Source organism: Punica granatum, unplaced genomic scaffold (assembly GCF_007655135.1).
Source record: "Punica granatum isolate Tunisia-2019 unplaced genomic scaffold, ASM765513v2 Contig00325, whole genome shotgun sequence".
Taxonomy (NCBI): Eukaryota; Viridiplantae; Streptophyta; class Magnoliopsida; order Myrtales; family Lythraceae; genus Punica; species Punica granatum.
Window position 1 is genome coordinate 93,996 of NW_022204284.1, and position 63,727 is coordinate 157,722.

Genomic DNA, 63,727 nt, shown 5'->3' on the forward strand with positions numbered 1-63,727 from the left:
TCCATTTTGAAGGCGCATACATGAAACGATTTCTTTTATCCTGTTTATTTGGATAAGAAAGAAGACAAAAGAGAGGATATGGTCATTTTTTGCACTTTCGAGGACTGCTCGTCATGCAAGGATATTGTTTACACTCATTTTTAAGTTAGGCTCGTGCGGCAAATCATAATTACATCTCTAGCCTTAATTAATGCTCTCGTATTGTTAGGCATACAGGGGTATTGTTTATATCCATTTTTCGCACTTTGCGATAAATGAGAATTAGGCATGTAAGGTCCACGAGATTGGCCTATGCAAGCAGGATAGCCCACAATCGAAGCCCATGACATGCCCAATCCGAATTAGCGATAATACCCGACCCGAAATGCAGTGAAATGGGTGGGTGAATCGAAGATGAAAATCGTGGATTATTTTCAAGCATAGGCAAGAACAGACGTGGATGAATTCTTGAGCACGTACGAAGATTGAGTGAGCATCAAGGAATTTCTATTCGAGTTTGATCTTAAGATGGCGTCCTTGATACCGAATTGGAAGATGAATAGTCCAAGGAGCCCAAGATGGAAGATAATTTCCAAGGAAGAAGATATACATGGCAATATATATGGAAGATTGCATTGCTGGAGAAGACTTGGACATGCTGCCCATGTCCACATTCTATTCGTCTTTCTCTAATTAGTCGTACGCATTTAGGTAATAACTGGAACAATATTTTCCATTGTCCTAGGGTAGTTAATTGCTTAGTTTGCTATATTATTTCCAGTTTTTGTCGTCTTGGGCAGCACTCTAATGTCTTGCCTATTGAAGTTAAATATATCTATTGTATTATCCCTTCGGCACATCAGTCTTTATATTCCTTGAACTTGCATCTTCAATATCTACTTTCCATGCACTATTTCCTTAAAATGCACTAACCTTCCGACAAAATCCTGCCGATCCATCGGCATGTCCTTTTATCCGTCTTGGTTCCAAGATCAAGGAGGTTTCCATGAGCTAGGGTTCCGGCTTGCGCTCACCCTTTTCGGCTTCTAATAGCTGAGACCCAGTACTTTATGCCACTTCCGGCTAATTAGCCCACGAAGTCATACAACTCCCCACGAAGTCATACAACTCCTCACGAGCCAACTAAGGCCGTGAGATCACACATCCAAGACCGGCTTCTAGCCGTTTCTAGAAATTATCCGATTGTTAGCACCTGTATTGGGAAGAATCCTAGTGGCCAAATCCTTAGGTCGCATAATCGTCCGACTGGCATTGTCAACCACTTCAATGACATTTCTCCTAAACCTATCTATCAACTAGACCTACAGGCCGTGGCGCCATGCTCTATCTCCGTGAGGTCAGCCGGTGATTTCGCAACCAATCATTGGGACTGTGCCCTAGCATGCTTGGCAACTCTAATCTCATGAGAGATTCACCTAGCAGGCATCGAAAGTGGAGTTTCTTGATTTTACTCGAAACAAGATTTCCCTAGTACAAATTTTTGATGCCATCCCCATAATTTTTTTTCTTGTTTCTATATGTATCATGACATACACAATGTCAAATTAATTAAGTTCAAACCAGATCAATCTATTAGATGATAAAACTCTGAAATATGAAATTTTTTCACTCACAAGATTCGAATTCTAGATTTTATTTAAAGAAAATTAGTACCAAACTATTAACAGACCCGGATCGATCCCATAGCTTGTTCTTTCCTTTCCTTTCCTTTTTTTCTTTTTATTTTCACCCTCATATTTCTGTCATTTTCTTTAAAGTGAAAGCTGGCCCACGTCGGAAATTACAATATGGAGTAAAGGCTGCCAATTTATGCCTCTCTAAATCCATACGTGACATTTGCTTTTTGATGAGGACAAAAGATTCATATATGTTCAATATATATATATATATATGAAAATTTATTCAGTCTCGAAACGGAATCGATCCAGGGTAACATAATAAATAACATGTTACTCCAATCGACTATATTTATTTTGTAATCGATTATATTCTTATGAACATGTTCCGTCCCTGCACCCGAATAAGCTCATACATACATACATATATATATATATACATAATGTACGGTAAATTAATAATCAGGACCTCTTCTTTCCTTGGAAAAAGCAGTCGGTCTATTCTATTAATTAGTGGGTGCTCATGTGATTTGTCCCAAAGCCAAAGGTACTGTTCTCGAGATATCGGGCTCCCAATTAGCACAAGATGTATTAGCCTATAGGTTTTGACAACATTATCGTTATGGACAAGGACGAGTAATGCAAGGCAAATAAGGTCATAGTGATAAATTCAGGGAGAATAAGATGACCAAATGCATCATTTTCCTCTCTTCCTCATATGTGATAGTCGCAAATTATTTGGTCAAAAGTGAGATTCTGCTAGAAAGGGCAGTCAAGTATTTCAATGTGTGTAGCTAGCTAGGGTCACATATGCTAATTTTACGACTCATTTGATGGATTTTGATTATGGCAAGGTCATTGTTCCAATAGCTTAGTTCTTAACAGGTGAACATATCAAGGCACGTTTCGCATCCCAACATGCATAACCAGATCAGTATCTTCCGATACATTTGGGTTGCGATCAGTTAATAATATGAGTTTGAAAATCTCACTGTTAGAATGGATTGAGAAAGAGTCTTGAGAGGCTGCATCTTTCGAGTGCATATATAGCATTCTAATGCTCTTGTTGCTACTCCATGAGAGTTATCACCTGTCAGTCGGTCCCTGCTTGATTTAACTTGCCATTGACAATTGGATAACTCAACGAACGCTTATCTGATGGACTTATCTCAAGCATAACAGTTTTAAACTGAATGTAACCTCAAGAAATCATATCTATTTCTTTAATTAATCACTTTGAGAATATAATTCGATATTAAAATTGATAGAGCTAAAGCCCTATACGGCAGTGTCACGGTGATAAACGTCTGAATATGGTCAGCAGTACGGTAAGCAATGAATTTCTGGTGATCGGAGATGAGAGGTAGCGGCGAGTGTTGTGTCTATTGCTATATTGTATGGGAAACAATGCGACTTGCACTTCCCCTTTCGGGACCCTTCAATTTATAGCAAGTTAGCAACACATGTAGGCTTAGGATCTTGTAGCAAAGGGCCTGGAAATTGGGCTTTACACCTTGGGCCATGTCCCCAGTTATTAGGATTTCCGCCTGCCTTATTATCAACAATCAACTTTTTCGGTAGGATATCTACAATTAACTTTACACCTAGTAGATTTCTAAAATAAGTGTATATAAATAAATATTAATTTCTAGCTATTTAGCGGTGAGAGATTAAAATTATATGAGGAGGGCTCATGGGCCTATTAGAATGTCCAATATAGTTAATAAAGACGCACTAGTAGTCTTACCATGAGAATTGAACCTGAAATCTCTTGGTTGACAGATGAAGATATGCGTCATTGCGCTACAATCTCTTGCTTTGAGAAATTAAATTTAATTAGTGTAATTTGGCAAACATGCAAATTCTCCATTTGCATATATTGTCTATGTCATATATGAGTACTCAATTCCAATGATTATAGAAGAGGATCGACTTTGAGTTGAGAAGTCCCGCTCTTTAATGGGGGAAGTCCAAGGATGGACCATGGCAGTCACCCCCAAGTATTTTCATAAATTAAGGAAATTCATATATAGTTCTTGAATTTGGATGAAATTTCTCATATTGGCCTCCAACTTAGTAAAACAATCTTATATTTGCCCCTCATATCACCCCTAAATCTAAATCTTGAGTTCATCCCTGAAAGAGTCATTCTTGAGATGAGATATCTAGCCATTGCAGTAATATTAACGTGCACCATAATCTTTTGGTCCATCATCTAAGGAAATAAAGAGTGACAAGCTTTGTATCGTATATACTATTATACATGATATTAGACTAAAAAATGAAAGGTCCGTCTGATGGAGGGGGACCGTAGGTGGGTTTTTCCCATCCGCAGCCGCATTCCTCCTGTTTTTTTAATTTTTTTTGTATTTTCTATTCTTATTAAATTTAATTATACGGATTTCATTTTTCCTTAGTGTATAGTATTTGTTATTCTGAAATTTATTGGGTCCGATTAATCAAGATTCGAGCGAGATCGACCCATTAAGGGATAAATCTCTCCCAATTGTAAATTTTCTCATATCACAAATCTTTCACTGATGCCTTATCGAAGGATAATAAGTGCCGACTCACCTAAAACCAACGTGATCAATCCACGTTAATAAAAAGTCTATTTCAATTCATCATCAATTTTTCGGCTCAACAATTAGTCATTAATTGAAATAGTCACTTTTCATTTTTGATTTTTCAGTGTGCTCCATGTAATATTCGAAAGTCCAATAGGTCCGATTAATCTAGGTTCGAGTGAAGACGACCCACTAAGGAATAAATCTTCCCCGATCGTGAATATTCTCCAATTATAAGACTCACGCCCGAGACTGTACGTACCATGCGTGGTGATATAAAAAATTATTAAAGAATAATATTGTTTGAAATAATATCATAATATCATAAAAACTAAGTTATACGTTTATAGAAAGAAAAGTGGCTCAATAAGGGGTTGACTTTAAGTATTTTCTTCCATTTTCTTATCGAAATATGTGTTCTATGCTAATGTGGTGCCCAGATCGTTACGCCTTTTGTGCGGGTTGGAACTTACCCGACAAGAAATTTCCCTACCTTAGGACTGTTATAGTTACAGTCTTCGTCCACCGGGGCTTCGATCGTCGACTCCCTCGTCATCAGGTCATCAACTTCCTTGACCTTCCGACACAGGGCAAGCGTCAGCCCCCATACATGGTCTTACGACTTTGCGGAAACCTGTGGTTTTAGGGTAATGAGATCTCCTTACCCTAAAAAACCTAAAACCCTAAATCTAGGAATTTTGAATATTTATAATTCTAATTTTCTTACTGATTAAATTGATAATTGGGATTATATGTCTATGACATATTTTACATGAAATACTTGCTTATGATCACTTCAATTACATTATCTAGCGTAAGTTTGAAATTTACCATATTAAAGTTTATACAATATAAAATCAATTTTTCTATATATTAATATAATGATAATCATTAACCCCTAAGGGTTAGCGTAAGTGGTTAGGACTTGCGTACGCTTTGTGAGTAGTTCACAAGGTTGTAGGTTCAAATTCCCCATTGCGCGCGTAGCTCTTGGTAAGGCCACCTGCACATGTGCTTGCACATGAACTTACTTGGATTCATGGGCTTCTGAAGTGTTCATGGGCCTAGAGAGAATAAACTTGTTGTTATCAAAAAAAATATTGTGATAATCATAAATTCTATAAAGTTTTAAAGTTAAATATTTATTACTGTCTTATACTCTCTCATATTTCATAAATTAAGTATTCTGAATATGAATAATTTAAAATAAAATAACCAATCATTTTGTTGAGAGATTTACTTAATGTAACTTTTATAAGGCCAATAATGATTGTTAAAATAAATAAAGAAAAGTTTAATATAATTTAAATAATTCTTAATTTCCTAAAAAATATGCATATTTATTTAATAATAAAATAACAATATGTGATTGGCATTTTTCTTTAGTATTTCTTTGGACATATTTTCTTTAATTAAAATAATAATATTTATTGTATTTATTTTTTTTAATGAATTGATTAAATTGATTATACGGTGGTTTCTTGAGAGTTAATAAGGTTTTTTAATATAATGAAATTTTTAAGCAATTCATTTAATACTTTTGTAATAGTAACATAGCTCTGAAAGTAATTTAGAGTACCATATACTTTTAGGTGTATACCCTGGTTATATAATAAGTCATGATATATCATAATAGTTTTCTTAATAAAATATCAAATAAATTCTTTTTATATATTTCAATATCTTAGCAAATATCGATTGAGAAAATAGCCTAATAAAATAGAACATAGATTTATAACTATTATAAATAAATTGTAGACAAAGCGTAAAGAGTTATTATACACATACTTTTTGAATTACAAGTAATATTTTTTTCCATTTATCCTTACTACTTTAAATATTCCAAATCTATTATTTTCGGATATTATAATCATATATAAATATAAGTTGGTACTATAAATAATAATTTATTAATATTGCATTTGTCTAACAAATTATTTGAGGAAACTTTTGTACCTGCGGCGAAGCGCAAGCACGTTCCCTAGTACGATATAAAAGGTAATCAATAAAATTCCATAGATGATTTTTTTAGGTGAACAATTCCATTGATGATTAAAATTGCACTAAAATGCATCCAATACTAAATGTGTGTTTGATTTTAGAGTTGAGTGGAGTTGAATTTTGATTTTAATTGGATTGTAATAATTGTGTCGTTGAATTATGAGAAAAAGTATGAAAAAGTAATGAATAGTTAAGAGAAAGTGATGATTGCGTAATAATTGTGTTGTTGAATTATTGAAAAAGTAATGAATAGTTGAGAGAATTTAGTATTAAACATTGAATTTAGTATAATGAAGTTGTATGTGAGTTTATATATGAGGCCCACCTTTTTGAATTAGAAGAGTTTATTTTTATTATATAGTGAGTAGAATTAAAGTTAGAGTTAAAATCTTAAAATTAGATTGCAAAACCAAACGGGATTTAAGTTCTTGAGCTATTTCACTGTTTCACTGTTTGCGACAACTTTGTGAACAGCATTATATAACTCCATCGAGATCTAACCTGATGTTTATTTGATTAACATTCACAATATGAAAAGTCCTTTATATATTGCTCATTGAGTCTCCATATAGCCTTCATGAATAGTATTAAAAAAAACCTATATTTTGCACATTATGTTGTATAAAGGTTATTAACTCGTTCAAATCTCATTTAGTTAATTGATCTTCTGTAAAATTTATACCTTCTAAACCCATTTGCATCACCTTTTCATATCTTTAATTTATTATACTCTCGGGCTCCATTATAATCCAAAAAATATCGGAGTTATCCATTAGGTTCCTTTGTTATTGTATGGAGTGACAGATGAGACGATTCTAATACGACCAAAGAGAACAAAAACTGAAGAAGAGTGCAATTGTTCCTCCTTTTCATGGGAACAAAATAGATATAACACGACTGTGCCTCATTCTTCTCTACCGTTGAAAACTACAACTTAGTGACTGTCAAGTTTTTCGATTCAAGAAGAGAAATTAGGCAGCCCCCTTTTACCTTTTGGGCTTCCCTAGGACAATTTTTTGGTACCATCCCCCATGGCTTTTTTTTTTTGAGTCCCGATGTTCAATGATCATGACTAATCTGATTCGAGTCGAATCAGCCTATTAATGATTAAAACTCTCTCAATATGAACGTTCATTCACAAAACTCGAACTGGAGACATTATTTAATGTAAACAAAGGCCACTAGGATTACTTTATGTTTATCCCATAAATTGTTCTTTCCTTTCCTTTCCTTTTCCTTTCTTTTGTTTCTTGTTTTTATTTTCACTCTCATATTTCTGTCATTTTCTTTACAGTGAAAGCTGGCCCACATCGAAAATTACAATATGGAGTAAAGGCTGCTAATTTATGCCACACTAGATCTATATGTGACATTTGTTTTTTGGTGGGGACAAAAGATTCATGTATATATATAAATTGTATGGTAAATTAATAATTAGAATTTCCTCGACTTTCCATGGAAAAAGCAGTGGGTCTATTCTAATAATGGGTGTTCATGTGATTTATCCCAAAGCCAAAGGTACAATCCTCGAGATATCGGGCTCGCAGTTAGCTCAATATTAGCCTTTGTAGCTAGGTTTTGACCACATTATCATTACGGACAAATATGAGTAATGCAAAGGCAAATAAGGTCATAGAGATAAATTCAGGGAGAATAAGATTGCTAAATGCATCATTTTCTCTCTTCCTTTTATGATTTTGCAAGAAAGGGCAGTCTAGTGGACTTTAGGCACCTCCATGTGTGGCTAGATAGGGTAACACTAATATTATGATTTTTATTTTAACTGATTTAATTGATCATGCCAGCGTTGTTTTTTCAGTGACTTAATTCTTCTAATGACCATACAAGACATGTTTGGCATCCCAACATGCACAATCAAATTAGTACTTTATGGTACATCATGAGTTGCGATTTCATAATATGAGTTTGAAAATCTTACTATCAGATTGAACTAAGAAGAGAGTCATGATAGGTCGTAATTTTCAAACTTATAAATAACAGTCTAGTGCTCTTGCTGGTATCCTCCAAGAGAGTAATCGGTCCCTGCTTTCACTCAACTCGCCATTACATCTCACAAACGCTAAATTTAGGTTAACTTGATGCCTTAAACAACATTAAAAGGGAAAAGAGAGAGATTGCTTTTCAGATATCTATAAAAACATTAAAGAAAAGGGAATTTGGCAGCCTGGAAGCAGAATGGCTAGGAGAAGGAACAAAATAGGACATATCTTTCATCCAAAATTGAAACATTTGCATAGTTTCAGCCCTTAGGAAATCAATTTCCCCATGCTGTTAAGAAGAATGTTGTCTCCCACATGGTTCAGTCCGTTCTTGGTTCAACTCGATCGTATTAACTCTAGAAACCCCTTAATTTAGATTCTTTTTTGTGTTACATTTTGCTCTCTAGATATCGATAAATAACATCGGAAGAATCGAACAATGTAGCAGACTAGAAGCAGAATGGATAGGAGAAGGAAACAAAATAGAAGGCATATCTTTCAACCAAAATTGAAACATTTGCACAATTTTACTTGAAAACGAGCCTTATATATAAGATATCAATCCTCCCATGCTGTTCAGAAGAATGCTGTCTCCTCCACATCACAATTCTCTGCTGGCTGCAACAACACAACAGCTCTCCTCAGCTTTCATCTTTGTTTTGCTGCTCCCAATATTCCATGGCTCAAAATAATATAAAAAATTTAGGAAAAAGGGCCTTTGAAAAAAAACCCTTGACAGCCTTAAATATCATCATTATAGAATTATTGAACAGTTCTTTTTTTTTTTAATTTCCCAAAGGAAGAGGATTTCTCCACCTCCCTAGAATGTTGTCGAGATTATAAATTTGTATAGGCTGCAAAGCACTGTCTAATGACGGGACTAATCATTTTAGAATAATAGTCCCCATCAGCAACTCACCGTGATGCTTATCTTATTATTGTTTATGTCAATTTCTTGGTCTTCGCAAATAATGTATCAGTTCAAGTGGTTGCACACTTGTTCTTTATATAAAAAGTCTTGATTCAAGTATTTTGAATGGAAAAAAATGACTGAGAGACTTTTTACCTCTCAGTGAGCCGACTTAGTTCGAACTGAATTAGTCGAAACTAATTAGGTTTCCAAATATCATGGTACACGCTAATTTCTAATTGAGATTATTAATTAATTAATTAAATAAAAGGGAGGGCTTTTCTGAAAGCAAAATCATTCCAACTGTTTTTTTTTTTGAAATAGACTGAAAAATCAATTACATTCATGAAATTCTTCGATATACCATTTTTTAAAATTTTGGCCTGAAAAATCACAATATTTGCCTCAATTTCTCTCATCTATCAATCTGTTAATGGGACCGTGAAAACTACTGACGTGGTCGTTAACAATGCTGATGTGGCAGACGGTTGCCCACGTGAATGGCATGCCACAAATTTTTTAATCCAAAAAATCACGTAGTTTGCTTTTTTCCCACATCTATCAAAATATCAATAAATTTTCCCTCATTTACCAAAATATCAATAATTTTAAAAAATCACATAGTTTGTTTTTGTTCCTTCATCTACCAAAATATGGCTTCTTTCAAAAATTACATCTACCAAAATATGACTTCTTTGAATGATTATAAGTTTGAATTAGGTACTTATATATATATGTATGTTGATTTGAATGTTAAAAAAAATTAAATAGAAAAGAAGTGTTATAACAGTTATAAGTTTGTTATTAGCAAATAAAAAAAGTCCACATCTGTTATTATATTAAGTAATATAGGAACTTAGACATATCATGCCAACATAACCATTTCAACAAAATTTGTGCAGACCAATCTCTATAAAATTTTAGCATGGTTCAACTTGTTGGACAGAAGTTCTGCTGGAACGATTATTTTATTATGGTTATTGTCTTTGCACTATAATATGTCTGAGTTCCTATCTGTATATATATAAAAGCAGAACAAAAGTGAGTCGTGCCAAATAGTCCCAGAACACTTCTCTTTTAAATGAAATTTTCTCAATTTTTTGAGCTTTTTCTAAATAATAAAATTTTGAATTTTATAAATATATAGTTATAGATTTGTGGGATCATTCACCATTTTATTGATTTTCTGAGTTTTCTTTATTTTTAAATTTTTATTTTAAATTTTAAAAATAAATAAATATGTATTTGTGGAAATGGTAGTTATTTCCTCGGATTTTTTAATTTCTTAGAAAAATGAATTTTAGTTTTATTTTTAAAGCATATAGATATAGATATCTAGGATCGATTGTTATTTTCTCACATGTACGTAGTTTAATTTTAGGTACATCAACCGTTAGATTTTTGTAGGTGAGCTCTTCAGCTATTTAATCTTTTTCTTGCACATAATTTTTTTTTTGAATTTTAGGATTTTTCAATTTTGTGTTTGTAGTTTACGTGTTAAATTTTGATAATGCAAATATGATCAATTTCTATATTTAACATTATCATTGTATCTCATTATCAAAATTTAATAACAATCGGTCCTAGAAATTTATATTTACATGAACCATGCCAAAATAACCATGTCAAAATAAGTTGAATCGTGCTAAAGTAATCGGCTCCCGTGACCAACAAGTTCAACTATGCTAAATAACCATACTAAAATTTTATAGATGTTGGTATGCACTAGTTCTGCTGGAATTGTTCTTTTGGTATTGTTATTATTTTTGCAATATAATATGTCTAAATTTCTATATTATTTAATGTGATAACATATATGAATATTTTTTTGATTTGCAAATAACAAATTTATAATTGTTCTAACAATTCTTTTCTGTTAAAAATTCTTTTAACATTCAAATCAATATATATAGGTCCATAATTCAAACTTATAATCATTCAAAGAAGTCATATTTTGGTAGATATAATTTTTGAAAAAAGCCATATTTTGGTAGATGAAGGAATATAATCAAACTATGTGATTTTTCAAAGTTATTGATATTTTGGTAGATGAGGAAAATGTTGTTGATATTTTAGTAAATGAGAGAAAAAAGCAAATTATGTGATTTTTTCAGTTAAAAAGTTTGTGACATGTTATTCACATAAGCAACCATCTGTCACATCAGTTCTGTTAACGGTCACGTCAGCAGTTTTGACAGCCTAATAAACGGATTGGTAGATTAGGAAAACGGAGGTAAACGTTGTAATTTTTCAAGTTAAAATTTAAAAACTTGGAGGAATTTCATGAAAGTAATTAATTTTTCGGATGATTTTCCTTCTTCTTCTTTTTTTACTGTTTTAAGTAATGCAAATAAAGACCATTAATCGATCACCCCACCCATTATGAACTCCTCTCATCCAATTCAATTCAATTCAAAACCTTCCCGTGAAACGCCAAACGCTTCTGACAATATTCACGAGCCCTCACCCTGCGGTCCCAAAAACAAAAGTGAAATCTCTTTGTTATTTTCATTTTTATTTTTTACTTAATTTTCAAACAGTACCTTTTTCCCTCTTTTGTTTTTCATGATGTTGGGTAGATTTTATCGGGCGTATGGCGTTTGATAATATGTATGCGGTTAAGCTCAAACTTACGAACCCGAGAAAATCCGATCTAAGCAATAGCTATACAAGGATTTAAAGTCGACATTCAAAATACCATTGCCGCAAACGAGTTGGACAAGAAATAAGGAGAGCTTCCTTTATTATTTGCTCCAAAGTCTCCAAAGAAGCTTAAACCCATGATCTAAAATTTAGAACACTAACGGGTTATCAACTAAACTCCCCTTGATTGGTACACTGCACAACTTCGCTAAGCTCATTTTGGTCCCATCTAGGACAATTAAAAAACTAGAACAGTGAATAAATCAATATTTTTTAAATATTATTTTAGTAAAATTACTTTTTTAAGGGGGAAAAAAAAAGGAAAAAGGAATTGCTTCAGGGTTTAAAGCAACAGGCAGAATCATAATGCGGTATCCTATATCAGTCATATACCTTTTCCCCCTCGAGCAAACAGAGAGACGGTCAATGGAGGAAAAGAAGAAGATGTCACAGCTGCAGATGATAGCCCTCCTCCTCTCTGCACTCTCTCTGTTCTTCCATGGAGCTCACTCCTCCACAGTCGTAGTTGACGGGACCTCCGAGTGGAAGAACCCCATCGTTCATGTCGGAGACGTCGTCGGTGAGTCCCGGCCCAACAACATTTTCGACAGCTTCCTAAGTTTTTCCCTTTATGCTTTGTTTGTGTACATGGGGATCAGACATGACTGATTGCTCTGTTTTTGCTCTGTTTTGCGTGTGTGTGGTTGTTCGGGGCAGTGTTCAGGCACAAGCAGGGCAATGCTCTGTACATTTTCCAGAACCGGAGAGCCTTCGACCTCTGCAACTTCACTCAGGCTTCTCTCCTCACCAAACCCTCCTCCTCCTCTTACACGGTACACATCCCTCTCCCTCTCTCCAATTTTTAAAAATTAAAATTTATTGTTGTTCTAACATAATATCAAAAGAAAAGAAAAAGGATAAAATGCCGGTAAAATCACCGTGTTTGGCTTTTTTTATAGATAAAATCATATGTTTAAAATTTGATTTTAAAAATCACAATGTTACGTTCTGCTCCCATTTAGTGACCACAAATGTCTGCCGTCGACCTCAAAACGTAATGTTGCGAGTTTTAAAATTAAAATTTGGTTTTATTTGGAAAAAACTTTGTAATTTTACCGAATGCATGTTTTTTTATATTTTTTCTTTTTATGAAAAAATAGCTTGAAAAATCAATTACTTTCATGAAATTTATTGATTTATCAATTTTTTAAAAAAATTTAGCCTGAAAAATCACAACTTTTACCTCCATTTTCATGATCTACCAATCAATTAATTAGGCCGTTAAACTGCTGACGTGGTTGTTATCGGCGTTGATATGGCAGATGGTTGCCTATATGGATGGCATACCGCAAACTTTTTAGCCGAAAAAATTACATAGTTTGCCTTTTTTTTTTCTCTCATCTACCAAAATATGAATAACATTTCCCTCTTCTACAGAAATATCAACTACTTTGAAAAATCACATAGTTTGCTTATGTGTCCTCATCTATCAAAATATGGTTTTTTTTTCAAAAATCACATCTATCAAAATATAACTTTTTTGAATAATTATAATTTGAATTTGAACTTGTGTCCAACAAGTTGAACTATGCTAAAATTTTATAGATGTTGGTGTGCACAAGTTCTGTTGGAATAGTTATTTTGGCATGTTTATTGTTTTTGCAGTATAATATGTTTAAGTTCTTATACTACTTAATGAGATAACAAATATGGACATTTTTTTTATTTGCAAATTACAAATTTGTAACTGTTTTAACACTTATTTACTATTAAAATTTATTGTAACATTCAAATCAACATACATATATATAAATCCATAATTTAAACTTATAATCATTCAAAGAAGTCATATTTTGATAGATGTTATTTTTGAAAGAAGTTATATTTTGGTAGATGAAGGAACAAAAGCAGACTATGTGATTTTTTAAGCTTATTGGTACTTTGGTAAATGAGAAAAAATTTATTGATATTTTAGTATATTAGGGAAAAAAAAGCAAACTATGTGATTTTTTTGGTTAAAAAGTTGTGGCATGCCATCCACGTGGGTTTTTAGCCACATCAGCACCGTTAACGGTCACGTTAGTAGTTTTGACGGTCCAATTAACGAATTGATAGATCAGAAAAACGGAGGCAAACGTAGTAATTTTTTAGGCCAAAATTCAAAAAATTGGTATATGGAGAAATTTCATTTTCAGGTTATTTTCCCTTTTTTTTATATGGTTTGAGGTGGATAATAAATTATTTTCATTATTTGCTAAAATTTCTGATTTTTGTTGTTTGGAACTTGGAAGTGGCATCCTTCGCGCCCGGGCTTCTTCTACTTCAGCTTCAGCAACGGCTCTGCAGCCACATGTCAGCAGCCAGCCCAGAAGCTTGCCGTAGAGGTCAATTCGGCCCCGCCATCCCCGGAGATACTCATCATGCCGCCAGTGTCACCCCCACAGGCGGCTCCTGAACCTGCATCTGGTGGGGTAATAGCTTCCTCGCCGGCGTTCCCCTGGCCATTCCGTCCGCACCAAGAGCTCTCCCCTAGCCCCACCCCTGAAGCGAACTCTCCGACCATGGAGCCGTCTGTTGTGCCCAATAAGGCTGATGGGATTCCTTTCATCAACAGTAACCCGGCAGTTCCTCTGCCTACCGGAGAGGTGGACTCCGCCACCATACAGCCTCAGCCCACGTCCGGGCATGAAGGGCAGGTAATGAGCGTTCTTCTTTTTGCCATCTGTTCTCAGTTTTATTTAGCAACTTTTAGATAATTGTCTCGTAAGCATCGATAAAATACAAGAAATGCTGAGATACCTAACAGTCTTTGGCTATATTCAGATTCAAAAATTGCAGGGGCTGAATAATTGAGATAGTGAAACCTGAAACATTCAAATGCTTTTGTCTGTGGTCATTTGGGATGTGAAATAAAGTCTCACCATGCGTGTCTCTCTCTGGCTTGGTCTGTTTTCTTGTGGTCTATTCCTTTTTCTTTTTTTTTTTTTTCTTTTTTTCCTTTTCCTTTATCCTGTCGTAAGGAGGCCTGTACTAAATAGGAAATAAAGCAAAATAGAGACACATAAATCCCACTTATGAGAATTAAACTTAACTCACTGTTCTAAGACCCCTTTCTCTACTTGCTGTCTTCTTTTATTATCAAGGTGGGTCCACACGAACCATTTTATCTCAAGCTAGTTTCAGGCAAGAACCCAGCACGTGAGCATATATAGCTAGGCTTTCTCCTGTAATATGAGATTTCAAATTGTCTAAATATGAAACTAGCAAACTGCCGTCAACAACTAATAATCTTGAGCTGAACTAAACTCGAGCTATGCTCGAGATTTAAGTATTAATCATTGGAACTTTCTGAGCATATTGAGCACAAGTCAGTCACACATGAGATGACTGCAAAGCTGAAGCATGAAAATTGACGCCCAATCAACCCAACCCAAGCTTCAAGCTCGACTAGGTTGATACGTGCCCTTACGGACAAAAGAACAGCTACACAAAGTAAAAGGGAGAAAAGGGAAAGTGCCCAAAGTGTAGCATTCTACTGATTTGCTTGTGATAAGGTGCTTTACCTGAGCTGTAAAATGTTTTTGAGAGGGGGTGGGGTCCTAGATTGAGATTCATCATGTTCCCATCCTTGTGATTGCAGGTAATGGCGGGGCCGCTCCAGCTTCGAATGGCTCTGCTTTGGGCAGTCATGGTGATGATGCCATGAGGAAAAAAGATCAAGTGGGAGTTTGCAGGTTAGTCTCTTTGTAAAGAATTAGAGTAGGCCAATCATAAAAGCATAAAAAAAAAAAAAGAGGGATCCGTAGGTTAATCAGTGAGGGGATAGAGGATTGCGTTAATTGGGGGTCTAAAGTAGCTTTGGAGCGGATGATGATTGGGATTGTATTGTATTGGGATGCTGCTTGGCCCTAACCTTTTGTGAATCATTCTGGGCTTTTGTTCTTGCGGTGCAATCATTCTTGCCTCTCTCCCTTTCCCCTTTTACTTTTCTCTTTCCAATCTATGTCTTTGCCCTTTTTTCTCTTTTCCAAATTGGGGGTCACGGGAATGTCTTAACATAAATGATCAGAGTGCTGTGCATCCTCGTGCCAAACAGTTACTGGATTGGATCGTCAGCGCCCGGTTTCTGGAACGTGTCATTAGTAGGAGAGTCGAGCATCGGATTTAAATGCTCCGATTCTCAGAAACAGAGAAAATAAAAGTTCCATTCAGAAATTTGTCATCACATGGGGCGGGATTTAATCAGCTAAAGGGACAAACGGAAGCTCTTGGCCCGGTCGTAAGCTCACTTTGCCATACATATGCCAGTTCTCCAAGGAATCTATTGAGCGAGAGAAAATGTCATCACGTAGGCAATGCGCACCTGCTGCTGATGCAAACAGCAGTTAGCTTACCAGTAATACGTACGTCGGTGAACTACTATGTGATTGCGCGATTGACTGATATGATCTGCCAGCATGCCTACCGGCGGGGTTTAAGGGGCTTGTCAGGCTACTTCCAAGATCTTTCGAGATGCTAAATAAGGATCGATGACATTTTTAGTCGGCTGTTCAAACACTTTCTTACTTTGGTACTCATTTACTATTACACAGATTCTCTAATATGCATGTATTTGTGACGAGTAACCATCCTCATGGCAGCACCCAAGGATAACACTCAACAATGAGGTCTAATTTTCGGGACCCCAGATTCCTAGGAGTATCTCAAGCGCAACATTGTCTAATATTTTCCTAGATTAAAATCAAGCCTATCTGAACAATGAGTTTTGACTCTGCTCGTTGATTTTTCTGATGAAAGCCCGATCCCCTGGATTCCAATCATACGGGGATTGAGACCGCACACACTCGAATCCAACTTTGTCCCTCGCAGTCTGGGCCTACATTTGATTTACCTATGGTACAAAAAGTAGATAGTCACGCAACTCATTCAACGCATAATATTCGTTATCTGTGCTCCAAAGAATGTCTTGATATCTGGCTTGGTATTTTGCATATATATTTCGAACCTTGTGAGAGGAGCATCATTACAAGTAAACTTGGGGAAGAATAAAATCCGGCCCTAAATATGCATGTGGCTGGTTTATGTGTACATTCTATGGTGGCAATTTAGAAGATGATACCTACATGGAGCAACCTCTAGCATTTGTTCTGCGGGACAAGATCCATTTGATGGTGAAATATTCTCTCCTGAAGATAAGTTCAGATATTTTGGATCAAAGAGCGTTTCTATGTATCCATGTTGGTGTACCGTATGCATCATGAGGGACGAAGAATATGCTCTTGCTTATATATGCTGCCCTGGAAAGACTGATATCGTTCTCACAGCGATAATGAGTTGGGCAGCTCACAGCTTGAGGCCCATCGATGGTTAGATCGTATATGATGGGCCTGTGAAGTACTATCTCGGAATTGAAATTGTTCGTAATAAACGTGGCATCTACCTATACTAGAGGAAGTATGTGTTCAGTATCTGAATACATACACATACATATAATAAACATGAAAGCGACCTTACACAGACATAAAGCTTCCTCTCAAACTTTGTCACTCCCTTAACAGTTGTGTACCGAAAATTGCAGGTCAACTAATCTGCACATTGATTGCCCAGCACAAAACAGAGAATTCCTTCAAAAGGCGATAATATAAGATTAACAATGTGTGGACATCTCAATAGAGTACCAAAACACCCGACTTACGACAGGATCAGATTATGGAATCTTTAGTCTAAGGTTGAAAACACGGAAACTTAATGAAACCTTATTGGATATACTTGTTTGTGGTCTGGTATCCTTTCGAGCTACAGCCAATGGGATCTCGACCTGCAACTTTGAATCAGGACTCGTACTGCAAAAGTTAGAGGGTCTCTTAATTATAAGACGAAGTTGAGCTGTGCCTGTGTGGAAGAGGTCGACATTGAAATTGAAATAGAAAGATCGGGACCTAGTCTAATCGTTATCTTGTCTCATTCTTCATAGACGAGTTGAATTTTGAGATGGTTTTGGAAATGTTCTTTTCTATATCTAAAATCCTTTTTTTTTTTTATGTAGAAGATAAATCCATATCTAAATTCATTTGGAAAGAATTTTTCCCTCCAAAATTTGAGATAGGATGTTTGCCTTCAAATTAACCCATAGGGTTTTCCTTTTTATTTTTTGGTGAAAGAAATTAGTCTCTAAGCCTTACGTAAAATTTGCGAACAGAAATTTCGTCTTAGTTCCATTAAAGTTACAGATAGACTTAATCCTACCCCATTTCCATCCCCAACTGACAATATTCTTGTGCATAGTAGTGATATATGTCGGTTGGCGAGCAATTGTACTGATGAAATTGACAACTATTTTTTAGCAAATGGTAATTGAGGATGCTTCCGTTGGACCGATAAATATGCACATAGGTGGTTTGTGTATACATTCTTAGGTGGCAGTGTAGAGGATGATACCTTAAAGGAACAACCTCTGGCATTTCTTCTGCAGGACAAGCTCCATTCCCCGGTAAAAATTCTCTCCTCAAGATAAGTTCAGAAATTTCAATATCGTTCTCTCAGTGATAATGAGTTGGGCATCTCCCAACTTGAGGCCCATCAATGGTTAGATCGTATATAATGGACCTGTGGAGTACTATATCGGGATTGAGATTGTTCGTAATAAACCTGGCATCTACCTATATCAGAGGAAGTGTGTGTTCAATATCCTAATACATACGTATACATATATTAAACATGAAAGTGACGTTACATGGACAAAGTTTCCTCCCAAACCATGTCACTCCCTTAACGGTTTATGTCCTGAAAATTGCAAGTTAACTTATCTGCCATTGATTGCCCAACACAAAACAGAGAATTCCTTCAAAAGGTGATAATAAGGTTAACAATGTGTGGACATGTTAACAGAGTACAGGACAACCCGACTTAGTACCGGATCAGATTATGGAATCGTTAGTCCAAGGCTGAAACCACGGTAACTTAATGAAACATTATTGAATATGCTTGTTAGTGGTCTGAGATCCTTCCAAGCTACAGCCAGAGAGATCTTGACCTGCAACTTCAAATCTGAACTTGTACTGCAAAAGTTAGATGGTCCCTTAATTATAAGATGAAGTTGAGCTGTGCCCGTGTCCAAGAGGGTGACATTGAAAACAAAATAGATCGGCCGGGACTTGGTCTAATTGTTATCCTGTCTCATTCTTCAGTAGACGAGTTTAATTATGCAAGAGGGCCAGATGAGCTGGAACCTGGAAAGAAACCAGAGCGGGTCCATATTCGCAAGTGTTTGGTTAGAGTCGGAAGATATCTATATTTCCCTGCTTCTTGTGGATGTTCATGAAATTTCCTCTCTCTTAGAAGTCTGTTAAATTTCAAAAGCTTATAATCCTTTGATGCATCTTAAACCCGTAAAATTTCCTCTAGATCAACAAATAATTTCTTCAATCGGGTTACCTCAATCAAGTGCATACGAGTTTGGAACCGATCAAGGCACGAGTCAGATTTCCATGGACTGGTAAATGAAGTCTACGCTTCTCTTTGAACCAATCTTTACACATGAAGATGTTAAGAGATAAGATCAGCATTAAGAGGAAAAAGACAGAAGTAGCTTTTTTGCATTAAAGAGGAGAATTAATTGCCATGACAGCTAACGAGTAGTTGTTATGAAGGGAGGGCCATTGCTCTGACAACCCATTGTCAGTTTTCAATGGTGAAGGGAGGAGAGAGGCCCATGCTCCCATTAATTTCTTGATGATAGCTCACCAAACGGACCTATTCCAATAGTTTTCTTGATTAGGAATGCCGAGTTTTCTATTAGGGTGGAAGCTGGCACGAGCTTATCTCATCGGTCGGACCAGACTGACTAGACCGATCCGATGCATGAACATATTTGACTTTGACTCCACCATGTTCTAGAACGTTTCTCCCATGTTTGAAGGGGGTGAAGGTTTGACAATCGCAAGGGGATAATAATAAGATATTGAAAGACCCTGATGCAGGGTCAAACAGAGCTTATTAGAAAAATATAGGGAGTGGGGGCCCACACCCGTATTGGCTTCTTTCTTGGGCCCCACCAACCCACCGATGGCACTGCATGCCCGCCTTGGCTGGCTGCAGAACAAATACTAACCCCATGTGAGGAATTCCACGGAGGAGGAAGCAGTCAAAGTCAAACAAAAGGAAAATTCTGGGGGATGGCATGAAAGGGTCAAAGTCAAACTGAATCCCTGAGCTTAATTTAAGGGGAAAAAATGCTCGACGGACTTTACCACCATATTCCCAACAGTCCAACACGACTGGTGAATTATTGTAATTTTGAGAAGTCAATAAGATATTACTCCTTTTCGAATATAAATCAGTCAGGATTCTTTAAGGAAATCGTGATCAAGAAATTTTGTGCCCAGCGAGAAGCCGGCATTGAAGATCATCTGTCCCCGAAATAGGGTCACAGTTTTTAACTTGGAAGGATGAACTTGAGATGGACTCTCATTGTGGACAATGCTTACTACACATGGGAGCAGAACAGGACATAAAGAATTATAGTAAAAACCTGCTGAAATGTTTGTTATTCAAATATCTGTCAGATTTGTCAGACAAAGAACTAACAATCTAAAGGGTAACACAAAATTTATTTACTGCATATTCACTCAAAATTTGATGAGAACATCATCTTTGCAAATATGGACCAGACAGACCAGTTTAACAAAAATTAGATAAGAGTATCAAGATACAATAGAGTCTTAAGAAATTCGATTTTACAGCTGCAATAGCAAGCATCACCGGACCTATGAAGGTCCGTCCAATATTCTAAATCGATTTTCTTTACTCTGCATGAATTTCGGGGCGGATTCTTTACAAGCTAGTCCATCTGCTGACCCTTTTATTTCAGTTCTGCAAGCCTCAACAGGGGACATTCTTCTCAGTTACAACACCAAAGTCTTGCAGACTTTGCAGGTTTCATTCATGACTGTTTGCTCTTCCCATGTAATCGAGCCCCTCGGCTCGGCTCCGGACAATCCGATGGAAGACCTCCCTAACTTGCCGCTCCAGTGGGTCCAAACCTTCCTTCACGGAATCAAACACTTGAACCACTTCCTGGATTCTCTGCCTCACCTCCCCTTCCTTCTCCTCAGTCAATGGGAATTGAACTGAATCCACCATCTCGCTCATCATTCTCGAGCACTTTTCAACCTGATAAATCTCCCTCAGCAGCCCACAGGCATTTTTCCGTTCCCTTTTCTTGGACTCTTCCACGATCCTGTCGTGGAGCGAAAGCACCGGGGCAGCCCATGTGTACTGCCTCGGGATAGAGAAATGGGCTTGCAGACCGCGGTCCTGGCACGGGATTGCAGCCACCAGGGCCCACATTACAAACAGGAGGACTGAGGCCATCGTGAAGACGGCCACAGAAAGACCATTCGTTGCCACAATTTCATTCCCTTTCGGGGCGGAGAGATTATTCCCTATGGCCTGAATCTGCTTGGCAGCAGACCAAGACCTCGATACGCTCCAAGAGAGCGACCTGAAATGACCCACCGACCGATGATCCCTGGATGAATTGTTGTTCCGCCCAAAGGAACGGTTCCTGTGAGCCACAGTGGAACCAGAATCCTTCTCGTCGAGCATTGCAATGGCTAAATCAATCAGGGCCTTCTTCGCTCGGCGGAATTGGCCCTCCCCCAAATTCCTCTGATTTTCCAACGCGCACAAAACAATCTCCAACAGCTTCTGCCACTGCCTGATCCGTTCAATCCCATCCCTTATCGCATTACACACGTCGAGGGCCTTCACAGTCCTCTCATTGAACTCCGCAATCAACCGGTCCATCGGGGGACGTGACACCAGGGCCCGGTTATTGAACAGGATCGCCCTGAACTCCTCCTGGCAGCAGAGGAACGCGTCGAGGAGCCTGCGGACCCACGAGAGGGAGAGCAGCTCGTCGGGGCCGGCAGAGGAGAGGTCGAGGAACCGTTCCGTAACCTGGCGCTGGAACGCCTCAAGCTCGACCTCGAGGCCAGTGGCCTCGTGGGCGGACCCGCCTTCCATCGAGTGGGCAGCCACCTGATCGCGCCGGAGGCTGAGGATCGAACGGCCGATGTGCGAGCCCTGGTAATCCGTCGCGGGCATTATCAAATGAAATCGCAATCAAGAACCCCCAACTGGCCACAACCCCTCGAATTCCCACAACCGGCCGCCCCAAATTCAAGAACTCAAGAATGGAAAAAAAAAATCCAACCCCACGAATCAAAATTAATACGATTCGAGGTCCAATTCTGCGGATTGAGTAATACCCTGATCTCGAAACTGGGTAACGAAGATACTCTAGAGAGAGAGAAAGGATCGAGGCTAGAGAGAGAGGGGGGGGGGGGGGGGGGGGGGGCAGATGTTGGGGGGTGATTGTGTCGGAACCCTAACGGAAGGAGAGGATTTTATTGGGGGAATTTGGACCGCGTCTTCTCTCTGGTGGTTGGAAAGGGAAAGGTCTGAACTCCGAGGGGGGGAAGAGAGAGAATTGAAAAATATTTTTCTTTTTTCTTTTTTTACCCTAATTAGAAAAAAAAATAGTTGAAAAATGGAAATTGCTCAAATTTAAAATTTTGGGCAGTAAAAATTAACGAGGGGGAAAGAGAAGAAGCCCTTTGCATGACACGCACCGAACACGCAGCTCACACGCCTAAAGCATTAAATGCCGCCATCTCAGATATCTCCCGGTGTTCGCTAAAGCGGATCATGTCTCAAATCTCAGCCGTTAATTTAGAATACATGGCACTGTTGTAGGGGATGTTTTTCATGTTTGAGGTTTCACACTTTTTCGACCTACTAAAAAATAAAATTCTCTCAACCCTGCATTATTCTTACTTGTCAAATACATTTTCGTTAACTAGAAATTAAAAATATTTTACTTTGCATGTTAGAAATGTTGTTTTTGTTTTATTTTTTAAAATGATTGCATGATAAACATTCTCTACTCTATAAGAATGCATTTAGGGCGAGGTTAATGAGGCACGCCCATAAAACTTGAATTCTTGTTAAACCTTTGTTATATACTTAATTTCGGATAATTCAAGTCAAGGTGGAGATTTGTTGAGTGTGGCTCGAATTCTGAACACAGAGATCCGTGGACTCATTGAACGAGTAGCATTGGTCGAGGCTACAGTATAACAAACAGCCAACTGTCATTGGACATAGGAAGGAGATAGACCCCACGAGTAGTCGACTAGTAGCGGCGCATGCAGTCAAACTTCAGAGAGGTGCAAATCCTGAATGCGATCTGGCGTAATCAGAATCAGATGGGTCAGTTCATTTATTTCCTTATCCGATTGATTTCTTTCCCAGTGGTACAATCAGCCGATTTCATTTCCCATTTTTCTTGAATCAACTCTCTTCCTTTAGTTAGGCCATATCTTGAGTATATTGTATTTTAGGATATTTCAGATAGAGAGAATATTGGGATTTCTATGTTGAGAGTTTATTCGGTCCTCTAATATCAATGGAGATCATTCATGTAAAGGTGCGAGGGAGCACCTACGATGTTGAGAGTGATTTGCCAGTTTAAGAGGCTATTTGTGGGTTAGAGTTTGACTCTTTTGGTTTCATGCCTTGTTCGCTCACTGGTACTCTCCATGGTTTAAGTCACCGTCAAATGTCATTTTCCCGTAAATGTTTCCTTCAAACGTTTTCACTACGTTTGAGGGTTTTACCACATATATCTTGTATGTGTATTCTTCTATATTTCGCATTATCTTCTTTGATATTGAGTAGGTCACATCAGTTTTCATGAAATTGCCTATATTCAACTTAGATCCTAATTGGTTCAAATCTTGCATAGCATTTAAAGAATTTTACGCACATTTATATTTGTTCTAAAGTCTATATCTTTTCTAACAAGCTACCTGAATAGTCCTTTGTGTACGATTGGATGTTTGATCAAAGGGAAGAATGGAGACGTGAAAATGTACCATAGAAAACTATTACCAATATACCTTTTTTTTTATTTATAGAATGAGTTTCTCCTATAATTCCTATGACAATTTTTCAGGTCTAGACAAATAAAAGAGCCAATTGCGACTGGTCGCTTTCTTAAGATTTAAAAAAAAACAGTTTTATACATGAATTTTAAGAATATATATATATATATATGTATAAAATATGCAAATGAAATACAGAGAGCTATTGTTTGGGTAATTTTGTATTTTACAACTACACAATATAGGATTGAATTACCTATTAGAATAATTTATTTTTTATTATGATAAACTCATAGATCTCCTTCATAATTAAAAATATACAACTGAATTATATTTACAAGTAATTTGAAATTCACTATAAACACATCATATAAGAGACAAACTCACGCCTAAACGAAATTAACTTAATCTAGCAGACTAAGTATATGCGCGGTCAAGTGCAAAAAATTGCATAGGTGATGTCATAAAACAGCTGTTAAAAGGGGAATTTTTCTCCAAAAATTCACCTTCAAAAATTATTTTTTCGATTACAAGGAAAACTTATGAATATAATACATTAAAATAACAATCCTAAATATTTAATTAAGAGCACAAGTAGTCCACTAAATATTGAATCAAAAATCTTTTAATCACCAAACTAAAGGTGTGCTACGTCACCTTTAAAAATTATTGCAAAATTAATATTGGCACAACTAGGGGCATGGCAAGCTGACATGTAAAAGAGCCGACAGGTGGGAATGCGGCATTCACCACCGGTGAGTTCACACGTGGCACGATGTAATTTGCTGGGTCTTTGAGGGCGCGTAATATACTGTGATGTTCTGCTTCTAGAAGGGCTGACGTGTATGGTCCATGTTCTTGATCGGTTCCTGCTATTTGACCATTTTACCCCTCGATGTGGAACATGTCAAACCGTGCTTCCCCCATGAGCGATGTCTCCTCCCCCTCAAGGCTTTGACCGGTTGGTAGGGCTGATAAAAAAAAAATAGACAGTATGAAAATCCGATCCAAACCGCCTTTATCTGCCCTTTGGTTTGATTAGATCACGCTTTTTTTTCGATTAAAAAGGAGATCCGTGGACCTAATATATTAAAATAGAAATCATAAATATCTAATAAAAGGACACGGATAGTCTCAGTGGATATCGAACTGAGACCTCTTGATCACCAGACAAGAGGTGCACCACTGTATTTTTTCCTCTCTTGATTATTTTTTGCTTTTACCCTTTTGTAGATCATGGTTCGATTGTTGATTTGATTTCCTCTGTCTTTTTCGGTTATGGGGATGGGGATGGGTTTCAAAATCACAATCCCAAATATCCCGACTTGTCCCGAGTTTGCATTATAATTAAATTTATCAGCTCAGCCTAGTGAGTTCACTAAACTTGCCTATAACCCATTGCACATTGAGCCCTCATCAAAACCCTTCAAAACCCTAGAATTTCCTCACTCCTCTACTTCTCTGTTGCAATTGCAAATTCCTTCTCCCTTCTTAATAAATGTTGCATTTGCTCTGTACTCACGCTTTAACCCTCACTCCTCATGCTCACGACGGTTCATTTCCTTTCTTCTTTTAAATTTTCTTTCGCCTTAGCTAATCAACAACTGTAGCTTGTTCTTGCTTTAAGTTTTTGTTGATTTTTTTTTCGATTCTTTCAACAATGTAGATGTCTTCGGACAATTTTCTCGGGTAAACCGAGAACCGAACCGTAAAAACCCGTAATCATAAGGATTGGTCTTCTTTACTTATTTTGGTTATGGTTGTAGGGGATGGGTTCTAAAATCCCTGAACTAACGAAAGCGGTAAACTATAATTTTACCCCGAAATCGCTCCGAACCAAATTGTGATCAGTCCCTACTGGTTGGTTGGTTTGACCTTGCTGCCACCAGGTATAGAACCGAGATTTTGGTCGTGGAGGGGCCGAGTTCTTAGGGAGGACAAAAGGAAAAGTAATTTTGCCGAATTAAGAGGACAAATATAAAAAATTTCACAAAAAGTAGAAAATAAACTAATAATTTTTCATACAACATCAAAATTTTAGGGGAGGCAACTGCCACCTCCAATCTCCCTTCCATACATCCCTAGCTACAACAATAATCCAAATGCTAAGCTCTAGCTCTTCTCCAATTGTTTTGTAGATACATAAATAGCAGTTCTCTGATGAAAACAATTTCAAGTGAATTATCAAAAATTATAAACGATCTCTGAAAACATGGCGAACTTTCTTGCTCCTAAATTCTCGCTTGATGCCTTCACAAAACCTGCAGAAAATCCTCGATTTCTGATTGGCATGCTTCCCCGACAATCCAACATGGAACTCGCATTTTTATTTTCCCTACTCGTCCCAATAAAAATCATTGAGTATATAATGTAATTAGTATAAAGTTCATTCACGTCAAATAAGGAGTGGAGATGCGTAAATGTACATCATTAAAATAACGAAAGGCATACGTGATTTCAGATTCAATAATTAGTGAGATTATTCATATTTATTTATTAGTAATTTGGATCTCATGAGTCTCCTTTATTATCAAAAAAATAATAAAAGGTAAAATTTTATTTTAACACCGCTACCAATACATAGTTTCTGCGATCAAAGTTTTACTGATTTTAGAAAAGATAAGGGAAAAAGACAAACAACCTTATAAAGTAATAACAGTTTAATTTAGATGTGCTAATCTAATTAGTAATTACTAAAAAAGCCCATGTATGGGGATTCCGGTGCACCATGACTTATCCTCCTCCATTGCCGGAAGCAACTATAACATGCGTCCCCAAAAGAATACAAAGGGAAAATTTTCTCACAATCCTATATATAGTCTCAGAAGCTAAACTTGACCTACTGGATTGGTTAAGTAGTCCGGTATATATTTCCCTATGAATGAAAAATCTACAATTGAGAGCACCTATCTCTTAGTAAGTCACTCTGGTATGAATTAGACCCATTAAACTTCTAGGTATAAAAAAAAGAACATTTTATATTAGGATTTAGTGATAAACTTTTAAGTAATTAATATACGTAATTTTTTACTAGTGGTTTATCTTTTTTTCACAGCTAGAGATTAACCAAATTACGCATTTAAATACTTATTTTATTTTTTACTGATCTTAATTTCTCATGTATTTGATTTACTTTGCAATCTCTTTAAAAGACATAATATTTTGCTCTCAAATTTGTATAAACACTATATAATTGAGACTCGTTATTGGCATCTCTATTGAATATCTTTGTGTATCCTTTTATTTCTTTTTATTCTCATAAAAGACGAGTTGCCACATGCAAATGCAACGGACGTGGATATAAATTATGTGTATTTCATAAAAGAAAACTCATTTTTATTAAGGTCCATTATAATGTGTATCTCTTGAGAAATTCTACGGAATTCGGCCACCCTCAGGTATCGTGAGGATACATTAATAAATTAGCTGAAATGGATATGAACGGGATTATTTAGGACTCCTATAGTGGATCATAATTGTGTATCATGAAAGAATCTAATTAGCTTTTTTATCATTATATTATTATGAGAAGTGATCAAAAATTTCCGCATCTTCACTTGTATGTCAAATTATCTGGAGATACTTGACGCAGAAATAATCACTCTATATGCGAATTTTCTGATATTTGAGAAACCCTATGTACATATCATTTAAAATATCGGGGAAAAGGAATTTATGGATGGTAAGGTATGGACTATGGAGCCTCAGCATGAAGGCACCACCACAAATAATAATTAATTAGAACTCCTTTATTAAATGTCCTATGCCATGATTTGTCTATATATATGGTGTTGAGGGTACGGTTTAGATCACCTAATTGATTGATATAGTTGAATACACGAAAGCGTGATTCACAATGAACAAATATGTGTATATATATATATATATATATACACAAATTTATATATAGTACTTTTTCATCGAAAGAATCATAATATATATATATATATATATGTATGTGGATATATATAAGTATGATTTAAATTGTTGCCGTATATACAAGGCAAGAGACGATTAAGACATGTTTTATTATGTCCCCGTTACCCTGAAAAGCGAAGCACACATTGGAACTGGAAATTGTATACAATTATTTTTTCTTTCAGTGACCTTCTTATGATATTATTTGACGATCACTTTATCATATATCATATATTATTTACTAAAATATTTATTAATTATTTTCATAGATAAGTTTTACAATTATTTTTCAGTGTGAACTTTGGTATCCGAAAGTTCAATTTAGTCCTGACTAATCCAATCAGGCTGGATCAGCCCACTAAGGGGTAAAGTTCTCCAAGCATAGATTTTCTGAATTCACAAGGGCTTGGACCCGAGAGCTTACTCAAGCAAAACAAGCGTCGAACCGCTTGAATCAAACCATATTGATAAGTTTTACAATTTTATTAAATTAAATGAAACCAATTAGTACAGAATTCCAATGAAAGTTTTACAATGCAGCTCGCATGTCGAGGAAGAAATTAAATATGTACCAAATTTACCCACTTGCTGTGTTTAGCTCTTGCAAGAAACTGTGAATGAAATAAGAATAACTGGTCCTATCTAGAAAATCCATAAATATTGGTAGCAAGAAATTCTTTAAAAAAAAAAGAAAAGAAACTGATATATTTTAGTTCTTACCTTCAAAAGTTCAGTTGCTTTATCTAATAATCACGGCACAACGATATATATATATATATATATATATGTATTATATAAAACATATAAAGTTGTATATTTTAGACTTTATAAAGGGAGAGTTTGGCTTGGTTTGCATGCTCTTGCAAATTTCTTTGCTTTTTTTTTATATACTTTATTAGTTTGATTTATTATATATATATATATTATTTAATATTTAATTAATAAAAAAGCAAAAGATAGAAATGTTGTCCTTTAGCCAACCTTTTATATTAGGCATAAATTATAGAAAAAGATGAATGAATTATTTAAATCATGAAATAGTAGTCACTGTTTTTTTGTATTATTTTCTAAAATTAAGGAAAATTTCTTTCCAATTTTAATATTTTTTTCTTAATTCATTAGATTATTGTAAATATTTTGTGATATTTTGTTAATATTTTCATAAAACATTGAGTCGTGTCTTGCATTGGCCACATTCTATCAACTCATTATTGACTAAGACAACACATTGGCCATCTAAACCTCTTAAGATTAAGCTCTTGATGTTAAAATTTTCACAATTAGTTGTATCAATTATGCAATCTAAATATACTAATTGACATGTGATATTAAAACACCATAATATGTATAGATAATAACACCATCCCGTGCATGCACAGCCACCAACGCTAGTATATATATAATGCGACATAGCTGATCCGAATCATACGGAAACATCCTATAGTTTTGAATTTTTAACTTTTTCGTGCTCAAGACCGACGATCCACCAAATTAAAGTGAGAGGGAATCACTGATTCAACTTTAATTTTCCTTTCTCCTCGTCTGAGAAGAGAAGCGCGAAGTGATCGACCTCGAATGACTAGATAAGACTGTGATTTTCGTCAAGCTCAATGAAGTCAAGTCCTGCAGGTGCTACAAATGATACCGTACATTTAGCTAACAAATATATATTTACTAGGCCATTAAACTCGTTTGTAAAAAAAAAAATTATTATGAAATGTTAGATATTAAAAGAAGTTATTAATATTGGCCATTTATAGTTTACATTAATATAAAGAAAATTGTTTTTATACTATATACACTTTAATACGATAAATTTCATACCGATGCAAGATAAAATTAATTTAAGAGCTTACAAGCAAATCGTTTATGTAAAATATTTCATATACATTATCTCAATTAATTATCAATTCAATTTATAAAATAATCATCATTAAAATAAAAAATACAAAATTCCTAACTTTTGAAAGAAAGATTAATAATCATAGAGTATTCGCAATTGTCTTTTTCTCACTCATATTTCATGTATTAATTTTAGATAAAATTATTAATCACTTAGATGAGAGATTACCTTAATTTACTTTTATGAGGCTAATAATGATTATAAAACTAATTCACGAAAGTTAAAAAAAAATAATCATAAAATCCAAAAATACCAAATTCCTAACTTTTGAAAAAAATATTAATAATCAAAGAGCCTATAAAATTTTTATATTAAGCATCCGTGTTTTTTTCTCACTCATATTTCATGTATTAATTTTTTAGATAAAATGACTAATTACTTCGATGAGAGATTAATTTAATTTAACTTTTATGAGGCTCATAATTATTACTAAAATTAATTTAGGAAAGTTTAATAATTCTTAGTTTCTTTAAAATTATGTATTTATTTACTAATAAGATAGCAATTACTTATAAAAATAATAATAAGTGATAAGAATTATACTTTACTGTTTATTATGGGTATATTCTCTTTAATTACAATAATAAGTAATATTATTCAATTTTTATATAACATGTTAATTTATTAAGACATTTACTACTCTACCCTTATTTAATAGAGATATTTACAATTTAACCCCTATTTAATAGGATAGGATACAACTTTATACATATAGTACTTTTTTACCTATCCACTACACGAGTTATTTTTATTTATATTTATTCATGATTTTATTTTATCTTGAATTTTATTTTATTTTCTCCATGAAGTAAATATTATGTACAAAAATAATTCTGTAAGGGTGATTTTCATTTTTATTTTTATCGTGAATTTTGTTTTATCATGGATTTTACTTTTATTTTCTCCATAGATTAAATATTATATACAACAACTTATATAATCAAAGAAAGAGAATTTTGTCAGTTGGCAGGAAAAAATAAAATATTAACAAAAAATTTATGAAATTCAAGAAATTACTAAAATAGTTAAATCAAAGTAAAATAACGAACTGTTACAATTATGAAATCATAAAATTAATTCAGTTTTATGAAACTACATAGTCCAAAAAATGATATCAAGGACAATAATTTTCTTCTTTGCAACAAATATTACGAATTGAAGAAAGATAAAAGTAGTAAAAAAAATGAAGAATAAAAAGAAAACCAAACAAATTTATAAGATTTTGAAAATAGATTATACAATATTGCATAAAAGCAAACATCCAAGTACTTGTGGCATATATATTAGGACCGTTCAAGAAAAAAATTATATAAAAAGGATTGTGTCCGAGTGTAATTGTATATTCCCATGAGTTTTATAAGGTTAATTCTAGAAAATAAGATGTTATAAAATTTATTTTGTCATTAGATATATGAATTCTGCATAATATTATGTTATGCAAGCATTGCTTGTGGATTATAAGAAACAGAATAGTATATTTTAATAAGATGTTATAAAATAAAGAATCCAAGAGAAATGTATAAATGTCGTTGGAAGCATATATTTTTGCAAATTCCCTATATAATATTTCACATCATCCAACTTTGCTACTTAATATATATTTATTGCAATATTTACTATATGAGATTAGCGTGCTAAATATACATATTTAAGATATTTACGTAGCTATATCTTGAAGAGATATATGTAGCTAGAAACCAAATAAGTAATTATAAAATAGAAACAAAGATAAAATAAATAATGATTCCTCTTATATTAGAAAATAGGGGATTTCATTCTTATACAAAAATTGATGAATGTTCAAGGGTGAATTAAAAGTAAAAAATCATTCATATGAACTAAAAACACATAACCAACTTAAACCTATCTCTTGAAGACTCAACCAGCTTAATAGCTTAGGAAAATTAATCATACGGAAGAGTGAATACAGAAAAAAATAATGTATTCAGCACATGTAACAAAATTATACTTGATAGAAACAAACATGGACTCTAATATGGGAAGACTTCATCCTTCTTGTTTTATAATTGACTCCATAACATGCACCACCTTATCTTAAAGTGAAAGCAAAATAAATTATAATAAATAAATACATAAATAAATAAATAAGAAATCTGGGAATTGGAAAGTCAATTACATACCATTGTAGCAGAAAATAGAAAATGGCGAATATCAAATCACGATGTCCCTCTTTGGCATTGAGCTTTTCTAAACCTATTCTTATATATATATATGTGTGTGTGTGTGTGACCAAGGATGCAATTGATTGTGGAAATCACTTCCCTTACAAGTATCACGAACTGTAGTCATTATAAAATCCAGTTAATACCAAATTATTGATTTGTAAAAACTGTTACTATAATAAATCAGGAATGACTGTAAATGCTCTAAATATTAAATGTTATAGTATTTATTAAACGGATAAAATGTTGCTATTAAAAAATATATATATATATATATATATGTTCACATTCTTTAATTCGAGATATTTCTGCAAAAAATATAATTCAAGAGAAATTCTTCTATTTAATCTGTAACTATAACTTATCGATATGTGAACCTTTTTTAGATCAAATCAATACATCAATCAGCTATACTTTTACATTTAACACCGAGGCTGAAATTCAGACAAAAGGAAGTCCATTAAATAAAATATATTTTGAAAGTTCAAAAATTATATACTATACACTTTCAGATATAAAATTTGTTTTCTTTTTTCTCAAAAAAATCATTCTATGGTAAAGATCAAGCTTGCCTTTCTAACTTTCTTTTCTTGAAACTAATTTCATATAAATTAGACGTAAATTATCCTTAATTCATAAAATTCATTTTCGTTAGTAAAATATATATATCTATATCTATATAATATGTACATATTAGTCAAATATATTGTAATTAAATGGGAATTGATTAACAATTACAAATTATTCAAAAGTACTTAGATATAGATTTACTTTTCTAACCCTACGATATTATGACATTTACCTTTATGACCTATTTATTAGTTGGGTTACTATTATATATACATATATAGATTAACATATATGAAAAAAATCCTAATAACTAATAAATGGGCACGAGTAGTCCCACTGGGTATCGAACTTGCAACTTATTGGTTACCATAATTGATTTTTATTTTTACTGCCACTAAATATAATTAGTCTACATCACAATCTTATCATAACAACAACATATGTAGTTTGTAACTTTCCAATTCCAAATGCATGGGAATCTTATGTGACCTCTCTGTTGAATCCATCAATAAACATAATACATTGTTTATCAATGAATATTTATTGAATCATTGATAATGAGCTTATGATCCTTTTCTTGTTTGTAGCTTTCTTAATTATTATTGAGAATCAAGAATGATCGATCTCTTGTTCTTGAAGCAAAAGAAAAGAAAAAGGGCACGTAGGCATTTGGTGGATTGTGAAAGCGAAGGGTGACAAAGAAAAGAGCACCCCAACTCCACATTTTGCGGCATCTTATATTATATTTTCACTTGCACCAAAAAATTATATATATATATATATTATATCTTTTCATTAAAATTAATATATATATATATATCTATTATATTTTCACATTAGAATTAATTATAATTCTTTTTCTTTTTCATCTTTTTCCCCAATCGTGCAAAGGGAGTGGGCTCCATGTTACATTTTCTGCATTTTTCCCGAGTCAGTCAATCTCCCTGGTCTCACATCGTATCTTTCCCCATGGACCGACCAACCAAATGAGAGAGAGATAGATGAGAGACAAAAATCACTGCTTTTTTTTTTCAAATTTATCATCGATGACATATGTGGTTTTTTTTTAGGAAAAAAAAATTAAGGTGCAATTATCAAAAGTAGTTGTATGGTGCAATCAAATATTATACCGACGTACCATCAGAGGTGATGGCCTAATGGTTCCAAGCTCACTCCCATGTGGTTTGGAGACTCCCAGATCTTGAGTTCAAATCCCCCCGAGGACATATACTAGGGCAGGGCTCTTTGGCTTGGATCTGGGGTCATCTCCGGCTTCTGTGAACTATACTAGGCCCCTGGTCGTGTTACACTAACAGGGCCAATGCTTGCGCTAGTTGTTCAGTTCGTCTGATATGTTCGCGGTTAAACACGAGAGCCCGAATATTGCATAGCGGGGGGCGGCAAGGTTGCCATCACTGTTACCCACCATATTACTTATCGAAAAATATTATATCGACGTGGATTGGTTTTAAGAGGTTCAGTGATTGTATCCTTTGAACTAGGTCTAGAGTTCGAGTCTTGTAAGTGAAAAAATCTATGCATAAAGCGTTTTATCTTTTAGTGAGCCGATCCAGCTTAAACTAGATTAGTTAGAGTACACTGAAATCTCGGATATCATACACATTCAAAAAGAATTATGTAAAATTTTCTCAAAATTCATGCAATTTTTTTTTCGGGTACAAGGGAGGCCCATGGGTCTAGTGTATTGAAATAGAAATCCTAAATATCTAATAAAGGGGGACGGGTAGTCTCACTGGGTATCGAACCTGAAACCTCTTGGTCACCAGGCGAGAGGTGCATCACTGTGCTATTCCCTATCTTGATCAAAATTCAAAGTTCATGCAATTTGGAATGGGAATGAGAGCACAAAAGATACCCCACGTCAATGTAAGCATGAGCACTACGTAAAATAGGTAATATCGATCAACAGGGTACTAAGTCGTGGCACTAGCTCGTCTTCAACCCAAAATTTAAGAAATTTCTAGGTCAGGGTATTATTTGAAAGACTACCAAAACCCTTTTTATTTCGGTTTCTACATCACCTGTTATACCGGGTTCTGCAAAATGCTATTTTCAAAATCTTTTTAGGAATTCATTCTGATGTGTTAGAAATATCATATGATATCCTCATGAAAGAGATTTGGCTTGACCTAACCTAGCAAACTGTGTTTGCAGTCAGCGACTATAACACAGAAACCTGGAACCATGGCAAAGAGGTTCTTATGTGAAGAACATATAAGAACGCAAACAATTTCTCCCGATTTTCGGTTACAAGAGCCCATGAACCTAGTAAAATAAAAGAGAAATACTAATAGCTAATGAATGGGTACAAATAGTACTACTTGATATCAAACTTGTAACTTCTTAGCTGTCAAGCAAGAGTGTACGCCACTGTGTTACACCTATTTTATTCATTATCTCTTTTCTTTTCTTTTTTTCCTTTGCCTACGTGATCAGGACAAAAGGCAAGGCATTCCATTTCTAACTACTTTGCATTATAAAATTTTATTTAGTTGTATAATAATTTTTTTTTGTTACAAAGAAAATACACGAGTCTAGTAAAAATAAAAATATAAACAAAATGAACATGTATAATTCCATTAATAGAAATCGAATCTAAAATTCTTTGTTTATTAAGTAAGAACAAGCTAGTGTCACTGCAATATGCTTCTTTTCTCGAGCATGCTGGCTAAAGCTACTACACAAATCTTCAACGTCTCTAACTAAATTTGACAGTTATGGGGCCAAAACAACCAGAGATTAAAGCGGACAATATCTGTCACTACAGTAAACAAAATGAGACAATATCACCGGCCACACAGAACCAGACATGCTTTTGTGCCTTCTCAGGAATTCAATTCCCCAAAATGGGAACTCCCTATTTCCTTTTTCTACAGTTTAAAGCCAGCCTAATGAACGAACTAAGGAGGCCGGGCCCCCTTGCCAATGTTCTCGAGCACAGGGCCTGTCTCCTTCCTATCTTTCCACGACATCGGTCACGAAGATGCTACCGGCCAAGTCGCAGAATCCGCCGGAAACATCCTAATTCTGGGGAGAGTGCCAACAGAACAAGTGAGAGTATTTATATGAGACATACATTGCTATAGGCCGTGTTTGGTATAAAGAAATGGACATAGAAATATCATGCAGTCGACATGCATTATAATCTCAAGAGAACCCTGCATTGATGCATGAGGCACCACACTACCACTCAAAACACCAAAAAACCAGCAACTCGGACCAAGTCCGAAATTTACAACTGAATGTCTGATAAATGAGATTACGAACATCTAAAGAACTTATACAGTGTTTTTTTTTCCAAATCCTGAAAACTGCGTGCATATGTATATAGGTTTTCTTGTAGTGTGTGTACACAAGACGAGATGATATATGGACATGTAGACATAGTATGTCCTCAATACCTTGAAAAGCCTTTAAAGTAATTGGTTCAGTTCCTCAGCTTCGGCATCTTAAGATGCAGAGTGCCTGTCATTCCCATCAGTTCGAGTGTCTGATTTAGTTGACTTGGATTCTGTGGATTGCTTTGAACTCAAACGTGGATAGCACTTGTTGACTCCGCTGTTCTTGCTTGAGTTAAAAGAGATATTCTGGTTTCACCAAAAAAGTTTTTTTTTATATTTTTTTTAAAAGAGAGATATTCTCATTCGTATAATAGGCGTTGATGCCCTGGAAAGTTCAAAATTTTCGTCATTTGGATCAGTATTAACTAAGGCCGTGGAACCAATGGTTATGGGACCCGAATCCATTAATATGGATCATCAAGCACTTTAGGGATGTGAGAATTGTGTGACAATATAATTCTTTTCTCTTTTCATTTTCTACATGACCTTCTTATTACTAGTGAACGCCACGTCACTATAAGCAGATAATACTAAAATAATAAGAATGATCAGAAGGAATTTCTACTTCGTAAGTTTCTAATTATTTTTTTCTTTCTTATATATTAATTTGGTGTTTTTTATTCAAAAAATTTGGAGGAGATTATAGGGAAGTTTTGAGAGGAGTTATTTACTAAAGAGTCAATACGTAAGAGAATTGAGAGTCGGGATGAGATTGCGAGAAAAAGGAGAGAAAAGTGGGTCCGAGAAAATAAAAAGGAGAGAGAGAGAGAGAAAAGTAGGAAAGAGAAAATTGAGTGAAAAGACCTTTATATCATAACCTAGTTAATTCGTAATTGGTTAATAGATTTTTATGATGGGTAATTTCGTCATATCATTACATTTATTTATTATAATTTCAAGAATTAAAAAAAAAGCTTTCTCCCTTTGTAACAGTACTAGACTCGGCGTTGGCATTGCTATCCACGGGAATTATTAATCAATTTACTTAATAAAATAAAAATTGATCTAATAATATAGATAGCTTTTTTTGGCACCTAATGGTATATAGACATTAAATAAATTTTCACTTATATAAGAAGCTTGCGGACCTTGTGCTATGCCTGTCTATTGTAATTTCTTTTATTATTCGTTGAAAATTCCAAGGAAAATTATAATTATTTTTTCATCAGTTTCGAATATATACATATTTTTTCTGTAGAGACGAGGAAGGAATTTTTATTAGCCAAAATTTTAATTTAATAAAACTAGTAACAGAAAGAAAGAAATTACTAGACGAGAGAGAAGAAAGAGACAATCAAGAATTGAACGACATCGAAGAGAGGGTGATAATGTGTCAATGTGTAAATAATATTTGCAAGTTATCACGAAATATAAATTGATTGTCACTATTTATGATAATTCAAGTTAAATTTGTGATAATTTGTTTGAAATGGAAGTTTTCACAATCTATGATAATAATGACTTAATTTGTGATAAGATGACAGAAGTTATCACTAAGTGTTTTGAAGTTATCACAATATAATGAGATTATGACAATTAGTTATCACTAGATATACTTAAATTATCGCCACTAGTGATAATTTGCTACAAGAAAAATTCCCGTTGCTACCGTAGTAGTAACATGGATAAGAGCCGAAATAGGAATGATATTTTGTGATATTGAGAAGTCATCACTAAATATATCAAGATTATCACATGTTGCATTGAGATTATCACTTTTATTGATAAGTTATCAATTTTTATGATAACTCATGAAATTATCACGACTTATGATAATTGAAGTGTATTTCGTGAAAATAATTAAATTATTTTAATATAAATAAATTATTTCTAAGAAAATCAATGAATTATTTTTATAATTGTTAAAATAATTTTAGTAAATAATTTTTTAATTAATATAGAAACAAAAAATATTGGTTAATTATTTTTTATTAAGCATTGAAATATTAATTGTCATATATTTTTTAATGAAATTATTTTTAAAAAATATTTTATAGTTAATATTACTAATGCTAATTATTCTATAAAATGTATTGAAGTAATCAAAGCAGTGATAGTTATTCAAATATGTGATTTGCTTATTCTTCTCCTTTTTTTTACTTTTTTATTTCAATTATTTTTATCTCTTCAACATAAAACTATAAAAATATAATATAATTATAATTTAAAAAGGGAAAGAGACGACTGCGACGGGAGGGCTCAGTTCACATCGCTAGCAACCTCCCCCATGTTTGTGGTGGCCAATGATAGATCCTCATAGCGGGGAGAAGAGAGAGAGGGGGGAGATCCTGAGCAGCAGGGGGCCGATATCAACCATCGCCGTCTGGGTGAGCTAGCTACAAGCTCGCTTGAGACGATGGTGGCTGACGCCGGTGCCTCCACCCTAAAACCCTATCCTTCACCGTTCATCGTCTTCGTCTCTTTCTTTTGTATTTTTTTTGGTTTTATTTTTCCTTTTATATAATATAACAGAAAAATTGAAAAAAAAAAGAAGAAGAAGAAGAAGAAGAAGAAGCAGGCAACCGGTAATACCGGCTGCCTGCTTGGACGGCCGAGATGAGGCCTAGATGAGCTGGCCTCATCTGATGGTAGGAAATTCATCCGGGATGGTCAAGGACCGGAGCGGATAAATTTCCTTCCAGAATCAAAATGCATGCATGGGAATCTGTTTATCTGACCTCTCTTGATTCTGTCAATAAATATAATGTATTGTTAATCAATGAATATATATATCAATAATGAGCTTATATGATCCTTTTCTCGATCACTTTTCCTTATCGTATGGACAATTAAGATGGGTATTTTGTTCTTGAAGCAAAAATAAAAGAATGGAAACTTTTGGCATTGGATGATGCACTGTGAAAGCGAAGGGTGACAGTGAGATCATGGGCAATTTCAAATGTTCGTCGGATTCTTTTCTGTGAATTTCGAATCATTTACACTGCAGGTACTAATTAATCGCTCGGTCAGCCGATGACCGTATTCTTGTGGTTAAATAGAATCATTTTGCAATTGGACAAGAGGACTGCTAATCCATGTTGCCTTTTCTTTTCTGCATATTTCCCGAGTCAGTCAAGCTCCTTTCTCCTCTCTATATAATCCTTTTCCTTCGACCGACCGACCAACCAAAAGAGAGAGACAGTGACGTAAAAGTCAATACTTTTATAAAAGAAAATTCAAATTTGGTTGTTAAATCTTTAATTAGTGATACATGTCTGTTTTAATTTAAGAATTCACAATTTTCACCAAAACAAAAATATCAAGATATTTTACGTAACTTTGGTGACAGTGTATGTATTTGGAGAGGAAGGAAAGGAATTTCAATGGTTAAAACTTAAAAGGAAATTAGGTACGATGAAAATGCACTGGGAGTAAGTGATTAAAAGAATTCCAAGTAACTCACCAAAAAAAAAAAAAAAAAATCCCAAGTTCAAAAAGAAAAAGCATTACACAGAACACACAAAATCGAGCGTCGTGATACTTGTTCTCGCCTTTAAACGTCAAACTGATTCTATTTCCAATTTTCGTCAATAGATTTTCCGGAACTCTTTTATTGAAGTTTTTTCCTGTTGCCCGTTGCATCCGTCCCTTTTTCAAAATCATTTCACTTTCGATTGACCTAACCTATCGAGGAGTGCTTGCAATCACTTGACCATGACACTGAAATCCGGAACCACGGAAAAGATGTCATATAGAGTTACAAATGAATCAAAACAGGTTTTTCTGATTCAAAGCGTCTTTGATAGATACAGCAACTCACACTATGTAGCCCGGAAACAGAGCATTTTCAAATCCTTTACATTTTTATATCGAAGGAACTGATCACAATACCACCGGCCACACAAGCTGGCGTGCTTTGCCTCTTCTGATGATATCAAATTCTCCAAAGGAAATGCTTTGTTTCCTTTTTCTACTGTTTAAAACACGCTGAACGAACTAAGGACCCCTTCGCCGAAGTCCTTGAGTGCAGCGCCTGTCTTCTTTTCTATCTTTCCACGACATCAGCCACGAAGATGCTACCAGAGTCGCACCATCCGCCCAAAACGTCCTTCCCGGGACACTGTCAGCAGAACGAGTAGACACTCACCAATGAATTTCCATCAAAAGCCACAAGTGAAGGTACACATCCATATACACTGCTTATGGGCCACACTTGGTATAAAGAATGGACGAGGATAATGATTCAGTCAATATACTGCTTCCTAGAGCCATTCTATTTCCTAAAAGTTTCCCATTTCTTCTTCGTTCCGCACACAGGAATGCATTATAATCTTCAGAGAGCAGTGAATTCATACACAAGGCACCACACAACTGCTCAAACTCCAAGAAACTAACAACTTCCAGCCACGATTGATGCAATTCCTAACTCAATGTCTGATAAATGAAACTACAAACATGTAGAGAACTTCTGCAGATAATAAATCATACCTTATTGAAACCAAGCCAGTTCGAATCACCTCTAAACGTAAATGCTTTCTTACTTTTCTTCCACTGCCCACAAGATACCTGCTCAATGCAAGCTTGTTAGTATGAGAGAGAAAATTTTGGGACAAAGGGGTAACTAATTTCAGATTACAAGGGACGTCTGAACTGCTAGTTGGTAATAAAACGAATAAATGTGAGTTGGCAAAATGAGGGGGCTGGGGGAAGAATGCAACAGAATCTGATGAACAAGAGATCTTTGAAGTCATTGTTATTATTATTATTATTACAACAATCACCTCATAATCCATCCCTTGTATATATATGTAGTCGGGATCAACTGAAGAGAATGAGAGTCCTGTAATCTGCTAGGCGAGCAAACAGCAGCTTTTTACTGACTATGGAGCTCCCAATTTTTTGCTTTAAATCAAATTTGGAATGAAACAACTGCAGGGACCATTGAAGAGATGAGATTACAGGAGACTCTTATATAACTGACCTCATACTTTGAGCAATTCACCCATCTAGATAATGCTGACCACCTGTACTAAAACATTGTTGAGTGTCTGCTGACCAAGTAATAGAAATCAAACATCTCGTAGATTTTCTAGAGTTTTCATGATTAAATACTAAAAAGATGAAATAGACATTCTTGACCTGCGAGGATCATATATGGTCACAGTGCGGTCAGCTCCACCCACAGCTATGTTGTCTCTAGATGAGCTGCAGACGGCATAGAAGATGTCACCTATAGATCCACAAATTCTTTGCAGGCAGCCTCCATTCTCCTTTATTCGCAGGTCCCATATAGTCAGCTGCAGGATTCCAGACAATGACTAATTGGGAATTCGAGAAGATGGTTGCTAATTGGCTATCATCAAACCAGTCAAGAAAAGCAAGATTTGTTTCATGGTTCAATATTTCCAGAATTAGACAAGTCCAATTACTTGCTCAAACATCATTTCAGGAAAAACTAAAATTACTTCTAATAAAAGACTGGCCGATACAGAATAGTCTCGGGGATATCAATGCTCGTCTGATCTTATTTGAAGAATGGGCCCTCGATGTGAGCCGTCAATTTAATAACTTTCCATAGTAAGTAAGTCGATACCAACCTTGTAAAGCAGTTCCATACAGACCTAACCTCATGTAAAAAGTTCTAACTCGATTTCGTTCTAGTTGAGAGAAGTGATTGGCTCTATCTTATAAAGTTCACATTAATTGACAACAGGTTTTAATTATCGAAAATCCTTCAGGCTGGTGGGTGACATGCTTATGAAAACGAGACAAAACTAGGTGTCGCCAATGGGCAAACCTGACATCCTTCAGTGACAGCAAGTATCGAATTTCCACCCCCATTACTGCCTAAGTTCTGTACGAAGTTCAGCGAAGATGGATACCACAGGCTGAAAGACGATTAGGTAGATAAGAAAACATTATAATCAAAGATGACGAGTGGGAAGGAGAAGAAATGCATTGTCAAAGACTTACGTTCGCAATGTCCGGAGATGGATATCCTGGTCATAGATATCGATGCTTTTGCTGAAGCTTCGTGCAACAGCTGCCTGCATTTTTGGAGCAGTTAGTGAAACTAAGGAATTGATCACATAGCACTTGGGCGTTTCAATCAAGGGTGTAAAAGATAGCATATAACAGTTCATTCTTAAAATATATGTACAGCAGATCATTGTTCTGGAATTTGGCCTTCATTCAGATGTTATCGGATGACCATTAATGAATATGATGAACCAATAAATAGCAATTGACATGAGGATCTCTAATAGTTAATCCATGAACTTAAATCCTTCAATTTCATGATAGAACAAAGAACTATTTTTGTCACGAATCCTGAATGAACAACTGAATGGAAGGGCAACCAAAACAGGTCCTGGTGCCATAAGAAGCACGAAGAGAGAAAGGAAAAGGCGTCCAAGAGAGAGAAAAAGCCGTGCAGCATGTCCAAAAGCTTCTCAGTACAAGACTATTTAAGCTGAAGACAACACATGATTGTCAACTATCATCCACACAACAAATTCACAGAGGAAATATGCCAAGCAAAGGGTGACATTGATTTGGAGAAAAGAATTATTCAGTGAAGATAGTTTATAGTTTAAAAGATAAATATTTTGGATGGACCGATAACCTGTTTAGATGCCAAAACTTCTGTGCCGTGTTTTGTACAGAAAAATGAAAGTGTTATGGAATGGAATCGCCACATAAGGCTGGATCCCCTCATGCAGTGACTCCATTCCCTTCCTTTAGACCAATGAGATCTTAGAAGTCAAAGGAATAAATAAATCAGCACAAGAGTTGGGCACAGGTCACTTACCATGGACCAATGACTTGGACTGAAGCACACTCCAGCCCAGCTGCCCTCACCGACACCACAATCTTGAGGCAAAACCGAGTACGTGATCTTGTCCACATCTGAAAATTTTAAATGGGAATAGATAGAAAGCATAACCACCATAGGCCATGAAAATAATATGGATTTTATAGTTTTGATAAATTAGAGAAACTACAACTCATACAGCAAGAAGGCAAGTAAAACTTACTTTTACCACTGATATCAAGTTTGGAAACAATGAGGTGGCCATAAGAATCCACGCTTCCCAAAATCAAGTGACCAGTGCCTATATGTCATGAAAAAACAATGTGAAGATCCATTACTTCACATTTTCGAAAAACTAAACATAATCTGTGACTTGCAAAAAAGAATCTTCTCACTGTCAGTTTCGGCAAGAACTATGCTTTGAATTTCCGAACGATGAGGGCATCGATTGACTAATACAGAATCTGTAATCTTCAAATAGGCAACATGATCAGTTACACTATTAATACCCAAAGTGAATAAAGACAGGAGCGATAGAATGCAGATTTTCCAAATGGGCCAGAAGAAATTGGAATTCGTTTATGGTTCAAATTCGGCAATAATTGTGAAAGCCAGAAAGTGAACTTAGAGGGTCACAGGATACCTGCGTGTGAAAAGGAATCAGGAGGTTGTCTTTGCCCTCACTAACCAAAGCATCCTCAGAAGGCACCTACAGAACAATCTTCAAACATAACCAAATTGCACATCCGAAATTCACAGAAACTGCCTTCTTTACGAACAAATTGTGTGCGCCATTTTGGCACTCATTTGGAGTATTCAGAATGAAAACATGACTATCCAGAGCAGTACAGTTGTTTTAAGAAACAATTACTCAAGCGTCTCTTCCACTCGCATTGAGTTCGACAATGGGACCACTTTTGCACCCCGAAAAAGGTTGAGTCTCAGCTAACTTAGCACCACAGCCCGACATAACACTATCTATTGATTTAACAGGAATGGCAGATGACCTTGCAAGTCAGTTGTTCCGACACCATTCTTCAGAGGGCAAAATGAGATTCTACGAACTAACTTGGCAACAAATCATTAAGGTTTCTCGCAGAGTCCACGTCATTTGGCCCGAAATCAACCGAAAGAATCCAATCCATAATTGCCCATTTCATATGATGGCCACAAGCAGCTCGTGCGCGAAAAGCAAAATCAAAACTTTAGACTGAGAAATGAAATCCCCCACATACGACGATGAAAGCAAGTAAAAAGGAATCCGAATCTCGACCTTGAGTTTATAAACATTGCAGCCGGAGGCAATGTAAACACAGCAAGCAGAGCCATCCTCGTCCACCTGAACAAGCCAGAGCAGTGAGAAGTCAATCAGAAATTTGACAGAGACAGAGGAGGAGACGAGAGTATTTAGGGTTTTGGAAGAAGGGGGGGTGGCGGAGAAATGGAAGAAGGGCTGTGCTGTACTGTACATGGAGAGCGAGGCGGGTGGATTGGAGGCTCCCCGGAGATGGGTTCTGAATCAGAGACGGAGGCACCGACGCCTTCAACAGACTCTTCGCCTCCAGCATTGATAATGGCGGGAAGGGAACCCGTCATGGACATTGACTGAAGCAGCGCCACATTTATATGGGAAGGTCTATTGATGCAGCATAGTAAATTACTCTAAAGATGCGTTAAAATGGTAAATCATGGGTATTTTAAGATATTATTGTCATTACCAGAGAGGATAAATTACATAGCTTGAAAAACTATATCAATGGGGAATTATATGGTGCAATCAATAAATTTGGTTGCACTATACCATCAAATAAATTACTAATACTGCGTTTGATTTCAAAGTAAGATTTTAAAATTAGATTTTAATTTTAAAAAAGAGTGGTATAAATGGAGCACACCATTTGACTTTATATGAGTTATTTTGTTTTGTTGTGGAAAAAGAGTGATATAAATGGGGCCCACCCTTTGACTTTGTATAAGTTATTTTGTTTTATTATGAGTAGAATTAAATTAAAGTACGATTTTAAAATCATATTATGAAACCAAACAAACCATAAATGTGTAAGTAAAATTCTTTAAAATTTGTGTACTTTATTTCAAATTTTGAATAATTTATAGCGAAAGGTGTGTAATTTATTTTGAAATTTATTCAACTTACTTTATTTCTTTTTGTGGGTAGAACTTATTAATTTCTCTATAAGTAATTTACTAAAAATTCGTATAAATTAGTACGAATTGAAGTAACTAATTTTATTTGCATGGTGCTACCCAATTGTACCATAGACCATTCACTCTCAAAATGATTCTTCAAGTTTAAATCGGTCACGACTTTGGCTCTCAAAAAAATTTTACCACCAAAACCATCCTCTAACATTAATTTCGTCTATCAGAATAGTCATTCGTTAAAGTAACAAAATGATAATCTGATGTGGCCTCCTATTTAAATTGACAATGTTATTTAATCTCAAACTCTAAAATTTACGCCATTTTTCTCTTTTAAAAAAATGGCAAAAAAAAAATTTAATAAAGGGGAGCTCCCACCAAAGCTCTCCCCTCTATATTCTCTCCCTTATAAGAGAGAGGGAATAGCGAGAGAGCTCTGGCAGGGGCTCCCCCACCGATGAACACCCTAGTAGGCGGGTCGTTGAAGGCCTGAGAAGTCAATTGCAACTTCGCTCGGGGTGAATCGCAGGCAGGGGAGCTCTTGCCAAGCTACCCGGTTCTCTCTCTCTCTCTCCGAAAGGGAGAGGGAGCAAAGGTATCACAGGTGGGGGAGCTTCTACCATGGTACATCTTTTTTAATTGGAATTAGTTTAATTCACGTGTCGCGTGGTAATTTTTTTGTCAATTTTTATAGGATCTAAAGTAGGTAATTAACACATAATATATATGAAGAAAAAATATATAAAATAACTACATGTTTTTACCAAGTAGACCTAACAAATGATAGAAATCGTGGGCGTAGACAAATATGTAATCCGGCCTAGTAGAAATGCGTATAACAATATTCATGTAATATAACTCTAATAGCATTGGCCCAATGATTAAAGGAAGCAACTTCATCGATGAAGATCCAAGTTTTTGTGCCTTGTATTTATAGGGATATCGGACATTGAACTTGAATAATATCACATGCATCGAGGGGTGCTCTCCAATTATCGAGAAATTTTTTATTTTTCAAGAAATTTAGTTATATATTATTACTTACAAATGATACGGAAACATAATTAAAATGCGTAGAATATGATACAAGCAAATTATAATGTAAGTTCATTGAACTGAAATAGAAAGGTCAATGCAATATAGAGCTGAGAGTTTGTAATTTCGTTTATGTTGTACTTTTTGTCTATGTGCGCCCAACTTTTATATATTATAAGTGATTTGATATCTCTCAATCTATAATGAACTACATGCACAGTAAGATATCAAAGCGAAACTTGAAAAGTGAACTTTAATGCTGATGGGGTTCTCTCTTGATTTATCGTTATCTCAAGTTCAATCCCTAACCTGACCAAGTATGGACTGAAACGATATGCTTACAACTGATATGTAAAATTTCTCATAAAATAATTGTGGTTTATGATACATATATACATATATACATATATATATATATATATATATATTTTTTTTTTTTTTTTTGCTTGAGAATTGTTGTAAATATTTGATGTAAACATGACAAAACTATATGAAATGGCAATCCTAGTACTTCTTATCGAAGTACCTGTTTATCCTTATTCATAAAGGAGAATGAAATGACTTGAAATGAGTGAAATCTCCACTTGGGCACATCGGCCATCTTCATGTGACAATTGACCATGTTCATGTGCCCATCTTCATAATTATTAGTATTATCTTCTAAAAAGTTTAAAAAAGAAAAAAGTGATGGAAGTCCAATGGCTATTCCTTTTCTATTCTTTAACCACTACAGTATTCATGTATTCCCTAGGATCATACATCGAGTGCTCCACCAACTCTTTTCTTCAACCTCTCTCTCTCTCTCTCTCAAATCAATTGATATCTTATATATATTACTCAAAGTATAATTAGAACAATCTCTCTCTTTGAGATACGGATTCGTTTTGAGGGAAAAGAAAATCTCCATTGTGCAAAAGGGAGATGTTCTCTTCATGGGTAAAGCGGGGAAGATGATTATGTGGTGATGATTATAATATCGACAGTGGGAGGATCCCTTGGTGGACCCTGATTTTGACTTTTTATTGAGGAGTAGGCCTTTCAAACTATACGAAATTTCCAGAGGGTTTGGTCATGGAAGATCCAAGTAACCATATCGAAGTTCGACATCGCTGCTTCCTTCTTTTGTTGGACGGACAAGGACTGCCCCAGACCCGCACTCCATGCACGCCTTGACGACTCCACCTCTTCCGCCATATCAAAAAACAGGCGAATCTCAGTACTTTTAGGACAAATTTGTGGCATGAACTGAAGAGGATTAGATCCTCCTTCGGCATGATTACCAATTGTGAATCACTTACCACCTCGATGGAACAAAATGTTATTAATTCTTAGCAAATTGTCTAGTTGTATATACATTGCATAGCCAGGACCATGTTCCCAAATTGTTGAATCTATTAATTAGAGATTCTTCCCTAATCTAAGCCCCGCTCACTAACTAGATCAATGCACCGAATTCCAAATTCCGAGAATAAAGTTATCGGTTCAACCGGAATTCATAACTGTAATCAGTTTTTCCCTGGTGTTTATGAGTATCCAGCTTTCTTGCTATCTACATGTGAATAGGAAAACCCTGCTCACATAGCTTTTCCAACTATTTGCAGGAACCAACCATAATAATAATAATGAGAAAATAATGGGTGAGGAAAACACAACTATTTGGTTGTGTAAGACTCCACTCATGAATAACACGTGTAAGATAAGAAAGAGAGAGAGTATATGGTGGGACACTTGTCATTCAGGAGTGAAGTTTTACACAAGTACACACCCAATATCTTCGGGTATCTATAGAGAAGTAAAAGGCAGGGCGTTCTTTCTGAGCTGTGAGCTGTGAGCTGTGAGTATAGGAATCAAAGGGGTCAGTGCATGCCAAAGGAATCCACTGACCACACACATCACCATTTCAGGAATGAAATGATTCTCTCAGCTTTCCCCTTCTGTTAAATTAAAATCACCATTTTGTTTTTCTCCCCTTTCATACATACCTGTCAGGGATGGGTCACATACACACGAGACCCATCGATGATATTTTTTTTAATTTGTTTTACGACCAGGCATTGGCATGGCCTTTCGCTTTCTCGATATGGGATTATATCTTAATAATAGCGAATCACCCCGCTTTTCCAATGTTTATTGTCATCTGTATAACTTTTTAGTTTAGCCGCTGCTGACTTCCACCTGCAATCTCTTGTTTTGAGCTACCTCACTTGTTAATTCCAAAGGACCACACACACATATATATATATATATGTTATCTTTCTTTGTATAAATATAACGAGAAAGAGACAGGGGATGGAGTGGGGGAGACATTCATCTACATCTTCTTCTTCTTCTTCTTCTTCTTCTTCTTCTTCTTCCTCTTCTTCTTCCTCTTCTTCTTCTTCTTCTTCTTCTTCTTCTTCTGCTTCTTTTGATCCTCTGAAGTGCTGATGATGGAAGGCGAGGGAGCTCGGAGAGAAGAGACATGGAGTCTCTTCAAGCCTCCATGAGAGACAGAGGAGATGTAGAAGAGAGTATGAAGTGCAGATTTGGATTGGCACTTCCCTCTGATAATTATGCATAGGAAAGGAGATATGAAAGGAAAGCTGTGCTCACTTCTGAAGACTCTGTCATTCCTCTACCTTCTCAGCAGCCTAATTCTTAGCAGCTGAGACCCATCTGCAAATTTTTTTTCCTCTTCGTCCCGAGCGGAGCGGAACTATAGAAAGTCGACTTCCAACAAGCAACTCTTCTGTCAAGAGTCGAGATCGTCAGAAATTCAAGAGGTTTGGGCTGGCTAATACCTCTGGTACTTAAGAGGAATAAACGTATATAAATGTAAACTCAGCTTAGATGTTTCTGATCTTCATTTCTGTCGTCCAAGTGTAGAAAATTAAGGGAGCCAACTTAATTTAGTGGAAGCAAACTAGCCCTTTCAAGGCAAATATCTATATCCGATCGTAAGATCTAACAATCGGTTTGAACTAGCATGCTTCTCCTTCCAGTGTTGTATGTTCAGACTGCGATTTTTCCGGTAATTAACTCTTGGATCTTGAAACCTCCGGTATGCAGTATTAATACTGTTCAGTCAGCTGATTAGAAGTACAGGTCTCTATTAACTGACAATGGATTTTTCTAGCAGAAGATGATTTGCTCAATGCCGAGAATGTGTCGAGCAGAAAGGTTATGAACGTTCATTGTAGAAAGAAGTATCATTCACGATCTTGCGCTATGATTGTTCATTGAGGAAAGAAACAGTATGAATGTTCCCTGATGAATGTAGTCGCATAGATGATCACGCAGCTGCACTGTAAAAAGAACTATCATTAATAATCTTGGGCTATAATTGTTAAATCAACCGAAGAAGATTGAATTGAATGACTGGCACTTATGTTGAGTGATCAGCAGAACAAGGAGAAGTCCTCTCATCCCATCTCCATCCCGACTGTACGTCGCATATCCACGGAAAACTATCAGCTCAGTGCACGCTCAGTCATTCCGAGCATGAGAGTCTCTGGTGATATTATACAGGATATACGTGCTCGTACAAAACAGCATTGTAAACGATAAAATGAACTGTTCATATCTACCCAACCTAACATCACTTTCCTTTCAGAAAGAGGTGATAGCTGCTGGATGCTCTGCTTGAAACTGCCTGAACCCCCAACTGGGGCCCAGCGACATCTGAATTGAGCTCAGCAGATGAAGCACTTACAGACGGTGAAAAAACACGAAATGCTCCGTCATTCATATCTTTAAGTTCAGAAGCAGCAATTCTTCCCCGAAATTGCTAAACCAACATTCAACTGGAGAAGTCACGTTCGAGCGGAAATTTCCTGTTTGAACTTCTTAAATGACATTCTGAACGATAGCAACTACAATAGTAAGCGAAAAGGGAAAGACGATGACAGCATTTACAACTAAGACACACTTTGACAGGAGAAAAACATTAGGAAACAAATGAAGGCTAACGCAATTCAAGAGTTCTCCTAATCCCTTCTTTTACAGGAACAGCATACATCAGTTGCATCATCCTTGCAGACCATTACCTATGACCTATCACTTCTCTAAATTTCACAAACACAAATCTCTCTCCCAATTTCTTTAAACAGCTTACCCTCTTTCTCCGAGCTTCTCGCTATTCACAAGCCAATTTGGTGTCGAAGCTCGTCAGGCAGATGGCGAAAGCCTGAAATGCAGAGAGTGGGTAACGATAATCCATTGTGAACATGTCCTTCCCAACCTTACCAAACTGGAGAATGATCTTATCATGGTCGGTCTGAGAGCTCCCAGGCTGAGAAGATGACGGTGCAGGGCCAGTGCTATTACTGGGTGGATTCGCAGCAATCAGCTGGAAGTTCTTCACAGATGCCACTGTCACCCTGCCACGGAAGTTGAGGCACCAGCACTGTAGCTGCTCGTGCCATCTAGGTGCCTTGTTCTTGAGTACCAGAGGCCCCTCCTTCCTCTCCTCATCTCCGCCCTCCTCACCCAATGGCCCCAAGATGTCGGAGAATCGGGAACTGCTGAACTCTGTCGAAGTGTCAATCGACTTAGAAAATGACATGCTGCGGAAGGAATCCTCCAATGAGCGGGGAAGGAGCTCAGGCTGACCGGGGACAGACCCGCCCTGCGCGAGGGAAGAGGCTGGGATGGAGTGCATCATGCAATGCATCCTCCGTGGGCCCCTTGTGCCCAACACGTTGAGCTCGTATGTCACCTGAGCAATGTTGTAGCTTCCCGTGGGGACTTTCGGGGAGACTTTCTTAGAGTAGAACCTACGACTTCGTCCTGGTGGAGAAGAAAGCTGCGCATTGTTGTATGGAGGCTGGGTATCGTAAATTATGAATTTGGTGCCAAGAAAATTCGACCTGAAACAATTGTGCACGAGCAAATCTCAACAAATAGCATTTCCTTCATGTCTTACTAACAAAAAACAATGTGGTCAAACGGGACAACAAAGATAAATGGTACAGAGAAAATGATTGTAGATTAACCTTCCCTACCTTAATTTACCAATGTAAGTGCTGCTTGATCTTGATATGTTATCAACATGCATGGAAATTACATACTCAGTGCACGTTGTTCTCCGGGTGCGTTTCGCAGAAAGAAGGAACTTTCCATTCTCAACAAGCAGAGCTGCGAAAGCATAGCCAGTTATGAATAGGTTTTGGCCATTGAGAAAAATATGTATGTACTGAATCACGTATTTACGAGAGGAAACCTCGTGGTCAGTAATGATAACAAGTAGTTAATCGTCTCAAAGAAATTAAATTTATGTGAAAATTATAAAATGGAGGCACTCAAGCCTGTCCTGACAAACTACAAAATCAGTTTAGGAGCTTCCTTTTATTAAAGTATAAGTACCCGTAAACCAACCACAAAGAAGAAAGACTAAAGAAGCAAGCATTTGTTAACAGAAAAAACCAGTACAAGACAGCAGTAATACATCAATGTAACCCAATCAGTGTCGGCGGCAATTCTTAACTATACCTGGGTTGAGGCAGAGGAAGAGGTGATAAGTTAAATTCGATTTGTCCCGTTTGATAAAACACTGAATAGTCCCATCTCGAGGACCCGGCTGCATTACAGTTATGAAAACATGGCATTAAAGACCTCATCAACAGGAAACAAAACATCTCATTACCATAGATTGCCTTATCCTACCTGCTTCAATGAAACAGGGAAGGTTATCTTCCCAGATACCTCAGGGCAGTTAACGATCTCCTTGCACATTTCCCTCCACGACCTGCACACTCCAGCACAGGCAACTACGTGCTTACGAGCAGGCCACGTGCTCTCACTCGCCTCTAAACGCTTGATCACATCACGAAGCAGCTCAGGCGGGAGGCTGGCCCACTTGCTCGTCTGAACCACCAGAGGCGAATCGTGCAGCTCGTGGACTGAGCCCTGCGATTTCCCTTGGTGGTGCGAGCCAGGCAACCTCACCTCAAAACTCCGCCTTGACAAGCTCCCAAACCCATCCCTGATGTCACGGACTATACTACGGAATGACATTTATTCCAACTTTGCCAACGGATGCACTTCAACTCAATCTAATTGCGTAAATATATTCCTCTCCGGTCGATCAACACCTACAATCTGGAACGTTAACATAAAGTACTATTAACGATAATAATGAGCATGGCAATATCCAAATTCCACCAACAAATGCTTAACAACCAAGAAAAAAAAGAGGGGGAAACAATACAGATATGGGAAAAAAGGTTAAAGCAAGTAAAGATGATTCCAAGGAAAGAAACCCACCCGACATACACATAAACAAAGAAGCTAAAAATACCTGACTTTATGAGAAAAATTGTTCTGTTGTGCTCCAAACCCCAATTAGAACTTCATATTGCTGCTAATTCAAACCAACTTCCCTCTACCTTAGGAGCTCAAGCAGATGATAAGCAGCTCAAGTGGTCAATCCCCAGCAGAGCAAAAACACAAACCCTGGTGCTCAAATCTCACCAGGTCCAAAAGTTGCCTTGGGGTGAAAGCACCTAAAACATTAGAAAACACAAAATTTCCCAATACCCGATATTTTTATTTTCTGGCAATAAAATATCTATATTTCAACAGCTCCGGTCACTGGTCAGAGACAGACAATCTATCATCCCCTGGTCAAGAAAAACTCCCCTGGAGCTTCCCGGAGCTACAAGGGCAACCCAGAAACAATTTTTTTTTTCCCTTTCTTTGTAACTTCCCCCAACTATACAGCTCTAGCCTGGAAACCAACAGAGCTCTACACTTGAAGAAATGCTCTGTTCCACAGCTGGGTCTTCAGAGAAATGGAACCCACCAAAGACCAAGAACCACAAGCAGAAAACCCAGATCGTGGAAACGACCAATTGGGAGCTCGGAATCCGACAGCCCCCACAAAAGTTAACGGCTTGCCGGGGAAACAGACACCCCAAAGATGCAAGTGGGAGCAGGGAACAGAGACCCACCTAGGGTTTGAGAAGTATCCAGCCAAGGAAGCAGCTTTAGGGTTCTGCTGCAGCAGCAGCTCACTGTTGAAGATGCACGCTCAGATTGTAAGGGGGAAAAGGAGGAGGAAGGAGGAGAACGAGATCTAAGCAGAGGAGTTTACACTGAAAGCAGTCCACCCCCTTCACAACTCACAAGATCTCTCTCTCTCTACAGACTCGGTCTGAAATGGCTTTCTCTCTCTAAAACTGTCTCTCTGTGACCGGGAGACACGACCCCCGGCATTTTATTAAATCCCAATTCGCAAATTACCATTTTTTAATCAACAAATAATATAATAAAATAAATATTATTTGGTGTGAAAATTTGTGAGAGACATTGATTCGTAATTTCAAGACATCGAACATAAAAGTTATTTTTATTTCTCATAAACACTTTATCTGGACTCGAACTTATTTTTCCTTTTAATGGATTAGAACTGCTTATTAAGCAAAAACATTACGTTGGTAATATAAAATAATAATAGTCACGTGTCTTTTTCTTTTTGTTTTTATTTTTTTTTCTGCTCTGGATAACCCTTATGTCGTTAAGCAAAGAAAATGGGCCGATAAATAATAATTGCAAAAAGAAAAATGGCAAAATGTGGAGGATGAATTTACAATAATGCCCTTGACGGATTAGTCAATTTACTGGGTAGCTATTGACACGTGGCATTTGGAGATAAGAGTGGTAGGCACCGTTGGGGGAGCCACTCCGTCCACGCGGCTCCCGTCGGGAGAAGTGGCTGACGAATGCTAAACAAGTAAACGGAACGGACGAGAGGACTTGATGTCAGTGAGGGCAGGAAGGACATGAGATCCGGTGATCGCCGGTGCAATGCGGAATAGAAAGCTTATCCGGTCCTTTTAAAGAATCAGTTCTTGTTCTTTTTAACCGCTAAAAGTACGACAAAAAATAAGGATCGCAGTTAATCTTATTATTTATGACTATGAGGTCGGTTTAATCATGAAAGAAGGTCTGGACTGACTTTCGCGATTGATGATAAATTTTCCATGTGAGAGAAGAATGCCTTGTTCTTCCAAGATGGTTTCTGGTGTAACGTATAATAGGAAACTCACTATGCTCTTTTGAAACACCTTTCTTTGTTTAACTGGTAAATTCGTCTTACGATTGCAAGAGGTCGGGATCAGTTTTCGAAGGACGGTGAATTTCCCGTGTAGAAAAAAAATGGACTTACAACAACATGCACGCATTCGTTCAAGCAATATCCCTTGATCTTCATATGCTGTCACTGATGTGTTTCTCATAAGTAGTTGTATGATAAAAATTGTATCAAGCAAGAACTTCATTCAAAGTATAAAGGAAAAATATACATTTGGTCCTTTAGATTTCAATACTTTTCTATTTTAGTCAACTTTCTATTTTTTAATCGTTTAGATCCTAATATTTAAATACTTTTTTGTTTTAATTCTTTTCTTTTTTCTTAAGTCGTTTTCGTCAAATACCTTTGATTACTTTTTATTTGGGTTAATAACCAAAAACAATCCAAACTTTTCACATTTTAACGATTTTAGCACGAACTTTTTCTTTTAGCCAATTAAATCACAGACTATCGATTTGAAAATAATGTAACACACCGTCAATTTCTCCGTTAATTTTAACCGAAATTGCTGACGTGTACATGACGGTGCCACGTGGCACATGATAATGAGCCGAGTGGGTCCTACATTTTTTTAAAAAATAAAAAATATTTTGAAAATTTAAAAGATAACAAAAAGCCGATCAGTGAGGGCATCAATGCTGGCCCCCACCACCGCAATTAGGGTTGCCGACGACGACCAGAGTGGGGTTATGGTGGGGGATGGTGTCGAGGCCCCCACTGCCGACCATCTCATGCTCTTCAAAATCGGCCTTACGGCCTTTTTTCTTTTTCTTTTTCTTTTTTTTTTTAAATTTTCAATTTATTTTTTTAAATGTGGGACTTTCTCGGTCAATCACCGTGTGCCATGTGGCACCGTCATGCACCCCTCAGAAATTTCATTTAAAATTAACATAGGAATTGATGGTGTGCTAACATTGAGTTTGTGATTTAATTGGCTAAAGGAAAAGGCTCATGCTAAAATCATTAAAATGTGAAAAGTTTGAGTTTTTTTTTTTGTTATTAATCCTTTCTATTTTCATCCTTTCATCAAACTTTTTATTAGAGAATATTTTAACTTTGGTCTTTTACCTTTTAAAGTTATATTTTATTCTAATTCTTTTTTGGTTCAATTTTTCTTAATATTACACGTTTTGTTCTTATACTTCTATCCCTCAAATTCCCATAAAATGCCCACACGGCATTTTTTAAATTAAAAAAGATTATTATTTTAATTTCAAAAAAAAAAACAAAATATATCAAAATAAAAAAAATCGTGAACCTACTCGAGAGAATGAAGTGGGGTGAACATTTATGTCACAAGCAATCTTTGCAAAGGTAATGGCGGTTTTCATTGGGAGAATCGCTTCTCAATTTTGCGAGTAAAGAAATGAAAAAATATAGGAAAAGTAAAGGCGATTGTGATTCGATAGCCACCAACTACACCTATGAGGTTGTAGTGACACACCTAGCAGGGAGATGATAAACTTTGATGCAAGGAATGGTGTTTCAAAGTGTAATCGTGGACGGAGGTATATGCTAAAGGTGACCGACATCGTCCCGTACTGGCTACCACTGCGTCTCCCTCTTAATTTACCATTCTCCCTCTTAAAATATGTTTTGATAGATTTTGCTTCATTTTAAAATTAAAAGAACAAATTATGTATAAACTTCAACAAGGTTGTCTAGCCATTTTTATGGAAATTTGAGTGGTACAAGTATAAAAAATGAAACATTTAATATTATTAAAATTAAACAATAAAAATTTAGGATAAAAGAATAACTTTAAAAATCTTCTCCAGCAAAAAACTTTTATAAAATGGCGAAAATAAAAAAGTAATCAACGGTATTGGATGAAAACAAATCAAGAAAAAGGAAAATGACTAAAACGGAAAAATATTTAAAGGTATAGGATCTAAACAATAAAAAATTAGAAAAAGAACTGAAAGAGAAAAGCCTCCAAACTTAGAAAACCAAAATATATAGTTTTTCCAAATATAAATATATATATATATATATATATATTGTGAATAAGAACTTCGTTGACAGAATGCATTGAAATGTAGACAGATACTTTATTAATTTGAAAATATATATAATTTGTACAATTATTTCATTAAAACTATCCATGTTTATTCCTGAGGGTTTAATTAAGTAATCTTTTACTGCCCAATAGGGTCGGATGTATCCGTGCCGAATTTCACATGTGTATGAGAAAATGGAATATTTTCAAGGTTTTCTTTTCTTCCAGCAAAAATAATAATAATAAAAAGAATTCAGTGAAGGCGAATCCTCAATTCTCACAAAGAATTCTCCCCTTTTTTTTATTGGAAAAAGATAGAGAATGAAGCGTTGTTTGGACGACATAATACTACAATTGATTAAAAAGTGAATTGTTGACAGTTGGGCCTTTTGTTGGAGTATTATTATATTACATGAACATAAACATTAAAGAGAAAATTTAACTATAAAATTGTTTTCCCTAAATTATAGGTCAAAATAGAAGATTATTGTTTTTGATAAATCATATTACAATACTGAGGATACGAGTGATAATGTATATAATGGATGTGAGTTTTACAAATATAATCTTGTTGTAAAATCTTTTTTTAGTTATAAAGGAGGTCAAAGCCTAATACAAATAATTAATAAAGGGCACGGTAATCTCATTAGGGATCGAACCTGTGATTTCTAAGTCAATAGGCGAGAACGTGCGCTACTCCACTGCACTTTCTGTTATAAATCCTTACCAACCATAATTGTAGAGTTTTAACTCTGGAAATTGACTACAGTAGTTAGCTTTTTTACAACCAGACATTGATGTTAAGCTCGGACTTTACAATGGCGACTCTAGTTTAATGAATTTGACCATATTTAATTTGTGCCACACTCGATGATTTTTATCTATTCATCAATATTATTTGTATATTATAATATATAATTAGATACTTTTCAAAATTAAAAGCTATCTTCATAATTTGAAATAACTCCTCAAGATTATTTTCCAAATATAATATGTCAGATGTCCTATAAGCATTAGACGAAAATTCATTTCTTTTCATCAATTTTTTACTTATCATAATTTTTCCTACACCTCACTCACACCGGTCGATATTTTTCATTTTTCATTGCACCGATGCATAATACGTGATATGTCCTTTTTTATTACAAGGAGCTTCCTCACTTGATCAATCACCTACATGAATTCCACACAAGCCCGTGGAACAGATCGTCCAACCATACATACCAAGTATATTGGGTGCATATAGTAGTACTATGCACTCTCTATACATGTATCATTCGCGTTTCTATCTAGATTACGTATTTGTTTTCTGTCATGAATTTATTTTTCATAATTTGTAGTATTTATTGTGTGTACTCGAATATATATATGGTTTTTGACATATATTTTCTTTATATCTACATAAAAATTGATAAAATTTTGGGATCAACTTACTCGTATTAAAATGGTTAATTAAATTTCATTATTTTTTTATTTTGATAAATGTAGCATCAATTATCAATTAATGGTAGTATAACATTGAACCGGTGTTGGCCTCAGAGCACTCGATGTTTTCTCTGCTAAAGAACTTTAGAGATCTGCCGAAGCCTTGTTCGCAAAAGATCTTTAGGTAATCAGTTTTATGGGTTTCGTACACCAGTCCTGGATTTATGGCTTTGGCGGATTTATATGGCCTACATCGTATTAGACAAGGTTGATTAATCAAATAATCTATTTTTAGATTTAGTTTTTACAGAATTTTGTTATTATGATAAATATAACTATTATGCATGGACTTGGTACGACATTATACTAAACAAATTGAAGTAATTTTTTTCCTTGAATAAATTGAAGTAACTTACATAATAGGTATAGCTTTTTTATAGTTATTTTTTCATATAATTGCACGATAAATTTTAGAACTACATAATATTACACTTCATTTTTTCCAACCAAATGTGCATTCAAATTAAAATCCCTCTTAATTGTATAATTATAAAATAATCTATTCCAATTAATTTATGCAAATTTAAAGCTACCTTTTCTATTTATAGCGGTAATAATATTTCACTCATTTACTTAATTAATATAGAATTACGCAATACCATCTTCACTGTACCAAAGAGCATTTGAAAGGTATGAGGGCTTGTATGTACATCTAAATAGCCGAATAATGCAGTTAAAAAAAGAAGTTGTGTAATATAATTGAAATTTTCCCTTTCTGACGGTTCCAAAATATTGTTATTATTCCAACATATATACGTACAAAAATCATGGTTGAAAACAGAACAATTCTATTTACATGTTGGTTCATAATATCAAATTATTATGATAAGCAACTATGAAAATAAATATTTGGCATGACTTTAATACTAATTATTAGGAAAGTGCCCATGCTTAGCTGCGAGTACAAAAGTTTCCCAAATAATTTATTAGATAAATATAATACTAAGAAATTGTTATTTCTTATACCGCTTATTTATACTAGCAGAGACATGTATGAGTTGCATACATAAGCAATTATTACTTATTTTAAAATACTCTTACTATAATATGGATTTACATTAAATAAATTTAAGAAAAGGAAAGAAAATTCAAAAGAAAATTGTACCCTATATTCACATATAGCTCGGCAGCTTCAAACTAATCGACATTATTTGCAATAGACAGTATTTCAAGAAAATTGCACTATTTTATCAACTCTATATAATTTCTATAAGGCACATCTAAGTACAAATTATAGGTATTGTTATACGTGTTTAAGCGACTAAAAGTGCAAGTCCATTCCTCTCGCGATGGAACGCTGTTAGGACCACGAAATTCTAATCCAAACCACGAGTAACTCACGTGTGTTTTGTCGAAGAAGAGACTTGATCTACAGCTCATGGTTAGTCTCAAACACTTGCACGAAGGAAAGATCAGGAGTGCTACTCGATTTCCCTCTCCGAAACTCAAGATAGTGTGAGCCGTGATTATAGGAAAAAATAATGAATTTTGATCAACCTAGAAACATCTAAAGTGCATGTATTTATAGAGGGTTTAGAGATAGATTATGTTACCACCATGACGAAATATTTAGTATATTTTCATATCCCATACCTCGATATATTAGGAAGCTTATCCTGTAGTTATGGGAAATTCCCTATTATAACTCATACTGACAGGCCCTTGCTAGTGGGCCTCGTTGGGAGGGTTAGACATGACTCGTGAATGATCGAATTGGGCCTCGCTCAAGTCGCTAGGCCTTTCGGGTAGCATCGGGTCGAAGCCCGAAATTCTGTCCCCAACATTGCCCTCTACTTGGGCACGTGCGACGCGTACGGTTGCCTGCATGGTTGAGGAAGTCATTGACACGTGTCGCTCCATGGCTCGCGGAATGTACCCCACCAAAAAGCACACTTCAAGCGTTGGCGTATTGTTAGATTGGCCTTGATCCGACAGCAGATAGGAGGTCAATCTACGTCAATCCTTCTTGTGCCCCCTAGCCGTCAAATCGTTTTAACCCTGCTCACCCTCAACCTTTGAATTGGGCGTCATTTCGCCATCGCGGACGTGTCAGAGCTAATGATGGCGGAAACACTCCCAAGGCCACAACTTTTGGCATTCCAGTAGGATTTCGACGCCTATAAAATGGGTCATTTGGAGAGCTTTTCCTCATTTTTTATTCTCTCTCTAGTGCTGAAACTTTGCCTGTTCTCTCTCTCTCTCCTACTGAGCATTTTCCGATTGTTTTCTCTTATCATTACCCTAGTTTTTCAGCGTTGGTATCCCAAAGAGATGAGAGGGCGACATCAGGTAGTAGGGTTGGATCCTTTACGTGTAGGTCGGGCAAAGATCGCGAGGTCTACGCCAAAAATCAGATTACTTTTGATGAGTTCAAGGAGGTGATGATGTTGGGCAGCATCTATGACTCGGAGAATCCGCACTTCCCCCATTCCAATTGCAGGCCGGATGATCCGAGGGATGTTGGGTAAATGCCCATGTGGCCAGCGCTGATTGAGGCATGGCTTCAATGGCCTCTCCACGCAAACGTCGTGGAGCTATGTAGGCGACTCACTATCACCCCTTCGTAGCTGCCTCTGAACTCATGGAGGCAGTGGTTCACGTTTCACGTGTGCTGCCAACTTCGTGGCATAGTCTATTTTTTTAATACTTTCCTTCAGTTCTTCCGCCTCTAGGAGAATCCGCGCGGGCTAACATACAAGTTCTTCTTCACACCTCGCTATGTGAGGATGAGGATACTCCGTGGTTACCCCAGCACCAATTCTGACTAGCGGAAGAAATAGTTTTTCATAAACCAGGCGAAGCCCTGGAACCCTCAACAGTGATGGGTGTGGCGCGAAGCTGCCCTGACGTTGACCCAAGACTCTCCCTAGAAGAGTGGATACAGGGAAATGGGACTAACTCAGGGAATGGGAAATGGGAAATGGGACTAACTCATCTTCTCATACTCATACATAAATGAAAAATAGGCACGAAATGGGACTAACTCATCTTCTCAGCCAGAGTTTCTCTTTAGCATCACATTCTCTCTAAACTCATAACTCTTCCTCTATCGCGGAAATCAAGTAAAACCCTTATCTCGTCGAGATTCCAACCATCCACAATCAGCCCATATCACAATAAATACGATGTATAGTTGCAATAGCGAGACAATGGCTTGGTCGTTTAATCTATAAAGAGATTCAGTACTACCAATTGTGGCAACTGTCCGGCAAATATCTAACACAAAATAATAAAAGAAAAAAAGATTCAAATATTGAAAAAATATTAAAAAGTATGAAATAGCAAATCATGTCTAAGATATGAAATTCCTATTCGGTCAATGATTCTCCTTCGAGCCAGATTATCCACAATTGCTGAGCATGGGCTACTGTTTGTGGCATAGGAACCCTTTGTCGTTTCCATGGTTGCTCGATTGTCCTGCAATAACGGCATGTCGTAGTTGATGTTATGTCGCCCTCCTTTAAATCGGTTAAAACAGTTATAGAAAAAATTGGGTGACATGAAATGAAAATGATTTTGGATGGAATGATGAGTCAGTGGTTAATCCATATTTATGAAATGAATGATCTTTAGAATTTCTTTTGAGATTGGTTGGATTATTTAGCCCAACTTTTGGACAAAGATTCTACATGGGTTATCTTTAATTTCTTCAATTAACAGGGAAAATTGCACCCTTAGTACAAAAGTTTTGGAAAGTTGCATAATTGATACAATTTTTTTTTGTACCAGAGGTACATAAAGTTTGAAAAACATAACAAAATAGTACATTTCGTCAATTTTGACTTAACACTGTTAGTCTCTGCTTACGTGATAGATGACGTGTCAGTTGTCATTCTACTGGCAAATGACGTGGACAAATTTGAATTCGATGACGAGTGACGAGAAAAATCATGACGTGGCGGTGGAAGAGGTCTGAAGCCGTAACAATTTGTTACAAAAATGTTTTGGATAGTGTAACTTATTATTACAAAATTTTGATAGTGTAACTTGTTAGTACAAAAAGTTTTAGATATGTAATTTGTTAGAACAAAAAGTTTTCTACATATAACTAGTTAGTCCAACTGCGTGCAAAAAACTGCTAGTGCTACAGGGGTTTTACATAGAGTTTGGGGAAGAATTATTGTGCCAAACTAAAGCCGTGTGAATGTGTTTCAAATAGATTAAAAATGGATTTGAAAATGTAGGAGTTTGAGGGATAATTGGGCGATGAGGTTGCGACAATAATAATTAATAAGATTAAAAGGGGCACACAACGTTTAACAACAAATGTTAACAACATTTACAAAATCCTTCCACACATATGTAATAACCACAAAATGAAATCAAATCTCATATTAATCTCAATATCTACAAAATCCTTCCAGATTAATCTCATATGTTCATAGGGATGACAGTACCATTGACACTACTTAATAATCACAAAATGAAACAGGTTTCACTCACTATCATCATCACAACCTATTGAACCTAATTGATTGCATGTGAAGGCCGACTAGAAGACCTGGATGCAGAACCATTTGCCTTTTATCAGTTTGAAATTTTATTTTTTAATTTTTTTTCGCCACATCAGTTTTTTTACTCACCACACCCCACCGATGTGTACTAACAAGTTACATGTGGAAAACTTTTTGTACTAACAAGTTACACTAGTCAAAATATTTTGTACTAAATTGTTATAACTCCAAACCCCTTCCACTGCCACATCATATTTTCCACTCGTCATTGGGTTCAAATTTGTCTACGTCATATGTCAGGTAAAATGGCAACTGACACGTCATCTGCCACGTAAGCAGAGACTAACGGTGTTAAGTCAAAATTGATGGAATATACTATTTTGTTACGTTTTTCAAACTTTTTGTATTTTTGGTGTAAAAAAATCTTTTTGTACCAATGGTGCAACTTTCCAAAACTTTTTGTGCTAATGGTTGTAATTTTCCCTCACTTGATATGATCATCTTGAGGGATTTGAACTAAGAAAAATCATCAACATTTTATCTTTTGCTTCAAATGAATATGAAATTGGCTATGCTATTTACTTAGGATAGGTTCCCTCGACGTGTACCCATTTGCTAGAGAAGACGTGCCACAAATCGAGCGGCTATGTGACATGACCAATATTGTATGTCTCCTTTTTTATTTTGCTAATAAATGAGATCGAATAAGTTTGAAACATCATGTTTGCGGTATTCTCACATAGAACTAAACAATATCATTTATTTGATTTTTTATACTTTCTTGTGTTTACACCATTTATATAGATACTTGATTGATGGTTGGTCTTCTTGGAAGCCAGAGGACGGCAAGACTGTACTTATGATAACTATCAATCGGTAGCCCATTGTCACAACAATTCTTCTAGATAAATACTTTTCTTATTCATGACTAGTAATAATAATTTCTAATTTTTAAAGTTATATCTCTTTATTATTACTGGTTTGCTAGTGGGTTACGGGACTTCGGGAGATGGATTGTGCAAAACAGCTATTGAATATATTGGAGTAACATGGTTTTTTTCCCTTTTAATAGACAATCTCTAGGAGGATGAGGTGTCAAGTCAGCGTCCTATTATCCATACTTATGAGATGAATTAGGTTAGAACTTCTTTTTTTACTTTAAAGTCGACCGGTCAAGGATACTTAGCCCCGTCAGATATCAACGTGCTTTTTACACTTGTTGCATGTGCCACTGTTAGTGGCATGAGTCATGGGAGGAGCTGTTCCACGGGAGCGACAATCGGACATGGAGAAAAGCTACTTTCATGAGAGCGGTCTATCGACAACTACTCCTTGCAAGGATTCCCATAAATGAGAATTTTGATATTTCGAGACAAATACGAGATATACTTTTGTGCCCTAGCGCCTCAGCCCGTCTTCTCCGACTTCGACTACCTCCACAACAAGGTTCAGTTCTGGTTCTAGTTCTCCGCCGGATCCATCCTCTCCTCTCTCCTTGTCCATAGTAAGTTTTAGATTGCCTTTGTTGTTGCCTCTTCCCAGTTCTTATCTTTGAGGCCAAGAGTGAAGATTATACTGATTGATTTATATGTTGTTCACATCATAATTTCTTTGAAGATGCCAATCAGAGAAATAACTCGAAAAAATTGAATCCATAAATGCTTACCATGAGAGTAGGAATTGTTTTAAGAACAAGAAATGGTATTTATGGAATAAATGAACGTTGAAAGGGGTAATTTGGGTATAAAAATGAAGAGAAACAAAGAGATGAGCTCTTCACGCCTGTGTTTAATATAGAAATGGTATAAATGTCATTGATCACACAAAAACATTTAAAGTATTAAATCCATCCACCTAAGGAATCCCGAACAATGGGAGAAGAAAACTATTAGCCAAACTCTACTGAGGACTAAATAAGCAAAACCTAACTTTTCGCAGCCCTAAATGCATTTACCAGAAATCCTAGCATTGCAATTCCTTCATATCCAATATTACTGAATGTACCCACAATACTTCAAGCAGATTGCGTCTAACTTTTGCATTTTTTACCCCATTTTGTTGAAGCCTCTGTATGCTAACCTGAGCTAATAGGCTCCCTAATATGTCACATTGCAAGTAAAGAAAAGATGATCACGAATTGCTATATGT

At 35.9% G+C, this 63,727-nt stretch overlaps 4 protein-coding genes across 7 annotated transcripts; 1 reads left to right on the forward strand and 3 right to left on the reverse strand.

The window, feature by feature from the left end:
- Positions 1-12,106: 12,106 nt before the first annotated feature.
- Positions 12,107-15,690, forward strand: LOC116190132. The gene is made up of 4 exons (XM_031519791.1): positions 12,107-12,317; positions 12,455-12,570; positions 14,029-14,433; positions 15,378-15,690. The coding sequence occupies exons 1-4, from the start codon at positions 12,164-12,166 to the stop codon at positions 15,441-15,443; spliced, it is 741 nt and encodes a 246-aa protein (XP_031375651.1). The 5' UTR covers positions 12,107-12,163; the 3' UTR covers positions 15,444-15,690.
- Positions 15,691-20,327: 4,637 nt separating this feature from the next.
- Positions 20,328-22,097, reverse strand: LOC116190131 (UPF0496 protein 4-like). The gene has a single exon (XM_031519790.1). It carries the CDS (start codon positions 21,842-21,844, stop codon positions 20,675-20,677), a length of 1,170 nt encoding a protein of 389 aa, XP_031375650.1. The 5' UTR covers positions 21,845-22,097; the 3' UTR covers positions 20,328-20,674.
- A 17,194-nt stretch (positions 22,098-39,291) lies between these two features.
- On the reverse strand, positions 39,292-44,004 carry LOC116190127. Of its 3 annotated transcripts, XM_031519784.1 has the most exons (13): positions 43,845-44,004; positions 43,649-43,714; positions 43,019-43,084; positions 42,771-42,846; positions 42,599-42,676; positions 42,373-42,470; positions 41,535-41,608; positions 41,359-41,449; positions 40,701-40,858; positions 40,543-40,585; positions 40,343-40,408; positions 40,050-40,127; positions 39,292-39,681 (listed from the first exon to the last, which is right to left on the reverse strand). In XM_031519784.1, exons 1-13 carry the CDS (start codon positions 43,941-43,943, stop codon positions 39,607-39,609), a joined length of 1,068 nt encoding a protein of 355 aa, XP_031375644.1. In that variant the 5' UTR covers positions 43,944-44,004; the 3' UTR covers positions 39,292-39,606. The 3 variants fall into 3 exon arrangements, with proteins under 3 accessions (XP_031375644.1, XP_031375645.1, XP_031375646.1); XM_031519785.1 differs by lacking the exon at positions 40,343-40,408; XM_031519786.1 differs by lacking the exons at positions 43,649-43,714; positions 43,845-44,004 and adding an exon at positions 43,383-43,631.
- Positions 44,005-49,264: 5,260 nt separating this feature from the next.
- LOC116190133 (tubby-like F-box protein 1) lies at positions 49,265-52,749 on the reverse strand. 2 transcript variants are annotated; one of them, XM_031519793.1, is made up of 5 exons: positions 52,500-52,749; positions 51,214-51,648; positions 51,040-51,127; positions 50,553-50,685; positions 49,265-50,417 (listed from the first exon to the last, which is right to left on the reverse strand). In XM_031519793.1, the coding sequence occupies exons 2-5, from the start codon at positions 51,562-51,564 to the stop codon at positions 49,685-49,687; spliced, it is 1,305 nt and encodes a 434-aa protein (XP_031375653.1). In that variant the 5' UTR covers positions 51,565-51,648; positions 52,500-52,749; the 3' UTR covers positions 49,265-49,684. The 2 variants fall into 2 exon arrangements, with proteins under 2 accessions (XP_031375653.1, XP_031375652.1); XM_031519792.1 differs by having other exon boundaries at positions 51,848-52,749.
- Positions 52,750-63,727: the final 10,978 nt, after the last annotated feature.

Coding starts and splice junctions, on each gene's coding strand:
- LOC116190131 (XM_031519790.1), bottom strand. CDS start 21,844: ATGCCCGCGACGGATTACCAGGGCTCGCACATCGGCCGTTCGATCCTC.
- LOC116190132 (XM_031519791.1), top strand. CDS start 12,164: ATGGAGGAAAAGAAGAAGATGTCACAGCTGCAGATGATAGCCCTCCTC. Junction 12,318..12,454: donor TCATGTCGGAGACGTCGTCG/GTGAGTCCCGGC, acceptor TGTTCGGGGCAG/TGTTCAGGCACAAGCAGGGC. Junction 14,434..15,377: donor CGTCCGGGCATGAAGGGCAG/GTAATGAGCGTT, acceptor TTGTGATTGCAG/GTAATGGCGGGGCCGCTCCA.
- LOC116190133 (XM_031519793.1), bottom strand. CDS start 51,564: ATGTCATTCCGTAGTATAGTCCGTGACATCAGGGATGGGTTTGGGAGC. Junction 50,686..51,039: donor CTTCCTCTGCCTCAACCCAG/GTATAGTTAAGA, acceptor ATGCTTTCGCAG/CTCTGCTTGTTGAGAATGGA. Junction 50,418..50,552: donor ACTTACATTGGTAAATTAAG/GTAGGGAAGGTT, acceptor CAATTGTTTCAG/GTCGAATTTTCTTGGCACCA.
- LOC116190127 (XM_031519784.1), bottom strand. CDS start 43,943: ATGCTGGAGGCGAAGAGTCTGTTGAAGGCGTCGGTGCCTCCGTCTCTG. Junction 41,450..41,534: donor CATCTCCGGACATTGCGAAC/GTAAGTCTTTGA, acceptor ATCGTCTTTCAG/CCTGTGGTATCCATCTTCGC. Junction 40,586..40,700: donor ACCATATATGATCCTCGCAG/GTCAAGAATGTC, acceptor GTTTTAGTACAG/GTGGTCAGCATTATCTAGAT.